This window comes from Fundulus heteroclitus, chromosome 16 (assembly GCF_011125445.2).
Source record: "Fundulus heteroclitus isolate FHET01 chromosome 16, MU-UCD_Fhet_4.1, whole genome shotgun sequence".
Classification (NCBI taxonomy): domain Eukaryota; kingdom Metazoa; phylum Chordata; class Actinopteri; order Cyprinodontiformes; family Fundulidae; genus Fundulus; species Fundulus heteroclitus.
In genome coordinates, this window is record NC_046376.1 from 32972083 (window position 1) to 33044171 (window position 72089).

Genomic DNA, 72089 nt, shown 5'->3' on the forward strand with positions numbered 1-72089 from the left:
TATTATTATTTATTTTTGTACTGAAGGAAGATGAAAAGTCGATAAGAGTCTTGCATGAAGTCTTTGAATCTTCAAAGACGTTTACAGAGCAGATTAAGCAGAACTCTATATGCGAACGGCATCAGATCCTATTATTTATCAACTTGATTCAGTAATACCTTCTGAATAAGTCTTGAAATGCCTTCATTACTAGTGATGTTAGGACTAATAGTATGGAAATCATGTTAGCTTTTAGGTGATTAAAGGTAACCTGACAACAGCCAGCTGCATGTATCGCTCCGCCAAGCTCCACTCACATACATCTGGGACACGGCCATAGGGATTGCCTTTACTGAAGGCTGGGCCTTATCAAAACTCCTTGCATATGATTGGATAAACCACTTGTCTGTCTCCTTATCGACGTGCTATTTCAACCACTCACAGCCGAAGCTAACCTGTGACGCTGATGAGGACCGACGCAGGAAAAAAAAAACTTTTTTTTTTTATGTGTTGCGGCTCTAGTGCAGGGTTTCCCGCCAGCGCTCTCTTGGCGAGGCGCCCGCGGAAACGTGTCGTCCCTCTCCCCCGCTCCGCGAGCCGGTCCGCGGGAAACATGTCGTCCACCCCCCCCCAGCGGAAATGTGTCGTCCACCCCCCCCCCCCCCCCCCGCCCCCCGGTCCGCGAGTCGGTCCGCCTCGCTAAGCCAAATGCCTGCGGGAAACACTGTAGTGGCACACCTTTATTGACATTAAGCTGACAGGAAGAGGGGGAAGACAGGGGGCAAAGCGCCGCGGGTCGGAGTCGAATCCCGGGCCGACCGCGTTGAAGGACTAAAGGCTCCTTATATGGTTCGCGCTAACCGCTAACCGCTCCGGGGACGCGTCCGCGTTGCGCGTCCGCGTACGCGCCCCGGAAAACAAAACTTTGCCAAACTCCGGTCGGGAGAAGGGCGAAAAAATGGTTTCCACCAACAAAAGCCTTAAGAGCCGTTCTCTGATGTTCTTTTAATTGAAACAATATTAGGTAGATTGGACAACACGGAAGAAATAGCAGCATCATGGCTAACGGCTTGCTTCCCTCTCGATGCGAGCCGCCATTGTTGTTGGAACCTCACGGTGGCTTCTCCACTACGTCACATCCATGAAACACACCCGCCCTGCGTCCTGATTGGCCAGACCAAAAATTTGGTTGGGGAAATCACTTTCAATCAGCCGTGTCCCAGATGTATGTGAGTGGAGCTAGGCGGAGCGATACATGCAGCTGGCTGTTGTCAGGTTAGATTAAAGGTGGCTCATCACCTGAAGAATTGGATGGAGGAATGGGTCATTATTATTTCAGACTCTGACCCGAAAAAATATACTAGAAATGGTTGAGGTTCACTGCCAGAAGGCAGTGACATAGAAATTCGCTCTGGATGCAAGTAGTCACCTTCAATGGTAACCTTGTTGCATGCGTCACAGCTTCAATCTCTTTAACTACCCAAACCGTCTCAACAACCCCTGCCTCTTCCTTACTTGCCAACACTTCACTGTCATCAGATGTATTCGCTGCAGTCCTGGAGGATCGGGCTGACACCTCTACTCCTGCCCAGGCATCTCTGACTATGTCCTAAGCCTCGTCTCAGGCCTTATTCATGGCCCAAGCTCCGGAGCCCGCTCCTCGTCTCTGTTGAGGGTTCTTGTGGCCCCAGTGCAACTCTCCTCGGGTTCCCCAGAGCTCAATTTGCGGGTTCCTCTATTTACAAGGACCAGTCTCCTCATATTCTTGGCGTCCTAGTTCCTCCTGACTAGTCTCCATGGATGGGCGATCTTCACACATGGCTCTTCATGGGGTCTCTTAGCTGGAGTCACAGGACTCCAGGTGAGGGCTCTCTATGGCCTCCCCCTGCATACTGTTAGGTTTACAGATGAGGCTCACCATGAGTTATCTCTACTTCCTGACTGTTTCTTCAAACAAGACAGCCCATGGGTCACTGCAGTCTTGCTGCCGATCCCAGACCTCCTCCACCACTACTGGACCCTGCTGAGTTTCTCCACTACTGGTGTACTGGTTACCCTCCCACAATTCCTCTGCTGAAAGCCCCATCCATGCCAGAATGGCTTCTTTGCTGGATCCAGCATCCTCTAGGTATGCCTCCTTGAAGCAACGACCTGGTTTCCACCCCAACACTCTTTGCCTCTTTGGGCCGACCTCTTCCTCTCTGCTTTCCAAGATTGTTTAAGGACATCATACTCTTATTGCACGTAAATCTTTAAATATGAAGAGAGGACATGAAATACAGCCACATAAGCAAACCAACAAAAAAAAAAAAAACTCCAAAACAGTGGATGAAACAAATAACTTAAGACAGGTCAGATTGAAAAACTTTCTCTTGAGTTGAGCCATGAATAAATTCTAAATATTTTTTCTAAATGTTGTAATCTTCAGTTTGTAAAAAAAGCCAGGGTTCTCTGAATGGAGCGGTTTGAAACAGATATATGCTGTCTCTTTACATCTACAACTGTAATCCACATTTTGTTGTATTTTAAATACAGAAGGTAAAACACTCAACTAAATCAAAAAACTCAAGCTTACCATGACTCAAAGTGTCCAATAAATTTGCCACGGTTTTGATTTCAGCATCTATAACATACATTACAGCAGTTTAGTTCATTTACAAATCTATATCATCTTAGTATTGGCAATATTAGTTTAAAATGCATTGCACTCACTGAGTCCATCACATTCTGAAAGGAAAGAAAGTCAGAAATATAAATATTAGTGATTTAAATTGCAATCAAAAGGCTATACAATATAAGAATACCTGTAGTATTCTGTTTGTGACCAACACCTTGGCAGAACATTCTGGGATTATTAAAGTATTTCTAAGTCTGATTCTGATTTCTTTTTCCAGACCACAAGCCATATACTGCATGTCTTTCTCTCTCCGCCATTATTCCTGTCTAGCTACTAATGGAAAAAAACCCTGCTACTACCGTAAAGGAAAAACTCAAAAAGACTGGAACGTAGAGCATCAAAGGACAATATATATTTCCAGGTCAGTTGCAATAGGGTTTAAGTTGAGACATTTAAACCATTACATTGTAGATATGGCTGTATATTATATGTATAGCATCGTTGTTCTGCATGAAGGTAAAACTGCGACAGTGTCAAAGTCGTTTGCAACCTCCGACAGGTTTCCTTCCAGGATTGTTCTGTATTTGCACCATCCAATTTAAATTTCACATCCAAATTCAGTTCTGACCAATCTGACCATAGTTCATAGTGCCATAGCTGATTCTCTTCAACATTCTTTGATGCACATAAACACATGCTCTCTGTCTTAGTTTCACTCACAGAGCAGTCTGGTTTTATCAACACCTCAAATAATAAGCTCTAATAATAATAAACTCTAGGAATGATTGTTTCTTACCTTTTTTAAATTCAATGGATTTGTTGGTTAGTTTGACCAGCAAACACCAGAAGTGTAACATATAGATTGTTTCATTCATTGCAGTTTTCTGACCACATGTTTTATTCGGGTTAATCTAAAAACAAAGAGAAGGATTATTTTGTCACAAGCATCTTAAAAACACGGCAAGTGAAAAAAAGACAACCTCTGAGATTTTGACATGTTATAAGACATGTGCTCACTTACGCCTTCAAAGCAATCTGATAGAATGCAAGCGAAAAGGTTTTTTTCGCTACAGCTTTTGCCTTTTACCATTTTCAATAAAGTGCATTCTATGACTTCCTGCAGAAAGGAAAGGATAGGTGCACACTATTTAAAATGTATGTAAATGAAAAACACATTAAAATGTAGTGAATGTTTTTTCACAGGTTTGCCAAAGTTACTTATTGCATTACTTAGTTACCTTGGAACTGTTGGCACTTATTAGGGAAATGCGCTCAGTCATAGATGTGTTTTTCTGTTGAATAAAACATACGAATTGGTTCAATTCTTTGAGACAGTACATACACCTTATCATAAACATACATTTTCATGCTAAGGTAGATACCATTATGTAGTTTAAAAAACTTCACCAGTGCTAAAGGTTTTTATATATTTACACACACACACACACACACATACAAACACACACACACACACACACACACATATATGATGTCTTGAAAACATTGAGAAGACTCAATGCACATGAAGCAGCGACTCCCAACAACATATCGGAACAGAAGCTTAAAGACTGTGGGCCTCAAAATATACCAGGATGGATCCTCAAAGACTGTGCTGACCAGTGGCTCATATACTCATAGACATACTTTTTAGCACCTCACTGGACCATGCTGTTGTCCCTTGCTGTTTTAAGACTCCAACCATCAAACCAGTGGCCAGAACCCCCACAAGTTCAAAACTGAACTGTTATCTCCGTTACACTCACTCTGATCCTGATGAAGTTCTTCAAGGAGCAAGTGTTAGACAAAATCATCTAGAACCCTCTGACAAGACATTGAGCTGCTTCAAATGCAGAACCACCAGATTCTACAATAATTTATTTCCACAGGTTGTTAGATGGCTAAACTCCTGTTATGCCATCACACCATGGCTAAATTGTATTAATTTTGAACAATGTGTGACATGGGGAAAGAGTAGAGAAAGGACCAGAAGTTTTTCACATCTACAGCCACCAAGGATCCGCCTTCTCAGCAGGGTCCATGCTACAAACCACTCCCCACAGACAAAAGGTGAGAGCACTTCTGACCAGACTCTCAGACGACCACTTTTCTCCTGGAGCCCTCAAGGAGAGGGGGACTGCCACCTAGCCTTCACCTTCTTCTGCCTGAGACAAAGGGAGGAGAGAGCGACTGGCCTGAACCATGATGGGCCCTCCCCGGGGCCTGAAAGATGCACAAGCCAGCACCTGGGAGAGATCCCTCTTCGCTGGAGGATATAACCAGGCAAATCAGAGTTAAGTCTTCTGTCTTAACTTCAGCGTCAGGCGCAGGAGGAAGAAATCTGTCCATGCCAAAAACAGCTTTGTTTATTTCTCTTCAGCTGTTACAGGAAAGGTGACTTGAGACGGCATCCTTTACCCACTTCCCACGCTGAGAGAAAGAGGGAGCTGAAATAGAGACTGCATGGAGCATTGGTCGAGGCCTTCCCCCCCGACCACATGTTTCTGCTTCTAGGCTGCTAAACAGACCAACGATTTTCCCTGCTTTTCCATTGTCCTTCCTTGGATGGCCAAAGTGGACCGGACTCACCCGAGGCACGACAGGTTGGGCAGAGAGACCAACGGGAAAGGTTACACGGTCATTTGGAAATGTTGGTGTAATGCGTCCACATGGTGTTTTTTTTTTCACAAAGAGCTAACGAAATTAGCTCATGCTAGCAGTCGGTATCAGGTCATTACTGGTATGTTCGAATGTGTTTTATGGTTATAACAAAGGTTATCTCCACATGGGTTCCATACACTGGTGGTATATTTATGTTTATGTTAACCAGCTCACTCATTATGACTAAAAATGAAGCTGCAGTCTTTGAAGTTGGCGGCGAAAGTCCACTGGCCAAAATGCTATTAGCCGGTAACCTCCGATTTCCAATTATTCAACACAATCCGTTTTAAAGCATAAGGCTTGTTCGCTTCGCTCTGCCATCGTTCAATAGTGCTATAAGCCTTATTCCCGCATTAATATGGAATACTAATGTCAATTTAAAGGCGTTTTGGTTAACTTAAGGAGTAACAGATTATAGCTCACAAATGGTAGAATCGCATTAATAAAAAAATGTTTTGTGTAACTTGGGATTTGCATTGTGAATGGGTTGAAACACATACCAAATGTTGTTCTGAATTAGCTGTTATACGGCTGTTAGATAATCTAACCTCAATTCACATTCTTTAAGATGAACTTTGGTTCTTTAACTCAAACTAAATGTTATTTCATCAAATAACATTTTGTTTACTCAGGATTCACATTGTGAATGGATTGAAAACATGCTGAATGTTGTCCTTAATTAGTTAAGCTAATTTAACTCCATTCCATGTTTTTCTTTTCTTTTTTTTTTGGGGTTTTTCGCGGCTCTAGTGGCTCGCTTTTTTTTACGAAGGGAGGGGGTTGGAAGAGGGGGAGAGACATGCGGCAAAGGACCGCGGGTCGGAGTCGAACCCAGGTCGACCGTGTCGAGGACCAAGGCCTCCGTATATGGGTTGTGCTACCCGCTGCGCCACGAGCGTGCCCCATTCCATGTTTTTCTTAAGACAGATCTGCAGTGAACTATGATTCACTGAATTATTCTGATTATGATCAACCACTTTCTTTTGTCTTTTGTTTTGGTTTTGCATGTAAATAGTTCCTTAGCTTAGCTTCTTTTATCTTCATTTTGCTTAGTAGTTTAGTTAAGTTTCACTAGCCTAGTAGAGAGGATTTGTTATTTGAAATATAGTGTTAATTCAGATAAACAGCATTATATAGTGATGTTCTCTGGACCTTCATTTTATTTCTGTTATTAAATTCTTGAACTTGAAGAGTAGTTGTCACTCCTTTATTCTATGTGTGTGCAGAATTTGCTGTTAAAAGATTGCTAGTGCTCGAATTCATCCCTTTCAACCATTGTCCTGATATCAGCTTAAGAGCTGATTATCACCAGACAATCTTTAACAGTTATTTATTAAACATTAAATAACTTTAAACAGTGTACAATTGCACAACACTCCCAACAACCCCCCACCCCATACATACAAAAACTAGTCACGTTAGTCACGTTAACTGTACTATCTACACAATCATATGATCCGTTCATTGCTGCAATACATCCTGCTGCTACAAATACTCGCTATATTCATATTGTCTTACAAATAATTTTTCTCTACATAGCAAATAATTTTTTTGATACGCTGCCACATTCCTGACAAATACTTATGTTTATGATGTTTCTCTGTTATCGTCTGTTTTTACTCAAAACCTTGCAAAGAAAATGCTCTCAAATGTACATTGTGATCTCTGTTAGTGCTGTCCATAATCAAGCTGCGGCCGCGCTGCATTTTGGGAAAGCGGCCAGTCGTCTGCTCTGATGCAGGCTCGTTTACGGGGAGGCAGGCCTTGGCCAATAGTTGTGAAGCTTTGCCGGTGACACCGCCCCCTCCCCCCCCCCCTCCCTCCCTGTCATCGTATTAACATTAACGGCTGCAGACAAACGGACCAAGTGGAAAAAGAGGAAGTAAAAAAAACACCAAGTAGAAATACACCAAGTGGAAAAAGAGGAGTAAAAAAATACGAAGTAGAAATACATGAACTGGAAAAAGGGGAGAAGGAAATAAAAAGGGCAGGCTAAAATTCTGTAGGTAAAAAAACAGTTAGAAAAGTTAGAGGCAGAAATAAATCTGTTTCAGAAATAGAAGGATATTAAAATAAAATTTAAAAATATTTATGGTGGAGGAAAAACAGGCTTTAAAAATGTTGCTATAAAAACACGAAGTAGAAATACAAGAAGTGTAAAATGGGGAGAAGAAAATAAAAGGGCAGGTGTAAATCCTTTGGGTAAAAAAACAGCTAGAAAAGTTAGAGGCAGAAATACACAGTGTTGGGGGTAACGCGTTATAAGTAACGCGTTAGAGTACTCTTATTCGTTTTTTTCATTAACGAGTAATCTAACATGTTAGTTTTGCAAATTCAGTAATCAGTAACTCCGTTATTTTCCTAAATAAGCACTCGTTACTCCGTTACTTTAAGAATTTCCCTCGATAAGGAAAGTGAAGTCCCTGCTTTTCTGCATTTAAAATGGTTGGGCAGGTTGCGCTGTGCGTCTTTGTTCTGAGCGTCGTTTCAGAAAAAACGGCTGATCTACACTGAGTAGAAAGCTGCTACTCTGAGTAGTTCTTCCTCCCTTTGTCATTCTCAGCCAGGCCCGTTTTCAGAACAGATGATATTAGTCAGGTAACTAAACACAGCTGCTTGCATCTGTACCCTGCTCTTTGCCTCTCTCTCTCTCCCTGTGTGTGTGTGTGCGCGCGCACCTGTGTGTGTAAGCTACTTGTGTTTGTACCCCGGCAAGATGGCCGAGAAGACAGCATTTGATTCTTGGAGGTAAGCAAATTATTTTGAGTTAAAGGTATACTATGCAACCGGGGTTGATTTTCCAGCGAGGCTCCCCCCAGAGGGCGAAAGTAAAAGTGCACTGTCGTAAAGATGCTCAGCTGTTCTGGTTTCTCAGGCGCGGTTGTTTTGAGCTTAGCAGACAGGCGAACGCAACGAAAAGTGGAAAAAACGGCAGTACAAACAATGACTAACACAGTGAAAGTATGAACATCAAGCTTCCCGCAGCGCTATCTTGGCGAGGCGGCGGCGGCGGCCGCCTCGCCAGTTTTTTTATTATTATTATTATTTTATGTTGGCAAGACGCTACCGCCGCCGCCTCGCCAAGCCGCAGCGGCCGCCTCGCCAAGCCGCGGCCGCTGCGCCAGTTTTATTATTATTATTATTATTAATATTATTATTTATTTATTTTAATTTTTTTTTATCTTGGCGAGACGCTACCGCCGCCGCCTCTCCGCGGTAGCGTCTCGCCAACATAAAAAAATAAATAATAATAATAATAATAAAACTCGATATGCTTGCATGTTTATTTGACGTTAACACGCGGTTCTTTGTTGTTGCTTTCACGCGTGCATATAGTTAATGGCAGGGCAAAAACACAGAGTTCTCGCCGTAAAGCAAGACCGACTGTGTGCGGTCAGAGTGCTCTTGCAATTGCAAGTGCGGTATTTCCCCCACAGACCACCAGGGCGGCCGAGAAAACCTTTGTTCGACCTGAAATGACTCATTTAATCATCCAAAACGGTATGGAACACATTAATTAACTGAAAAATGTTGCATAGTATGCCTTTAAACAGCGAAAAGGACAAGAACATGGGTCCGGCAACACCGATGCGTCGGCGCATGAGTCGAGCTCGTAGAGCAAAACCTGTGTCGATGCGCGTATGCCAGGGGTGTCAAACATACGGCCCGCCGAGCAATGTAGTCCGGCCCGGTGGCTAAATGCATTATATTTTATTTATATTATTTATTATATTTTTTTTTCAGTGTCCTGTCTTACAATGTGGCAATAAGAATTGTTGTCTTAATGCCAAAAAGAGCTCATCAGATTTGACTTTCACAAGTGGAGCAGTACTGCTTTTGCCATAGTGCTCCGCTTGATTTATGAATTTGAATAGTTTTATTATGATTCATGCGGGGAATATCTCAAATGATATGGACACTACAAAGTAGGAGAGCAAAGAAAGAACAAGAAGAAAAAAGAAAAGGTGAAAGAAAGAGGAGATAAAAGGAAGAGAATGATAAAACAATTATTGAAAAAAACATGTACTTCGTTTAATTGAAAATCTGCAGTTCCTATATTGTCCACGAGGGGCGCTGTGTTTTAATTAGCAGATTAAGCTTCAGGTGTGGAGAAATTTAAATCATTTCTTAATTTTTATCTGTTTGATGTATTTTGTCATGAAGGACAGTGTTTTTAAGTTCCAAAAAATGTGAATAAATGTTTTTCAACATTGTATAATCACTGTGATCAGTTCTTATGCATAATGCACAAGTAAATGTTTAACTGAGTAAAAGTATTGTTGAATTGCACATACTTTTCTTAAAAATGCTGAGGTTATTCATAATATATTGTGTAAAAGTGAAATTAATTTAACATAAAAATCAACAACAAGCCCACATTTATTAGTTCTATTTAATCTTGCAATGAGTTTACTCATGTGGCCCTCTTGAGATCAGATTAAGCGGTATGCGGCCCCTCAACCAAAATTAGTTTGACACCCCTGGCGTATGCGCTTCGTGACCGATACAGGAACTGTTTCAAACTGTTTATGTTCCTTCTGAACTGCGCGCGTGTGCATTCGCGCACATCATCTGGATTCAGCGTGCACAGCAAAGCTATGCTGCACAGTAAATAAAATCCCAGCTGAACTGTAAACAAAATAATAACTAGAAAAATTTGCATTTCCTGCGAAAATGCACTGTGAATGCAGATAGCTGAATGATTGAGCAAAGAAGATCTTTGAAGAACAGAAAAAATAGCTGAAAAGCATGGAAGAAGTTAAAAAAGTTGAAGAATTTGAACATGAAAGAATAGCTGAATGATTAGAAGAAGAAAAAACTGAGGGAATGGCACCAAACATTTCCTAACTCATTCTAAACACTGAATCGTTTAACAAAGCAGAAGTAGAATTTCAAACTTGAATATACTGTAGCCATATGTGGGCCTGCATTTCTAGGAGTGAAAGGGGTTTCGCCCCCCATTGAAAAGCATTGGATGTTTGACACCTCATAACTTGGGGATGCTTTATGCGGCGTAGGCCAAATTTCTTGTGGAGCTTTCTCTCTAAAGGAAGTACAGACTCTGTGAAGCAGAAGTTTGTAAGAGCTTCCTAGGGCTACTCCCGGTTAGCATCATGCTAACCATTAGCCGCTAACATGGTTGTGTTCAGTATCACCGTGTGATGGTACTCTGTTAGTTTGGTCCAAATCCTGTACTGGGAAGTGCCTCAAAAAGGGGTGCCAATACTTAATGTCACCAAACATCACCAAAGTTCATGGGTGAGATCGGCCTCCTTTAGCAACTCAGCCTCACCACATCTGGGCCCAGAACTCAACATTTGACCAAAATGGTGTGTAGCGCCATTTCCCACAGCTGGGTGGTGCTGTATTGGCCAATTGGGTCGTGTCTGGGCATCATGCCAGGTCCTGTTGGAAGCATGTGAAATCCAAAAAGTGACAGAAAAGTGGCACATGGCTGATAATCACTTGAAAATTTTAAAATGTTAAGAGGAAGCGAATTTCAGAGTCCTACATTAATCACAGCCACTGCAGTGGGTGTCGAAAGTTGCCATTCTATCCCAATGGAGCCTGTCCCTCTGGTGAGCAGAGTTCCGTCGTCATGGAAACTTGCTCACACCTGCAACGGGCCATTCTACTGAAGTACAGACACTTTGCTTAGAATAAGTAGAGAACTTGGAAATGGAGAAATGGAGAACTTTGACTTGCACAACGCTCCATATCTCCCGATCCATAAATGGTAGAGACGTAATTTTTTCTGCGTTTATTTCTTAACGGATAGGGGAAGAAGACTTGCTATTGGTTTTTGCTGGAAATATTTTAATAAAGGTGTAAAAAATTACGATATAAAGGGGATTTTTAAGGAATTTCAAAAATCCTCTAAAAACGGTCCCGAACAAATCGCTCTAGCTGAAAAAGTATAAGAGATATCAAAATAATTCTTTCACTGTGAGTATCAGCAGGCTATTGAGGACTATGTTGCTCATTTTCATGTTTGTACAAAAATCGGTGTAGGCACAGCAACGATGTAAAAAAGTGGATCATGTGGAAAAATGCAGCTCTAAAGTGTTTTCAGGATTTTGCACATTCGCTACTCCCGAACAAATTGTTCCTGCGGCAAAATCGTAACAGTTATCCAAAAAATTCCTTTTTTTGTGAGTGCCAGAAGGGTTGGGACATTCATGTGTGAAAGTCTCATGCCTGTACATCAAACAGTTTAGGAGTAGCGACGATGCGAAAACGTGTGATGTTTTGGATTTTCAGACGTCATTTTTCAAAACCGCTCCATAGGAAATGAATGGGTGAGGTTCCGGGTTTGTGTCGCTCTGAGGTGATTTGCAAAAAATCTATAAATGCTACACCAATGAGGGTTACATTTCGATGTATAATTTATGTAGATAGGTTGAAGATTGAGCGAGTGAGAAGAAGTTGTTCGGAGAAGAAGAATTTGTTGAATTTCTAGAGTGTGCACTCTATAACTGCCACCTTGACGACCATAGCAACGCATGTTATTTGCTGAATTTTTTGAAAAGCCAAAATTATTTTAAGGAGGTACTATATGAAAATAGTAAAAGATATGAAAAAGCTGAAATATACCATAATAGCTGAAAGATATCACTACATTTTAAAAGTTGAATGGCGTTTCTAGCTGAAAGTAGGCTGAAGCAGTAAGCTGTCAAAAAGCAGCTGAAATGAGCGGAATTTTAGTGAATTACATTCATTTCCTATGGGAGAAAAAAAAAGCTGAAAATTTGCAGAAAAAGCTGAATATTTTCAAAGTTGAAAAGTTAAAAGTACAAAAAGATATAGCCATCGATTCCACAAGAAGCTGAATAGTATATAAGTTGAATGGTTGGAATTGGACAAAAACTGTAGGAGGAGAAGCGAATCAAACTTTAAACAGTAAAAACGTGAAAGAGGATCTTAATAACTGTGAATGCCTACTGCATTCACAGCAATAAAGAGAAACAGGATCTCAAGAACTGTGAATGCAGTAGGCATTCACAGTAATAAACCCCAGCCCGACTCAGTGAGCACCAGGTGCTGATCGGAGCGCACCGCTGATTGATGGGTTGGGCAGACGCAGGCCTGTATTAAGACAATGTGGTGCCCCTGGGCACTATACCTCAAAGGACCCCCCCCCCCCCCCCCCACCCGTGCTGTCCTCCGGTCAAAAACATCAGACATAATCAAGGGGATTTCTGTAATGTAATTTACTATTTACTAACTTACACAACTACATGTAGGCATATGAGCAGTGAGCAATATTCAAATATCTCATTTTAAAATTTTGAAATAAAAAAAATCTTGATTTATTTATCATTTATTATTATTGTGACATCAGTGTTCACAAAACGAATAATGCATGGTCTTTCAACAATTTCAAGTAGATAATATAACAATTTATGAAAAATATATTTTTAAGCATGTGTTATGTGGTGCCCCCCCCCCCCCCCCCCAATGTTGGTGCCCCTGGGCACTGGCCTACTGGCCCTTATGGATAATCCTGCCCTGGCAGACGCCTTTATGGTTGGGCAGGTTGCGCTGTGCGTCTTTGTTCTGAGCGTCGTTTCAGAAAAAACGGCTGATCTACACTGAGTAGAAAGCTGCTACTCTGAGTAGTTCTTCCTCCCTTTGTCATTCTCAGCCAGGCCCGTTTTCAGAACAGATGATATTAGTCAGGTAACTAAACACAGCGCCCGACCAACCATTGAACGTGAGCATGAAAAAAATCCCGATCACTGGAACGCAAATAACGTGATTCACCATGGCAATGACAGGATATAAGTTTGGAATTGCGCATGTCCTGCGAGTAGAATTAGAAATATTTAAAGAAGGCATATGGACAATATTAAACCATAAGAAACAATGTCGTTGCTGCTGAAAACCGCAACAGAAAATTGTTGAAAAAGTCAATGCATGCACGATATGAAAGTTATGTGATGGAGAATTAAAGCTGCTTTCACCACACTTCACTGTTCAACACATAAGGGGGAGTATGTGTGTGTGTGTGGGGGGGGGGGGGGTGGGGGGGGGGGCATTGAATGGACATAGCAGCAAAAAATTTGTAAAAAAATAACTAAAAAAGCCAGAAACGAAAAAGTAACGCAATAGTTACTTTTACTGGTAACTAGTTACTTTTATAGTGGAGTAACTCAGTAACTCAGTTACTTTTTGGGAGAAGTAACTAGTAACTATAACTAATTACTTTTTCAAAGTAACGTACCCAACACTGGAAATAAATAATTGTTTCAGAAATATAAGGTTAAAATAAAATAAAAAGAAATATTCATGGTGGAGTAAAAACATGCTTTAAAAATGTTGCTTTAAAAATACGAAGTAGAAATAGACCAAGTGGAAAAAGGGGAGAAGGAAATAAAAGGGCAGGTGAAAATCCTTTGGGCAAAAAAACAGTTAGAAAAGTTAGAGGCAGAAATAAATCATTGTTTCAGAAATACAAAGGTTAAAAATAAGTCAGCATAAAAGCAAGAAGAAAAGTAAAAATAAAAGTGTAAGTTAAAATATATATTTTTGATGAATAATTGATCAATTGTTGAAGAAATATCTTCTTATTGTTATTTTTTCACAAATTATTAGCTACCTTTTCAAGCAATTTTATATTATTATAAATTTATATATTGTCTTAATATATATAAACATATTTATTTATGTGTGTATTTTTAATTATAGCATGATTGGTCCTCCATTGATTTCAGACCTGAAAAGGATTTATGCTAATTTGATACTCTTGACCAAAAAAGGGGATAAGACATTTGAGGTTATGAAGACTTTTTGCCTCCTTCAAGTTCAGACATAACAATTTCAATTCTTATCAGATATATGGAATATATGAATAAAAAGCATTTTTTCTCTTAAAATACACATACATGTCATAACGTAATCTGGCGCAAACACCCAAAAATCTTTATGTCATACATAACTTTTACACTATAACCCTGTGGCTGGTGATTTTTTTAAATACAAAATTTCTCTGACAAAGACATGTACTTGCATGTGGATAGTTAAAGGCATACTATGCAACATTTTTCAGTTAATTAATGTGTTCCATACCGTTTTGGATGATTAAATGAGTCATTTCAGGTCGAACTAAGGTTTTCTCGGCCGCCCTGGTGGTCTGTGGGGGAAATACAGCACTTGCAATTGCAGGAGCACTCGGCCCGCACTCACAGGCTCAGTAGTCTCGTGTGCATCGCGAGAGTCGGTCTTGCTTTACGGCGAGAACTGCTACACGCCCCCAGTGAAAGGCATGCTTGTTGCTAGATTTGTGCAGTTATCATGGCGGAACTAGCGAGAAAACAGCGAAAGCCCATGTCGGAGCAGGCAAGAAAGAGTAAAATGGCTCTGGACAGAGAGAAGAGTCGTACACGGGTGAACATCGGGCAAGCTTTTTCCCGAATTGTGAGACCTAAAAGGAAAAAAAGGCTGCAAGGCTGACGCGGACCTCGCGTTTCTGCTGATGCGATTGTAAGTATCATTGTAGGGTTTCCCTCACGCTACCGCCTGGCCAACATTCCAAAAAAAAAAAAAAAAAAAAAAAACTAACTCCATATGCGCGCAAAGCTTGTCTCCCCCCCGCTCCGCTCATCCGGTAAGAAAATTCCTAGGAGAAACACTGCATTGGAATGGTTTCTCTCTCTGTGTGCATGTTCATACTTTTACCGTGTTAGTAGACATGGTGATTCGTTGCGTTGCCTGTCTGCTAAGCTCAAAACAACACCCCCTGGATTGACGGAGAAACCAGTAGAACAGCTGAGCATATTTACGACAGTGCACTTTTACTTTCGCCCTCTGGGGGGGAGCCTCGCTGGAAAATCAACCCCGGTTGCATAGTATACCTTTAACTACACAGAAAAATGTCATCACACAACACCTCGGTTAACTTATACTTATGCAAAAAAAAAAAAAAAAAATCTTCACATAGAAAACATTTTTAATAGTTTGTTCAAGTTAATGCATTTGGCTAAAGAAATTAATTGATGTTTACGTACCATGTCCTGTAAATAACCATCACACAGCCATTGCTGCTGCTCCTTTGAAAGGTCAATAAGACTTAAAAAAACCTAGAAAGAATGTAAAAACACCGTTGTTATTTTTATTTTCATGTCACAAAACCTGACAAACAACAATAACATTTATTAAATTAAGATACAACCACAGAATCTGGCATGTTGACCCTCTTTGTCATCCTTTACAAGTCTGCCTAATTAGCCAATTCCAAGGTGCCTTCCATTTTTCAATATTGCCACGAAAATTATCAAGCTTGTACCTGACTGGGAAAAATAGGGCTTCTTTTCATTTCCTTTTTCCCTGATTTTGAGTTGCCTTACAGTCAGAAGCCTTACCACATTTCTCAAGACATTTAAACATTTAATGTCCAGTGACCCTGAGTTTGTTCTCAAGAAACATGTTGACCCATCTTTGATTTGGCAAACACAGACATGCTAATATAAACCACAAATGGTGTACAACCGGGCTATTCAACTGGCACCCTCAGGCCACATCCGGCCTGAGGGGGATTACAATCTGGCCTGCAAATGGCTTCCAAGTAACAATAAAAAACATTCGGAACATTCATTGGATAACACCGAAGGCCAACTACATGGTTGAACAATCATTTTCTTGTACTCTATGGGCCAAATATAAGGTAAGTTTCAGTTTTGTCTTTAACAATCCACAATCAAAGGAGTGTTATGGTGTATGCACACTAAATGCGAATTTGGTGGCCCGAGCAACAGATTTACTGTTTTTGTACGCAGGCAACCCAATATTTAAACTGAACACAGAAGTCTGTGTTCTAGCATGTTTATCATTAAAAGGAAGGAGGTGACAGGGACGACTGACAGGAATGGCTGACCATAGCACAAACTGATAGATGCAGGTTAACCAAGTGATGTAGGCAGAACCAGACTTGATGAGAAGATGCAAGCAGCAGCTGACTTGACCAGGGTTTGTAGTAGGGGTGGGTATTGCCAAAGAAGTCACGATTCGATTCAAATCACGATTCACATGCCATGATCTGATTCTATCACAATACTTTAATTATTGCGATGCATCGCGATGCATTGTGATATTTTCACTGAACACTATTAGAAAAAAATACAGCCATTACCAGTGGCTGACTGGCTGTGTATGATCTGGATAGTGTCTTCAATTTATACATAATTGAAAGAAACTGAATTCATACATAGCTGTGATACCTCCAAACGACTTTTGGAGGTATTGCCATGAAAACAAATATTACTGTTACTGGACACAAATATTACTATTACTGGAGTGGACACACTGAAAAAAAGTGCTTAGGATTTATAAAACTTAAAATAACAAAATAAGGATAATCAGTGCCGTTTACATGGCCTCAGTGTTCCTTTAAACCAATGAAGTTGTATTCCACTTGTTTTTGGCTGATGTTCGCCAACCATTCATGCAATTTTATTTATAGACCAGTTCATTGTTATTGTTTTGATTTGGGTTTGATGGTTGTTGGTATCAGATTGCCAGATCCGTCCAGCAAAAGCCTGAAGGGATGGAGCGAGTCTGTGAAATGCTGGCCAAGTGTTCCGTACGGCAACATATACAGCTGCCTTATAAACACGGCAGGCCAGTACAGAAGAGAGAGCATGGAAGCCATGACATCACTGAACGGCTACAATTATTTTATATCGGGACATACGCACCAGCATCTCCCGCGACCCCATGAGGGATTAAGCGGGTCAGAAAATGGATGGATGGATGGATGTTCAGACATGTTTGTGTAACATACGAAACCGGAGTCGGACAAGGACAGCACCTCAGCAGAGAGGAAGACCCGCCACCGGTAGGTTAAAAAAAACATTGTTCACAGAGGATTATTTTGTTTTCTTTGTCTTATTAATCCATTTCATAGACTCATGCCAGAGGGTTTGCATACATTGTACATGTACGTATATTATTACGAAACGAACGTTTATGTCTTGACTTAAATATACATCCTAATTTTTTATTTATATAATTATTTAAGTAGAACAATGGCTAGTGCAAAATGAAGTTGTATTTACCGGAGATGAAGTGTAGACTGCAAATTCTGTCGTGGTATGATGGCTCCCACAGTCAATTGAGATTGTCGAAGTCGTAGTAGTTGTTTAGATCCCAAAAACAGTACGCTCAAATTCACCCGTTTTGTCACGCTGGTAGGCAAACAATGTACTGTTTTTGCCTACCAGCGTGATCCGGATGTAGCTCGTGACGTCACGCGTGAACCACTCTATTGATTTTTTTAAATTAATTGCTCCACTTGTGAAAGTAAAATCTGTTAAGCTCTGTTTGGTATTAAGACATCAATTCTTATTGTCACATTGCTAGACAGGACACTGGAGGGAAAAAAATACTATATATATATATTTTTAAATAAATACAATTATTAATCAATACTTGCTGTCAAGAATCGATGCAGTAGATTGTGAAAATTAGAATCGCGATGCATCGTTATGAGGATTATTTTGCACACCCCTAGTTTGCAGGCAGGACCAGACTTGACAAGAAGACTGCCGACGTGTTCCCAGCGAGACACAGAAATCTCAAGAACAACCTTTACCAGACGGTTGACACAAGCACAAGTAAACAGACCAGAGTCAGCAGGGCAATACCAGGTCCAGAGAGATAGGCTGAGCAACAAGGCACTGGGAAAGACCACACGTGGGCAGCAGGATCAGATGAGACGCTCTGGCACTTGGAGCCCAACCAAAACCGGTATATGTAGGAGAGTGAAAAGTCCAAAAACAAAAACCCAAATCGTGATATTTACATGTTTTTCTTATGTAGTGATGTACTGATGCAATGCGATGCAAAGCAAGAAAACAGGCATGTTTCTAGTGATCCAAAAGGTTTGATTTCAGCGATTAAAGCTAAGCCAGAGCGATACAACACCTGCAATGGATGTGAAGCAACAGTGGCCAGAGTTGAAAAAACAGGACTTTTGTGTCTTGTCGCGTTGTGACAATCAATCAGGAACTGGATGCGGCTGTGACGTGGGGTGGGTGACGGACTCCAGCAAAGACAAAGCTGTTTTCATTCAGCATACAAGCTGATAGTGGCGGCCTGCGGTCAGCCTGAGTAGTATGACTGAACCAATTATTTCTATGACACAGGTCCAGAAAGGTAACCTGACAACAGCCAGCTGCATGTATCGCTCCGCCTAGCTCCACTCACATACATCTGGGACACCGCCATAGGCATTGCCTTTACTGAAGGCTGGGCCTTATCAAAACTCCTTGCATATGATTGGATAAGCCACTTGTCTGTCATCTTTATCGACGTGCTATTTCAACCAGTCACACCGAAGCTAACCCGTGACGCTGTGAGACCGACGCCGGAAAAAAAAACCTTTTTTTTTTTTTATGTGTTTGCGGCTCTAGTGCAGGGTTTCCCGCAGCGCTATCTTGACAAGGCGGCCGCGGAAAACGTGTCGTCCACCCCCCTCCGCTCCGCTCCGCGAGCCGGTCCGCGGAAAACGTGTGGTCCACCCCCCCCCCGATCCGCGAGTCGGTCCGCCTCGCATAAGCAAATTCCTGCGGGAAACACTGTAGTGGCAAGCGTTTTATTGACAGTGAGCTGACAGGAAGAGGGGGAAGACAGGCGGCAAAGCGCCGCGGGTCGGAGTCGATCCCGGGCCGACCGCGTTGAGGACTAATAGGCCTCTCAATATGGTTAGCGCTAACCGCTAACCGCTCCGGGGACGCGCCCCGGAAAACAAAACTTGCCAAATCCGGTCGGGAGAAGGGCGAAAACATGGTTTCCACCAACAAAAGCCTTCAGAGGCGTTCTCTGATGTTCTTTTAATGAAACAATAGATTGGACAACACAGAGGAAATAGCAGCATCAATGCTAACGCTTGCTTCCTCGATGCGAGCCGCCATTGTTGTTGGAATCTCACGGTGGCTTCTCCACTACGTCACATCCATGAAACACCCGCCCTGCGTCCTGATTGGCCAGACCAATAATTTGGTTGGGGAAATCACTTTCAAGGAGCCGTGTCCCAGATGTATGTGAGTGGAGCTAGGCGGAGCGATACATGCAGCTGGCTGTTGTCAGGTTACCAGAAAGGACCAAGCCTGCAGAAGAGTGAGTGAGAAGACTGGAGTGGCAGGTAAGTGAAAGGGTCACTAGATCAAGTTATTGTACTGCTGTATTTCTGGCTTGTCGCCCGCTGTGCAATTGCTGTCACCTGCCATGCGAATTGTAGGCGATACGTCCGGCAAGCAACAGCACGCAAAACTGGTGACATTGTCGGCGAATTTGCGGTCTAAGGCTACTAATTGAAATGGCCATGTACATTTCTGTTATTGTCTGCGTTAACGGAAATACGTAAAACGTTATTTGGCTGAAAGGACATGAGGTTCATGCAATTTACTTTAATTTGAGATTCTATTTTGAACATGTAAAGTGTAAAAAAAATGGATAGATATTTTCTGATGTTTCTTTTTACAGAAAAGATTAAAGCATTTTCAATGCTTGATGTCTTTATTTGAGTTATGCAAATTACACTTATGATTTCATGCAGTAAAAAGGTAACATTGGATCATTGTAATGTTTTTCTTTTGTTTGTTGTTTAACATAATGACTTTCACTGCCCAATGTCTGGCCCCTGAGCTGCTGGCCTTTACTGTGGCCCCCTAAACAATTAAGTTGAATAGGCCTGGTGTACACTGACCATTATGACTCTTATGGTTAAGGGCTTGAAATATAATTATTCTCCATATCCTTATTAAGCTCATAGACATGCTGGTAAGTTTGTTCTCAGTTTGGGAAGCAACCTGGAATAAAGAGTTGCATAATCATTAACCTTCTTGTTCATTTTCATGCCCAGCTCTGAGCTTTTTGTGTCATGATATAAACAATCTAGTTCTAGTATTTCACTTTTAAATTTTATGTTTTAACTTTTTTTTGTCTTATAACACCCACTACTTCATTCGGTGTCTAAGTTCGTACTCCATCCAGTTGTCACCCATCTTGACATGCATTCAACCGACACTTTATTAGGTACAACTGTCCAATTACTTGGTAACACAAAAGGGGAATTAGCCAATGGAATGAGGGACTTCATGCATTTTGGCATCTAGACATGGTGAGGACAAAAGGCTTGTAATAGAGATCGCAACTTTCAAAATGTTCAAAGTAGCAGAACAAGGAAGAACAGCAATATAAGTGACTAGAAATGGGATACTGTTGCGGGTACCAGGCATACTGGTCTGCTTGGATTTTCACACACAATCATTTCTCAGTGAATGATCTGTAATGGCCAGTATACACTATGCCATTTTGTGCCGTCGCACAATAAAGGAAATGTAGTCTTACAGCGCACAGTGAGACAGATTAAATGATGGCCATTGTTGGCATCTTGTGACCAAAGATATCCTGTGACAAATATCTGAGAGTGTAAGTATTTAAAATGACTATCTCTCAGCTCCACAGGTTCTGAACCCTGCTTCCTGACAAATAAAGCAAAAAAGGAAGAAAAATGAATGTCTGAGATAGCCTGTCCTGTCCTCTTTACAGTTAAAACCAATAAAATACTTTTTTTCAGTTCACCTATATACTTTCAAGTCCTCTTCATAGACTATAAGACTTGTGTGATTAAGTAATACTTACGAGGAGAACAAGATGACTGTAGGATGCCATCCCGTTACAGAAACAATACAGGTTTACTCTGCAATGAGAGAAAACAAGACATAGAATGAGGAAGGAAGCAATCCCAAAGTGGAACAGTTTAATGTGGAGCCATTGTGGCAAAATCTAAGGTTCAGACTTGGAATAGGTGTAGATTAGACTGGCATAGAACAATATTGAGAAGTTCTTGGGTGAGACACAGACAGACATATACAGCATTATTTTGGTTTGCCCATCTGAGATAACTCTATTTGTGTTTTCTTTGCTGGCATTCATGTCCCCCACAGAAAATCTGTGCTCCACAGTGTCACAAAACACTGTTGTACCTTACCTGTTAACTACATATGATTTAGGGTGACCATATTTTGATATCCGAAAAAAGACACACTGTCATAGTTTAGATTTTGTCTTGTTTCTGTTTTGCAATTGTCTTTATTTAATTTGTTCACCTGTCAGCATCGGTTAGCTCACTTCACACCTCGGTCACCAGCCAGTCCTGTTCTGCTCTCATTCATCAGCCATTATTCAGTCAGCTCAGTTCATATCGCAGTCATCAGTCACTAAGCCTGTCCACATTTCAGCCATCAGTCACCGACCAATCAGTTTAGCTTCCTCTCGTCACCACGATTCCTCCGATCAGTTCCACCATTCCTTGTAATTACTTTTACTCTGTTCACCTGCTCACTACCCTATTTATTCCAGCTTCTGTTCTCTGCACTCTGCCAGATCATTTTGAGCCTTTCAGTGAGTCATATCCAGCGTTCTTTATTCTGATTGCCCTGTTGTTACCGGTCCGATTTGCCTCCGAATAACAGAGCCAGCCAGACCCCTGTATACCTGGTTCTCCTGCCTGATTCTGACTGCTAAACTTGTGTGGCCAACCTAGCTTGTTCCTGGACTTTCTGAGCTTGCCTGATCCCTGTCTGTTTACCTTGCTAACCTGTGTACCAAACCTGGATCTGTTTCCCGACTCTGAGCCCGGATTCTGCTCTACACTGTCCTGCCCTTGTGATTTCCCGGTTTTGACTAAGAACTGTTTTTGTGACCACAAGCTCTGTTTCGTCTTGCCCATCAAACTGTCTGCCTGTAGTCCCGGTTCCTACCAACAACCTGTCCTTTAATAGACATTATTTATTATACTTCCTGCTTGTCTGGTTGAATACTGGGTCCTTCAGTTCTGTTCATGACAGACACTTGGCCCGGCCTCGAAACACAAATTCAGACAGGCTTCTCAAAGGTTAATGAACATGCTTTATTGTGCCTCATTGGTAAAAAAATAAACTTCTGTAGTAAAACAAAATCTGTAACAACATGTAACAAAATTATAGCTCTCTTTTCAAATACATAATTAAATAAAATTAAATAATGTTCTAAATATGACCTGTATTAGAAAATCCCGCTTGAACTAAATATCTCTTAATACTGTTTTAATGTAATAAGTAAAACAGTCTCACGAAGATACTAACTCAACAAACAAAAAGGATCTATTCTATTAATCTTTAGCTGTCTTCTTCCTCCCGCTTTTCTTCCCCTTCAGTGACTCAACAGACAGCTGGTTTCTCTCCTTGGTCCACTCGCTCTGCATCAGTGAGAAAACCCTCTCAACATTTGCTCTGTGAAAAGGAAGTGCAAAGACAAACTGTGCAATCTTCATGCCATATTTTTTGTCTTCTCAAAATATTTGGTCCACTTCTGGTACACCTGCAGGCCACTGAACTCCTCATCACTGTTGCACCTTTCTATGAATGTCTTCAGATCTGTGACCTGGTCAAAACACTTAGCATCATCATTTGTCACCCCTTTCTCTCCTAGGTATTTGATGCAGGTCTCCACATCATTCCAGTTTGGTTGGTCACTCAAATCCATCCACATAAATATCGAGAACTCTTCCATGGTAGTCATCCACTTCTGCAGATACTCCAAACATGCACTGTACAGGCCATGCACATCAGCACAGAACTGGTCACAGCCCTTACCAAGTCTACGTTTATTATTTTGTTCCAGTAGTCTCTTAACTTTAAGGGACATGAAGTTGTTGCTCTTGCATTTAAGAAGAATGATGTGGATATTGTTCAATATTTTCTTCACCTCCATAATGGACCTGTTCTTCCGTTCCATTTCTTGAATGATGGTGTTGAAACACTGACATGAGTAAATGCATGTGCCAGAGGTAGAGCTCAACAAAGTCAATTTAAAGAAACTTTTCGAGGGCTATTGGTGGCTTTTGGTGAAAAAGAAAGTATGCTTTTAAAGCTGGAAACATCTGTATCATCCTCTCGTGCTCCTGTTTCCCTTCGAGGTGGACGCCTCAAGTGTCCCTCTGGTTCCTTCCGAGTCGGTTCCCCTCTACCTGGATCCAAGGCTTCCTCTGACGTTCACCTGGTTCCTCCCGCTGCTCTGGATCCCAGGATTCCCCGGTGCTGCTCGGATCCACCTCTGCCTCTGCTCTCTGGTCTCCCGGACACCTGCCAAGTCCACACCGCTTCCTCCCCGGTTCGGTTTCCACGCTTTGTGGTAAGCTTACAAACCTCCGTAGAATCCACTTAGCTTCGCCCTCAATTAATCGTGTTTCTCATTTCTCCAGACTGATCCGGTCTCCAGGCTTTGGTTCCCCATTGTGTTCCGATCTGCTGAGGCAGATCTTCCTCGTGGCTCCTGTCGCTCTAAGCTTAAATAAACCTCTTCTGATCTGAACTGTTTTCCCCGAGTGTTTTCTGCATGTGGGCCAAACACATAAAGCCGAACATGACACTGTAGTGTTCTGATATTGTAATACTTGCAGATTTTTTAAAATTGTGTAATCAATAAAACTGAATACAGCTGCTGCACTTTAAAAAGCTCTGGGTAATTGATAGAAAAGCTGATGCTTCAGTGCCCCAAGTGGAAGCAGAATGCAATAAGTCTAACCTTAAAATATGTAGGCTTGTATTTCAGATTTTATTCATGCTGAAAAAATATAATTCATTTTGTTTGAAGCCAGACCTGTTAATTGTAACTTTGGCCAAATATGATATCCTTCTAATAACTCACACAAACTGTGTGAAAAAATTGACCAAAGCAAAAAATAAATAAACATCCTTCAGGTTTTATACATAACAGAAAATGAAGGGGTTGCATAATTATCCTTTTTTTAAGCATCAAAGCATATGCTCCAAACATTTACCTGATTTTTCTTTAATTCAAAACACAGAACCCAGTGTTTGTTGCTCTGTCTGCAGAAGGAAAATGTGGAACTTCCATTCTAATGTATTTACTTTACAGAAAGAAATCAGGTAATCAAAATGTACTTTTACTGTTCAGTGGATCAATGCAAAAACTGCTCAAAAAGGGCACATCCCCTCTAAAATAGAACCCTTGGGAGGTGCAAAGCTGTTTACTTATACAGCTTTATTGAGCATGTGACAGCATTTTATTTAATGAACAGCAATAGAGCAAATCTAAATAGTTCTGTAAAACAAATTCTGCATAACTCTGATTAGCCTAAATGTTTGGCAGACCGCAAAATTATTGGTTGTTTGAAATAAATTCTAATCTTGTAAAAAGCAAGAAGGAATTCATGACTTCCATATTTCTTACATAGCAGGTTATCAGTGTCAGTGAGAGACCAAACAATTGCTATAAATTCTATATGAGTAAATACTGTAACATATTCTAATGCAGCGTTTGTTTCTACTGCCAATACAAACACTACAATAATACAAGTCAGTGTATATGCCATTTTTCCAATGGCATATTTTCAAACAGGGAACGACAGTAATGCCTTTAACTCAACCATTTTTTTTTTTGTTTTTTTCACATAAATTTGTAATATATGTGATTTAAAAACATCGACAACCAATTTGCATGATTATATCTGGTTTGATCTTGACATTGATATCATTTGCATCCTAAGCCTACGGAAAAACACGTTTTTTTTTTTGTTTTTTACACTTCCATTTTCTTTTCTTTTTTAACTTTTTTTATTGGCGGAAACAACATAATCGACATTTTCTGGATACAGCACGTTCTACCACAAATCAGTCTGAAAAAAGAAAGAGGTAGAGGTGTGCAAGTGTTTCATGTTGTCTACATCATTCTGTTTGTCACAATTTTAGTATGCATTATTTCTTAGTAAGAAACAAAAAGAAAAAAACATAGAGGGAACATTAACATGCAGCATTATTTAACCTCTAAAGCTTAAAAACATTTCAAGCAATGAATTTTATAAATAATAAAATAATATATTTTCACACATTAGGTAGTTCCTCATTTGCTTTCAAGCTAGATCGAAACATGTTTTCTAGCATATTTCTTCCATTTCTCCTAATGTCACCATCATCATTTTCATCTAAATAGCTTTGAATTTCCTCTGCCATTTTCTTCTTAAAAAGGAGATCATTAAGCATACGTGAATTAAGTCACCATAACGTGCTCCTTTTCCTCTTTTCTAAGTCTGTTGTTAAGCAGAAAGGTGCATGGTCGCTTAAATTTATAGTCCCTGTCCTTATCTAAAATCCTGGATCTATCTTTTTCAAGAATAAAAAAGTAGTGTGTAAGGTAGTGTGAGAATAGTGAGTAAATTGTCTGCCAGTGAGGAACATTTCCTTCCACATATCTATAATGCCCAGGCTTTTCAGTAATTAACAAAATTTTTCATTATTACACCTGATTGATTTGAGACATCTAATTTAGGTTGCAGATGAATGTTAATATTTCCATCACAAATCAGAATTTCCTCAGTGATTAACAATCAGATCTATGGTGGTTTTAAAGAGGATTACTACCAGGGGGTACAGTATGTATACATTGAGTAGTTTAAATATGTGCTAATTTTATCAAAACAAACCTCCTGTATTTATGTTTATGTTCATAGGTCACCTGAAATCTGATGTTATTGTAAATCGCTATAGCGATTCCTCTCTTATGTTTATCTCCATAGGATGAAAAATATATTTTGGTAAATCCTAGCCTGGTCAGTTTCTGATGTTCTATGTTGCTAATATATGTGCCTTGCAATTAAATATACAATATAGCTTTTTTCCCCTTCGCATTTTGTTAGTATTTTTGTCTATTTTATTTGATTAAATATACCATTAACATTAAAGGAAACTACCTATTTTATTTTTATTTTTTTTCTGTATTCATACCGTATGCAAAACACAATCTGCATTCTTCTTTGTGCTACAAATCTCTCTGATTGAACCTAGCAGTAAGAACTGCAACAGAACTCTGCAATATAACTAAAAAGAAAGGGTTCCATAGCAAAGGTGTGTAACATATCCTATACCTGAAAATCAGGTAAAACGTTCAGAGAGAAAGCCTCTATAAACTTGCCTTGTAGCCTCATTCGCCATATAGTATACCGTATCGCCGTATCTCCCTTTTTCCCCATGCACCACAATCTTTTGCATTAGCATTGCTGTCCATGCCTTGTGGCTCACCTCCAGTGTCTGTCATATTCATCCCAATTTTTTTACTCCATCCATCCATCCATCTTCTAACGCGTCTATCCCTTATGGGGTCATGAGGGGTGCTGGTGCCTATCTCAAGCTATCAATGGGCGAGAGGCGGGGTACACCCTGGACAGGTTGCCAGTCTATCGCAGAAACTTTATACTCTTCTCTCTCATTTTCAACACCTTACCACTGTGTAGGCCTACTAAAGCTTTGATATTTGGAGTAATTATTACTTCATCATTTTCAATGAAAGTGAAGATGGGCTTTCCTTCCACAGACCTCTTACTGCTTCGCCTAAGAAACTTGGTACTGATGTCAGCACCATGAACCTTCTCAATCAGTCCAATGTAGTTGTAGGATTTGGTTTTGCCTGCAAAATTCATAGTGAAAAAGTCCCCAGCAGACAAATCTTTGTCATCATCATCATCATCATCATCATCATCATCATCATCATCATCATCATCATCATCTTCATCATAACTCTTATAGCCAGTGGTGCTGTTAAGTGGATTAGCAATTGTAGTCTTCTACTACAATGTCAGCTACTGTACATGAACATATTCTTCATGCATTTAGCTTGATTTGATTCTTTGACAGAATTTTTCCTCTGCGTATGATTAATTCTTTCTGCCATTTTATCTTTTTTTTTTGTTTTTCTACCTTCTCCTGTGCCATATCTTCTCAAGTGTGTTAGTCACAATTTTTAATCTTACTTTAATTTTTCTTATGCTGGGTCTTTTTGCTGTGGCTTTTGGAAAAAGTAGTATGGGGTCTGGAGATACATAACCCAAATGGGCAGAATGACCAATCATGTCACTGGCTGACTGATGATGATCATGATATAATTCTATTTTTGGTCTAAAATTAGAAATGTCACTTAGTTTTAATCTAAATTCAATTAGCACATGGAACAATGGGTCAACCTTTCTCATAAAACACTTAATTGGTTTAAATTTTACTTAAAGGATAGAGTTTTTTTGTGTTAGTAAGTAACTTTACATCAGAGGCTGGGGGGAAAAAATCACATGTGGGGTACAACAAGGTTTCATCTTAGGTTCTCTCCTATTCAATGTCTACATTGCCACTTTTCTCACAACATGTGATAAGGCTTTAACAATTAAACTGTCAGATTTTTTTTTTGTTTGAGGACATTCTTGTGCAACGGTTGTAGCTTTACTGTTAACCTTAACAAAAGGTTTAACTAAGGACATCCTGACACTGCCTGAGGCATTTATGCGTTTATGTAATTTCAGTTCCTATGAAAACATATCAAGCAAAGAGACAACAGTAGCTGTGTTTCCATCCAATTCTCATATGGATTTTGAGCAGACTTTTAAAATATTGCAAAAAAGAAAATAAGCATCAGACGTGTTTCCTTTTACTTGTTCGTAGCAAATTATCTGGGAGACACACAGGGTAACATCGTCATATGTTGACGTTGGCTGTAATGACTTGATATGTTCGAACTGAACATATCAGTTATTTCAACAACTCACACCATCCCATCATCTATTGCATATGTTGAATATAGCCAATTATTGCTTTAGTTGAGTACGGTTAAACATAAGAAAACCTATAACCTAAGCATACCTGATTGAACTGTATTTTCAAACTTCATTGTGATTTATGATACATGCCTGTAAAACAAGATGGCAGGCCCTGCCATTGTAAACAATGAAAATATAACAAAATGTTTGCTGCTAGTGGTATTACACAATGAGCTAAGAACAGGCTTCACTTGTGTAAATTCAAACTAACTTAAAAAAACAAGTAAATTAATAAATGTCCCGTCTTATGGTATAAAAGTATTTTGACAATATACGTTCCTATACATATATATTCAGCATTGCATGCTATTCTTTTCTTGGAAGCCTAATGAGTCCATTGGCAAAATAAAAAATTCCAAAAATTAAATCTTAATAAATTGTAAATTCTAATTAATCGATCAAATAGAATTATAGCCCAGGCCTAGCTGAGACCCAACTCTACCTGAGAATATGTAGCAGAAATTAGGTATTGAATATACAGCTGGCCTGGACAGAGAGCACCTCTGTCCAGGCCAGCTAGAACTATTTTACAAAGAGTAGGCAAGAAATTCACTCACTAGAGCTGGTAGAGACCAAGAGACCTGCAGCCATAATTACAACAATGGGTGGTTCTACAAAGTGTCAACTAAAAGTGCAAGTCACACTAATCAGATTTTTATTAATACAAAAGTTTAAAACCCATGCATCCTTTCTTTTTGACTTAATGTTTAAACACCATTCACCTTATTTTAAAAGTTTGGGTCCAGAAAGCTCCTTGGCATCTTTAAAGAAAACACAATCAGATGAATAATTGATGAAAGCAGCATTTTAAGTTGAGAACACTTTTATTCATCCTTTTTGAAAACTAAATTTGGTTGTTTAACCATCTTCTATTGAACATTTTCTTTAGCTAAAAGATGGATTGTGCTAACTGTCTCTAAGTGTGTATTTCTGTATGGCACTGACATTTTCTCTCAGTTTAATTACTGAGTTTCAATTTTTTAACAGTAGCGTGATATAATAAAAATTGACTCATTGCCTCTGCTTTACCTATTTTCCTATGTGATCAAACTGAGGTTTTAAGGTAGAGAAGTAGGTCAGTAAAGGGGCTTTAATCACCCCTTGCACAACCCCACCCACATTGTTGTGTTTCTTTTCCCTTTTAAAACTTTCTTTGTTAGGGTGGGTGGGTAGTGGTTGAGTTTCCTTTCCTAAAGGACTCATAAGGTCATGAAAATTGTAACATGTAATGAGTTTGCTTGTTTTCATTTATACAGCTGCCGGTCCTGCTGCCGGTGGATGGATGGAAACTTCAGAAACAGCTTTCAGTGTGAAATGAGAGAAAGACGTATATCTACACTCAACAAAAATATAAACGCAGCACTTTTTGTTTTGCTCCCATTTTTTTATGAAATGAACTCAAACATTTAAAATTATTTCCACATACACAATATCACCATTTCCCTCAAGTATTGTTCACAAACCAGACTAAATTTATAGTGAGCAATTCTCCTTTGCTGAGATAATCCATCCCACCTCACAGGTGTGCCATATCAAGATGCTGATTAGACACTATGATAAGTGCATAGGTGTGCCTTAGACTGCCCACAATAAAAGGCCACTGTGAAAGGTGCAGTTTTGATTTATTGGGGGGGGGGGACTCAGAAAACCAGTCAGTATCTGGTGTGACCACCATTTGCCTTACGCAGTGCAACACATCTACTTCGCATAGATTTCATCAGGTTTTCAATTGTGGCCTGTGGAATGTTTGTCCACTCCTCTTCAATGGATGTGCGGAGTTGCTGGATATTGGCAGGAACTGGTACACGCTGTCGTAAACGCCGATCCAGAGCATCCCAAACATGCTCAATGGGTGATATGTCGGGTGAGTATGCCGGCCATACAAGAACTGAGACATTTTAAGCTTCCAAGAATTGTGTACAGATCCTTGTAACATGGGGCCGTACATTATCCTGCTGCAACATGAGGTGATGTTCTTGGATGTATGCCGCAACAATGGGCCTCGGGATCTCGTCACAGTATCTCTGTGCATTCAAAATTCCATCAATAAAATGCACCTGTGTTCTTCGTCCATAACAGACGCCTGCCCATACCATAACCCCACTGCCACCATGGGCCACTCGATCCACAACACTGATATCAGAAAACTGCTCACCCACACGACGCCACACACAGTGTCTGACATCTGCCCTGAACAATGTAACCAGGATTCATCCGTGAAGAGAACACCTCTCCAATGTGCCAGATGCCAGCGAATGTGAGCATTTGCCCATTCAAGTCGGTTACGGCGACGAACTGGAGTCAGGTGGAGACCCCGATGAGGATGACGAGCATGCAGATGAGCTTCCCTGAGATGATTTCTCACAGTTTGTGCAGAAACTCTTTGGTTATGTAAACCGATTGTTTCAGCAGCTGTCCGAGTGGCTGGTCTCAGACGATCTTAGAGGTGAACATGCTGGATGTGGAGGTCCTGGGCTGGTGTGTTCTGCAGTTGTGAGGCTGGTTAGATGTATTCTCTTGAAATGCCTTTGGAGATGGCTTAGGGTAGCTGAACATTCAATACACAAACAACAGCTCTGGTTGACATTCCTGCTGTCAGCATACCAATTGCACGCTCCCTCAAATCTTGTGACATCTGTGGCATTGTGCTGTGTGATAAAACTGCACCTTTCAGCAATTCACTAGATTGCTGATTTGCCCGAAAAACTGAAGTCACTGGCCGGTTTTTTGCTACTCCCTACTCTCAGAATCCGGATTTGGTTGCAACAACAAGCATTTTTCTGGCTGTGTGAAAACGTTTCACAGGTGTTTTTAAAAATATTTCAGCACATGACTTTCTCAGTACTTGATAGTTTTAGTACATAACATAAAAGTAGATGGCATTTGACATTTTAAAAGTCTTAAACCCCCCTGAACATGAGAAAATCATCGTTGTTCCATGCTGTAGCCCACTTATTTCTATGGAGTTAGTTTCCTGCCAAAACGTTGTACACAAAAAAATGTGTTGTACACAAATACAATTTGTTTTGCACACAAAAAATTGTGTTGTACACAAATAAAACTTATTTTGCCCAAACGTTGCTCTCAAAATATCATCTATTAATTGTCCCCGAGTACGAAACGGTCTCTGCTCGCACAAAACAGCCTCTCCTCGAGTACGAAACATTTCCACACCTCTGTGGCAAATTTCTGCCAAAAGTCACGTGATGCATTAAGAGTTGTTGTTCAGACTTCCCGACAGCAGGGGGCGCACTCGAAAAAAACTGAAATGCGCCGGTTTGGCTGAGGAAGACAGACTTGATATCACAGCTAACCATTGACATATATAAAAAGTAGACGCCTCATCGACCGCTCTCGACGTATAGGTGCTGACGAGATTTAGGTGCGCCATCTTGGGGTGGTCGACAACTCCGCTCAGTGTAATGTGTTAACCAGGGGTCCGTTCTTCGTACTTTGCTTAAAACATCCAAGATCAAATGAGACATCCAAGATGATTTCATCCGGCTAATCATGATCCGGCTAATTGGGTTCTTCGAACACACCTGTTGTTTACGATTAGTATGGCTGGATTGAGTTATCTGAGACAACTGCGCGTTCATGCGTTTGTTTAAAAGGGGAAATGTATCGAATGTAGAAACAATGATCAGCAGCGCTGCTATTGGCTGTTCAGCATGGCCAAAGAACGCCCACAGTTTTTCTCCCAAGCAGAACAAGAGATTTTAATGGAAGGTTATGCCGAATTTGAGTCATTAATTAAAACACCTCAAAATCTGTTAAAGCCAGGAGAGAGGGCTGGCAAAAAGCAGCAGACAAATTAATGCGTAAATACTGTCCATGGTAGATGTTTCTATCACTTTCTAGAGTATGAATTTTTGCATTTTAATAATTTGATATTAACTTTGTTCTTTTATATCAGAGCCTCCACGGGACCCACTAGAACATGGGGACAAGTAAAAGTGAAATACAAGAATATTCTACAAAACGGTAGCCTTTAATTATTATACTTTATTTTAAAAAGGCACTTGTTATGTCAAGAGATTCAAATTTCAGTGTCATTCCTTGGACACGGGAACTAAAGGACACGTGCAAACTGGGAATTTTAATAAAAAATAAATCTTTATCCATAAAAAATGAAAATTTTCCTTTTCCAAGTCATCCACAGTTTACACGGTAAAACTGTATTGCTCCGTGGCTAGATAATCCATCCATAGTTTTTTCTAATACAATATACGGCTCGACAGGAAGCAAGCCTTTCAAAGTAAACTAAACTTCACAATAAAATGGCCCGAACAAATCTTCTTACTATAGGATAAAAATAAAAAGCAAACCATCATACAAATAACTTAAATATTTTAGATTTATTCAGCTTGAATCGGCAGGTTAGGGTAGCAGGTCGACTGCCCCAAGATGGCGGCCGTAATTCCTGCGCCGCGACAGTCAATGCGGGGTCTACTCTTATATTATGTCTATGCAGCTAACAGCATCAGCACTCCACAGGTGAGTTTCAAAACTTTCCCGGTGAAAAGTTAATAGCTAACTATGCAGATAGAACATGTAAGCTTTCAAGGCACTTTTTAGTTTTATCTCTGATTTAAAAATGCAGTGTAACGGACGTTTGAAAAATAACGTATTTAAACCATGATCTGATTTGTAACTCTCCTTTCAGAATTGAACATCTTTGGAGAGACGTGTGGTGTGCAGGAACTAACACAAACTACAATGTGCTGCACTCAGGAGTGCACAACAGTTTGCTTGACCTATTAAACATGTTAAATGACTTCTGTTGTCACTATTTATTTGTCCCAAGACTACAAGCAAGGTTTGACACCATTGGCAGTGGCTGGGATAACCATTCACTCAGAACTGAAGGGAATCTAACAGTCAGTCGTTATGAGAGATGGGAAGCAGCCAGCATGCTGTGGTAGAACCAGAAATCAGAGAGGTAAGATGGATTTTTTTGGGCTTTCTATTATAAAGTTTTTCACATTGTCTATATTTCAAACCAGAAATTAATTTATCTGACCACTGCAATAAAACAAAACATTGAGTAGATCAGAGAGGTGGCGTTGAAACCACTGAGCTGTATTGTACACTGGAGTGCTGATTTGCCCGAAAAACTGAAGTCACTGGCCGCCATCTTGCTACTCCCTACTCTCACAGAATCCCACAGGATTTGGTTGCAACAACAAGCAGTTTTCTGGCTGTGTGAAAACATTTGACAGGTAATTCTACAGTCAGTGGATGTACTAACACTATCAACTACTAGGAGATTATGTGCTGAAATATTTTACATGTTATTCATATTAATGCAGAATTATCCCCGGCAGAATTTGGATCCCCAAATTCTGCCGGGGATAAGTCGTTTGGCTGTGCTATCCTAGCGCAGTAGGTCTTGGTGATATCACAGTAAAATGAGCAAAAGTCTGGGCTATTTCTGCCCTGTGATGGACTGCCGACGTGTCCAGGGTCTACCCCGCCTCTCGCCCATTGACAGCTGGAGATCGGCACCGGTCCGAACCCAGCAGGGATAAGCGTGTTAGAAAATGGATGATGGATGGTCTGGGCTATTTATTTTTCCTTGCCATCAAGATCTTTGCCAACTGGCGCCAGAAAATGCTATTATTGGGCTTTCTTCATCTGGAAACAAATGTTTACAACACCTTACACATTGAACGCACTCAGCTGACAATACAGCGATCTGATTGGCTGAGCAACAAACATCGAATCACGTGACCTCTCGGACCGGAGCGCAACAGTTTCGATTTTTTATCAGCTTTAACTTATTAATGTGCAAGTGAAAACGTGGGAACATTGGTGTTTTGAGATCACTGCTATGTGTAGCAACTTATCCAAGTGCAAGAAAGTTGCCATCTGACAGTTCATACGAAACTTCTTAAGGAGACGTCCCACAGATTCTGGCCCACGGACTAAGACTCGTTTTGAGGAAACTACCGTTGTAGCTCAGTGTCTGCCTTGCGGTGGTTGCGGAGAGGTGTCTGTTTTGTAGAATAAATCATCCGCCGATGAGTTATTGATCTGGAAAGCTGAATCTGAAACCACCGAAAAACATTTCAGATCCCAAATGTACAGCGTTCTAATTCTTCCAGTCTATTAGCAGCTTCCCTTAAGAGGTCACTGAACGTCTGCCTGCTGAGTTTGACATTACTAAACAATGCTTTAGTGCGGGGAAAAGCCATGCAGATTCGCCTGACGCAGTAAAATGCTAACCAACCAATGGGAAGAAGTTGAGCCCTTAAGACACAGCCCCTCCTCATTTGCATAATGAGGCAGAAATGCATACAGAAATGTAAAAAGGACAGGCAGAAATGTAAAAACGAGAGACAGAAATGTAAAAACGAGAAACAGAAATGTAAAAAGGACAGACAGAAATGTAAAAAGGACAGGCAGAAATAAATAGCATCGGAGGAATAAATAGGGCAAAAAATACAAAGAAAGAATAAAACAGACAAAAATATTATAACATGCACATAAATAAATACTTAAAAAAATAAGTAATTAATAAATAAAGTGGCTAATTAAAGGAGATATATATACATTTTTCTCACTGTATAATTTATTTTCTATCTGCATTTATTTGTTTATTGTATTTTTGGTGGCACATAATTGTTTGCGTATTTATTTATTGAGCATTTATTTATTTCTGTATTTATTTTTAAATATGGAAGACTTGGTCCTCCATAACCTGTGGAGTGCTGATGCTGTTCGCTGTTATATCACGTCTGTTTTCCTCAGCCAAACCGGCGCGTTTCAGTTTTTTTCGAGTGCGCCCCCTGCTGTCGGGAAGTCTGAACAACAGCTCTTAATGCATCACGTGACTTTTGGCAGAAATTTGCCGCAGAGGTGTGGAAACATTTCATACTCGAGGAGAGGCTGTTTTGTGCGAGCAGAGACCGTTTTGTACTCGGGGACAATTTATATATTATATTCTTAGTGCAACATTTGAAGACAGTTTACAAAAAAAGGTTAATTTGTGTGCAACACATTTTTTTGTGTGCAAAACGAGTTTTATTTGTGTGCAACACACTTTTTTGTGTACAACGTTTTGGCAGGAAACTAACTCCATATATTCACTAGTTACTGGAGGAAAATAGGGAGTACCAATATGGCAGCTGGTGGCTTCACGGCGACGTGTATTTTATACGGCCAATATGCAATCCAGTGAATAAATAGAGATCAGTGGTTCCGATGCAGTGTTGCATCATGTTGTCTGCTCTGAATAAAACACAGCGCCCATCATGGACAATACAGGAACTGTAGATTTTCAATTAAACGAAGTACATGTTTTTTTCAATAATCATTGTTGAATAATGATAATGCATTTAGCCATTGGGCATTTAGCCCTAACGTTTGACACAATTGCACCCGTTTGACACCCCTTCACTAAGCTATTATTAAGTATTTGAAATATAGTTTATAAAAAGTAAACGTCACACTCTCATTTTAAGTATGAAAAAAGTATACTCATAGTACACCTGAATAAACTGCTTTTTGCTAAGGGACACTGGTATAAATAGTAAGGGTGCTTCCATTTCAACCTTTATCTGAGTAAGCTTTGATTCTTGACTTGTCTTTTCTAAAGACACCAATGTTTATCAATGAAAGTTGTTTCATTGTAGAGATAAAATACAAAAAAAAAAAAAAAAAAAAAAAAAAAAAAAAACAGGATTAAAGTCTTTTCGTGGCTTCTTGTCCAAAGTGATCCAATTTTTCCCCTAAAGTGGGACCTGAATGACACTTAGATTACACCCTCTGAAACGTCCGAAAACATGGACTTAATTAATTAATTACAATTTACGCTCTGAATAAGTCCATAAGTGACCGGTTCTACAATGTGGCATTGCATAAAGAGCAGAAGTCCTCTAATGTTGCTTTATAGGGGGAGGAAACACACAAGATTCTAAATTTCAGCACTACCTGGTGCGAAAAGTGGTATGTGGCATTAGCGGGTTTAAAACGTACCATGCGCCACTACTGCGGTTCGCTCTCCGTCGCTGTCGCTCATTAACAATCTGTCTCGTGACGTAGCTGCACATTCTTAATTTTTCTTCCTGCTGCAATTGCAGGGAAACGTTCAATTCTCTAACAAATTTACAACGATTTGTTTGCACTGATTTTCAATAGTTCCAGAGCTTTGGGTGAACGAATCAGAGAAAGGTTAATAAAATCCGCAGAGCCTTACCGTGCTCAGGCGTCTTGTCCGTGCGACTTCTCCAGCACACTGACAAACTCTCCTAAACGACATTACACGTTCACTTTCACTTTTGAAAGTCCCCTCCCTTTTTAGGAGCTGATATCATTCGGGAAAATCCGAGCGGGGGGTCGGCGTGGGGGACAGCGCCGTCCACACATGCAAGCAAACAAATCACTACAAAAAAGGCTTTTAATATAAAAGCTCGAAAGCTGGGAAGGTCCCGTGAAAACCACGCAGGTTGACCTTCGTCTGGAAATAGCTCTTCAAGGGAAATATAAAAAAGGGAAATGGCACAACTCATCACTGTTTTTTGAAGAAATCAAATAACATGCAACCCTGTTCCTTTATCTGAAGTTAAAAGGGAGTCATGGCATTGTTTATTGAACGTTTGATATTGACAGACTGAAAGATGCGATAAAAAAAGGAGCGGTTGGATTTATGAGACGATTCCGAATTGCTTTCTAGAAGGAAAATATTGCAGCAAATCCTGTTCATTGTTCCCCTGCTAGCCACGAAGAAAATGTTGCAGTTCTAGGAGGACGTTAAGGGAAAGGAAAACTGAAACAAAAACAGAGTCCTGGAAAAGCTTTCACAATTCCCTCTCTCCAGGTCTGTGTGCTTGGAGAGAGAGGGAAGTACCGTGATGGAAGTTACCAGGGGCAGTCAGTGCATCCTGATTTGTCCCAAAGTGCGGATCTAGAAATTGTTTACATTGGTTGCTAAGAAGGAGCAAAGGTATGGGAAATATAGTCTCATTAGAACCCCCACCCCCTTTTTTAAACATTGAATTTAATACAGAATTTTTTTAGACACTGAATTCATAACACTGATTTTTTTTTTATCCTGTGAAATTATGTATATGATGTTCTTTGTACTTAAAGGAGCAATAAGCAAACTTTCACCAATAGGTGGAGTGATGAGCACTGTGTGACAAGAACAAGGTGTGTGACACACTGTGGTGTGACAAGCCACGACTCTCTACCTCCGTCTCATTGACATCAAGACGCGTCGTTGGGCGCAGGTTCGCACGTCAACGTCACCGCCATATGGTATGTGGCAGAAAAAAAGTTAAGTTCTGTTTTAGTGAACGTGGATCAGAGAAGATGCTTCATTCCTGTGCTGCATGGAAATGTATTCGGGCTGATTTCACTACTTGTATCTGCCTTCTATAAACTAAGGCTGCACCATGCTGCAAAACTGGACACACTAAAGCTACACTAGGAAAAAGCTGTGCAAGACCATTCTTTTTCAAGGTTTTTAGCTTGCATACAGTACAGACTATTGTATTTAGACATAGATGTGCATATATAGATTTTCAAGTATTATAAATAAGCCAAATAAATAGCTGTGTAATTTTATATATATATATATATATATATATATATATATATATATATATATATATATATATATATATATATATATATATATATATATATATATATATATATATATGAGAGAGAGAGAGATGGATGTGTTATGAATAAAAGGATTAATTAGTTAAATCTTAACATTGTGGTCTTCATTATTTCATAAAACCATGTCACATGTGAAACTTTAAGAACAGACTTATTAGGGGAGTATTAAAGAGGCAAAATGACTAATATCAGAAAAAAGACCTAGGACAATAAAGCAAAAAAAAAAAAAGAAAAAAAAACATAAAAGCAGAAATGTAATGAGAATTAAGAGGGAACATTAAGAGGGAACATTTCCAGAATAGTCACAGTTTGCAGAATTATTTCACTCCTGGAGTAATAGGGCCAGGTTAAATTATTTTACTTATTTGTATTTTTTACGAGAATAAATTCAGGAGAATGAAGCTAAAGGGATACACAAATAAACGTGTAATAATACAAAAATAAAAATATTATGAATATAAAGTATATTCTGAGATTAAAGTCCCTCTGATGCTGTTTTAGTGACTGAGTAACTGCAGATTTGCCACATTCGCTCTGACGCATCGTAGCATAGGCAGAACCCGCCCGACGAGGCGTCTTCGTATATGATGTCTATGCTCCTTCCCCCTTTCCTCTCCCCTTCTCACCCATAGACATCATATACGTAGACGCCTCTTCGGGCGGGTTCTGCCTATGCTGCGGATGCGTCAGAGCGTCCGCCATGTTGAATGTGGCAAATCTGCAGGTAGTCTGAGTGACTTAAACAGTATCACAGGGAGTTTAATCTCAGAACATACTTTATATTCGTAAGATTTTTAGTTTTTGTAATATTAGTTTATATTTGTATCCCTCTGGCTTAATTTTCCTGAGTTTGTTCTCGTAAAGAATACAAATAATTATAACAATCTGACCTGGCCCTATTACTCCAGGACCAAGATAGTTCTGCAAACTGTGACTATTCTGGAAATGTTCCCTCTTAATTGTCATAATATTTTCGTTTTTCCCATAATATTACCTGCCCCTTTCTTTATGCTGTATGAATTCTGTTGATTCTTTTAAAAAGCAACTGAAGACACTGCTATTCAAGCAGGCTTTCAATTAGACGTGTAGTCTTTTTCATGTATTTTACTGTGAAGCACTTTGTGATTTTTATCTGTCAAAAGTGTTATATAAATACATTTTACTTACTATATATATATTTATTTATTAGTAAAATATTAGTAAATATCACGTGATTGGGACGGTACATGATTAAATATCAACGGGAGCAGACGAGAGCGGGAGTAAACCAATAGCAGGTACAATATATATCCATGCCAAAAGATTAAATAAAATAGAAAATCAAAAATGTAGGCTTGCCGCCGCCATTTTGTAATTTTTTCCAAGAACCCTAAACTATAATGCAAGTCAAAAGAACTACACGACCCAAAAGCCAATAGTGCTTCCGATCTATTTTTTCCGCCCGCGCTCAAAAACAGAATTGGGTGGCGGGGTGGGGGTGGGGTGGGGTGGGGTGGGGTGGGGTGGGGGAGATTAACCGTTAGTGGCGAACTCAACCTGGAAAAGTTGGATTTGCAACGCAAAGTTGCAAAGTAAGGACTTATCTATTAACTCACAGAGAGACTGTAAAGTTGCAAATATTAACATACATGATGAGAGTTGAATGTCACGGTGTTAACACTCAGTACCTTGCTTGTAAAACGTGTTTACTGGACTCATTTTCCAATGTGCAACATTGCCCAAAGCCGGAGATGTTCTTCAGACCTCTCCACACATCTCTGACGTTGTTCTGTGCCAGCTGCTCCTCCATCTTCTTCCCATAGTCCTTCTTTGCTGCCCTGATCCTCCATTGGAGCTCCAGCTGAACTCTACGCTGCTCCTCTCTGTCCCCAGAGTAGAAAGCCTTTTTCTTCTGGGGGGGGGTTGTTTGCAAAGCACCGTAGCCGTCGTGTTTGCACAATGCTTTCCACACAGAAGTTCATATAGCAAGTGATACATTCAGTCAGGCTGTTGATGTAATCTCCATGAGAGCTTTGGAACATGCTCCAGTCTAGAAAGGTAAATTTCTCATGTTCATCTGAGAACTTGGTTATAAGGATGTTTGGTTCTCGTGAAATGATCAAGAATCAGGAGTATTTTTAGTTTTACTATTTCAGTCGCATGCTTTGAAAAAGGAAAAATGTTATCGTATTTGCACGTTAAATACTTAATATACAGTACTTTCAGTGTACGGGTGTTTTATATTATGCGTTTTTCGTTGATATTATTTCAGAACATTAGTAAAGACTAAATTCTCCGTTTTTTTTATTTCTAAGTGTCAGATGTGAAGGAATCACAGTCTCTTGACAACCTGAAGGAGGTGTTTGAAAAGCTCCAGGTCCTGATGGGGGAGGATGACCTGGACCAGCTGGTCAATAGTTTCATCCAGGCTGAGGACCGGAACTTGGCTTTACTCAAGTTTGTCAATGAGCAAAACAGTGAGGCCGAGAAGTTAAAGGAACAGATCAATAAGATCAAAGCAGAGACGGAGACGTTTCAGCGTGAAGGTCTGCAGCGGGAGCAACAGCATCACTCCGTGTTGAAGGACATGGAAGAAAAATTAAAGAAAACCAAATCTCAAGTAGAGACTTGTGAAAACCAAGCTGGCGCTCTCAGCAAAATCCTGGATGGAATCAAAACAGGGGTGAACAACATCTTCTCTGAAATACGCTGCGACCGCGCAGCAGTGGAGGACAAGCTGGGCTTCTCCTCAGGGATCACGGAGAACACAATCATGTCCTACCTGGATCTGGTGGAGGAGAAGACCAACGAGCTGCTCGCTGTGCATGCTTTCCTTAAGTTTAAGGATCAGGAGGATGACTTCAACCCAACAGACCTGGCAAAAAGCCTTCTAGGTCAGAATCCAGAGTTCCTCAAACGAGACCTAATGATGCAGCCATCTGCCGGCAGTTTGGAGCATAGCGCCGAAGAGTCTCCAGTCACCGATGAGGAACGGCCCCTTTCGCAGGAGGAACTTCGCAGGAAAATAATGAAAAACAGAGCAGAGAGCTCAACCTCCACAAGGAGCAACACAAGCGCCAAAGAGAGATTACAGGCTTAGCAGCAAACGGCATATCCAGGAGGATGGACCGACGTTAACGGCAGCAGTCAGCGTCGTGATTGTCGCCGCTGCTTTTAATCAAATACTCATAAGCCTTTTTCCAAAAATTACTGTGCTACCTAAATATCACACAAAGTAGTTATGCCCTGACTGGCTATCAGCATCTGTTAGAACTGTTGTTATTCACAATCTGAATCCACTTAAGCAATCTTTACATTCCCTGTTTCCTGGTGGGACTCTTCCGTCTGATCTTTCATTAAAGATAGCAGCAAAATTAAAAACAACTGGAGATTTAACACCTGATAAACTATTCTTGCAACTTTTTTTTAATGACCATTTGCAATGTTTAAATGTGAACATAGTAGTTTCAAAATATTGCAATGGTTGTGACATTTTTACAGCTATTTGCTATTCACCTGTATCCTTCAAATGTTTGGAAGGGTTAATTTTTCTTTTTATATCCATGGTGTTTTAAAAAATAAAAGCATTCTGTTTACTAAAAAAAAAAAAAAGGAACATGCTCCAGTCTGTGGTTCTGAAACAATCCCTCAGTCTCTCACTGGCCTCGTCTGACCAAACTTTCACTGACTTCTTCTGTGCTATTGTCCTCCTCACCAGTGGCCTCAGCGGCGGTGGCGTCCGCTGAGGGAGGTAAATAAGCACAGAGCATGTGCTTATATACATGTGTGCAAATAAACGCATGGATTAGTTTTTCCAGATCCTGCTGAGACATCAATCCTTCAAATCCTGGAAATGTTCTTCAGGTGATAGAAGGCCGACCTTGTAATTGTCTTTAGGTGCTTTTGGAGGTTCAGGTCTGAGTCCATCACTACGCCCAGATTTCGGGCCTGATTAGTGGTTCCTGGCTGAAGCAGCTGAAGCTGTCTGCTAACTTTTGATCTCTCCTCGATTAGTCGAAAATTATTACTTGTAGAAATGCCCATATCCTTTTTTGAATAACTGCACCTGCACAAGACCATCGTACCTGCTCTTCTGCTCCTCAGGGGAATCGTGTGAAAAATCTCCCAGATCCACTCTGGTCTTGTTTTTTTCCACTGAGGTCTTCCTCTTCTTCTTATAAACTTGTTTGCAGTTTGCTTCTTGTGACTCTGAGCCATTTTCAAAGTATATTGTGAAAGCAGTGGCGCCACAATGAACGGCTAACACTGAAGCTAAAAGAATACATAAACACTAGTAAAAAAATACACTAACATGTGCAGCCAGCAAGTGGATACTAGCAAGGAACCTGAATGCACACTGGCATTACATGAGCACATCAGAATGGTTGGCATGTGGGACAACAAATATATATGGTGATTCCCCCGGAAGGCGATACCCCCGGAACTTGAGGGACAGAGGGGGGCATGGGCAGGACAAGAAATGCAGTCATCTGATTAGTTCTTTCCATTGAGGCCTGCAGCTTTCAGACATATATAATGTTTGAACCTCCTTTTTCTGAATACACAAAGTTTTGACAACTACTGTCAGGATGGAAGGACCATTCACTCAGTATAACAAAAAGTGTTTCTGTACAGGGTTACCAGCTGTAGCTTTCATTAATCAATTACTTTCTTTTTTTAACGTCTCCTGTCTGGAAGTGTAGAATTAAGAATTGCTGTCTCAATGCCAGATTTACTTTCATTAGTGGAGCATTACTGCTTTTGCTATTGTGCTCCGCTTGATATATTTGCAATAAAAAAAAAACTCAATTAAATACTGTTGTGCAATTATGCACTGTTTAAAGTTATTTAATGTTTCATAAATAACTCTCTGTCTGTTAAGTATTGTCTGGTGATGATCAGCTCTTAAGCTGATATCAAGACAACGGTTGAAAGGGATGAATTCGAGCACTAGCGATCTTTTAACGGCAAAACCTGCACACACATAGAATGAAGGAGTGACAGCTTCTTTTCAAGTTCAAGAATTTAATGACAGAAATAAAATGAACATCCAGAGAACATCACTATGTAATGCTGTTTATCTCAATTAACACAATATTTATATTAATAAATCCTCTCTACTAGGCTAGTGAGACTAAACTACTAAGCAAAATGAAGATAAAAAGAAGCTAAGCTAAGGAACGATTTACATGCAAAACAAACAAAAGACAAACAAAAGTGGTTGATCATAATCAGAATACTTCAGTGAATCCTGGTTCACTGCAGATCTGATTAACAAAAACATGGAATGGAGTTAAAAAAAACATCTGCCATGTATTTCAATCCAATCACAATGCAAAGCCCAAGTCAAACAAAACATCACTTGTTGAAATAATATTATGAGGACCGTTTTGTCCTGTAAAATCATTTAATTCAGAATCGCTTGCCTTTGTTTATGCGATTTTACCTCCGGCCGTTAGGGGTCACTACAGCGATCATCGCTAACCTGGTTAAAATCTATAGTTATCAAAATTATCTTGAAAACCGGCATTAATATACCATATTGATGCGGGAATAAGGCTCATAACACCATCGGAGGATGGCGGCGCAGAACAGTTACGCTTTGTGCTTTAAAACGGACTCCTTTGGAGAGGTCCGAGACCGGATGTTAGCAAGGCTAATATCCTGTTGGCTAGCGTGACCTACCGGTTAGCCCTTTGTTCTAAACACCATGGGTCACAAAGGTTTACAAATCGTTTCCCAATAAACATTTTAACTTCACCCTCAGACCGCTGCCCAAACCTCTGTCCTTTGTTTTGTGTCAGTCTTGTCCAGTTTTGGCCATTCACGGGAGGAGCGTTGAAGGAGGGAAGTTGTTGACTAGCGCTAGCGGCTAGCGCTTGGCTCTTGGCAGGCTAGCGTTAGCCTTGCAGCAGCATGTGGCTAACGGCGTGGTCTGGGTTGGGGGCCTGGTCCTCCAGGCAGACTCTGACCCCGGTTGCAGTCACAATGCGGTACCGCGCGCGAGCTATTTTTAGAAACACAACGTCACGATGACGTCACATCACGTGGTACGCAGTGGGACAAACTCCTGAAAATCCGCCGTTGTTTCGCTGTAAGAGACGTGCGTTAGCCTAGGTTTTACTCGGTAAATGACTGCTTTTTCCAAATCTAAGACCATGGTTTTTAAACATTGTTGCTATGGAACGTGCAACAGCGACTCGAGTTACGCTGATCGGCCACATATGAAGGATGTTTTCTTCAAGACTGCCAAGGAGAAATGTGTACACTTGGAACACCGGTGCGGTCGGCCTACACAACAGTTCAACCCGGAAAAAGTTACCAAATTCAAGTACATATGTAGCAAGCATTTTGTCGGAGGAAAGGGCACAACCGAAGAACATCCTGACCCAATTCCAGGGACATCAAGTCAAGGAAAGAGTATTTTGGTGGCCGACATGTTAATAAAGTAGCGCCTGCTACCATCATAGCATATAGGCTATCATGGTAGCAGGCGCTAACATGATAGCCTGCTACCAGGATAGCTTACTCAAAAACATTTCAAATGAGACAAACATTAAACATATACCCATTCCTGGACGGTGATTGCAAACAACAACAACAAAAAAAAAAACGGCCGACGCTGCCATGATCGCCGCGCAGGAAAAAAAAACAAAGCTTACCGTTCATCAACTCGGCCAGTTTTCCAGTCTTTTTAAACCATCGAACCTCAAGCCATCGTTTGAGCTGAAGGTTGGTGTGTTCTTCGACAGTTCGACCAGTAAACTGTGTGCCTGGGACATCGTCTTGGGAAAGTTTAACGGCTGTAAAGTCGGTCATATCTGTTATCCGTGCGTTCTCTCCTGTATGCGTTCTCTCCTGTATGCCCTACCTAAGCGGCAAAAGGGGCGTTGCTCTTGAGACGGTGACGTCACGTGCGCGGTACCGCATTTAAGCAGATCTCTCCTCGGCATGGGGACGTTGCTTCTGTGCCGGCTTTTCAGCTCTGCGTTGCCTGGAACCAGCTCCATCTGTGGTGCGCTGAGAAAGCAGAACAAAGCTGGCATAGACGGATCCCTTCACTTCGGCATCTGTTTTAGGCAGAAGTGAGAGACTTATCTTTGAATCGGCTGGCAGTTTCTCCCTATGCTAGGGAGGAACTGAGTTTCAGAAAGGCTCATTCCCTTCTGCTCGCGGCCTCTTCCAGGCCCCATCGATGGTTCCCGGAGGCCTTCAGTCACATGGCTCCCCCCTCTCCTTGAGTGCGGGTCCTCAGAGTAGGGTGACCAGACGTCCCCGTTTTCCGGGGACTGTCCCCGTTTTGGACCACCTGTCCCCGGCTAAAGCTGTCCCCGGAAATGTCCCCGATTTTACCGAGGGGGAAATGTGTTGCGGTAGCTGGTTGCGCTGCTGATAATATAAAGACGAGGAACAGAGCGCACCACTAGATGGCGGTAATGATCCTTTTGGATATCAGATGCCATTAAAACACGAAGAGGAAGAAGAAGAAGACGAGCGTACCACTTTTAAAACAGAAGAAGAAGAAGTGAAAAGTCGTCAACTGGTGGCAACTGATGGGGAGCTGCTGTGTCATTATGGTAAGCGTGTTAATCGATTCATCTTATTTGGATCAAGCTGATCCTGTGAGAAATGTTTTTTTTTCCAGGTTAAAAAATAATCAATAAAAAGTAAGACAAGACCACGAGTTGCTGCTCACATGAGTAAAAGACACTCTGATAAAATGTTACAGAATGATTGAAAACTCTTTGTAAGGCGCTAATCTGGTTCGCTGGTTCTCCAGGGATCAACAAGGGTTCGTCTAAAGAGGTTTTAGAACTGATTGGTGACCTTTAGTTTATATTTTAGATAGTTAGTTATTAGTAGAGTTATTACAAGTTGTTTTGCTGATTTATGGTTGTGATTTATGAGCATAGACTTCCAGGCTTAGGTTTAGCTTTTCTACTGCTACTGTTTGGATTTATGAAAGTTCCTCATGAAAAAATAGGAGTCAGTAACAGGAAAACTGAATGAGAAAATATTTACATGATCTGAGAACGATGGAGGAAGAGATAACTGCCTGTTTAAGGTTAATTTATTATGTTGTTTTTGCTTGTAGCTCCTAGTATTGTGGTAATTAGCATTTTTTTGTATTTAATCAGAGGAAATAATAATAATAATAATAATAATAAGAGGACGTTTTCATGTTGTACAATCTAATGTTTTTGGAAGTGATTTTAAATATATAATGTCTCTGTTTTAGAATAATGTAAGATTGATACAAGAGGTGAAAGGAAGAAGATAGGAAGACAGTAAGGAGATTAAATGAGAGTGGAGGAAAATAGGAATATTGATGTAAAGAATGATTGACGAGAAGGGAGAAATATTTACTTAGAGTATTAATAAAGTTCAAGTGATAAAGCTCTGACATGATATACTCAGGTTTGAGCTGAGAAGCCCAATTGTCTGAGGATATAACCTCTTTCTGAGTCTCTGCACTGAACATGAGTTTCAATGCACTTCCCTAGCTGTGGCACAATAAGAGGCAGTTTAGTTTTTTTTTTTTTCTTGTGTTCTAAAAATTTCAGTTCTGCACATAATATATCCTCTTCTCCTCTTATTTTATCCAGACCTCTGGATGCCGTGGCTGATGGCTCTTCAGACACAGAAGGCCTTGAAGAAACCAGAGATGATCTCATGTTAGCTGACTCACTGACCGGAGTTAACTCACCTTATAGGAGCAAACAATATACTCGCACATCACTACTACCATACACATACACATAATGTAGTTATACACACTTTATGTAAGTTTATACATGCTCATGCTGCACTACACAAAATCACTTGCATTCATGTCAAGGGGTTTTCCAAGTCTGTGCCTTTGTTTCACCTCACATCACCACAATCCATTGGACAATGTCTTGTTCCAAACAGGCTCTATGCACTATGTGCTCTATGTGCTTATAGCCCATTATGGGAGAAATTAATCTGCTTTGTGATGCACAGAACCCTTATGTGGTCAGGTGACAGTAAGAAACATATATCATCCTTTACCAGCGGGCTTGACTGCTACTTTTTGATGTTAACGCAGAAAAACCTATTTCTCATTGGTATGTAGACGTGAACAGAATGAGTATTTGTTGCAGTTTTTTGAAATTTGGGGGACTCTGTCTCCCCAGACAGCCACAGGCTAAATGTTTGTATTTACTGGTTTTTCTTTTCCTCATGTCACTTTCCCCTTAGGGGGTGGCAGAGTCCCACAAAATTGGAAAACCCTGCTAACCACTCTGGACCCCTCCACTCCCACTCCCATCACTTTGCCCCAACCCAGAGACACAGTTCTAGTTTCTATTAATAACACTATTTATTGATTTTATTAATCTTAGGATGCACTAAAGGTCTGGAGAGGCACATTCCTGTCTTTTACACTTGATTTGTATTGTTTAAATATTAATAAACATGTAAAAATAAATGAAACCATTACTGTCCCCGTTTCCTAATTTCATCTTGATTAGATGTATTGATTTTTATCCACGAGCAAGAAATGTCCCCAGATTTGATTTTAGAAATCTGGTCACCTTACCTCAGAGGGTTTTGGAGGTGTGTGTCTCAGCAGCTTGGAGTCAGGGGAAGAGGTCTGAAGAAGTGGGCTGAAGTGATCTGGGAACTCTTTGTCTGTGCTGTGTCTTATCTGTTAGGAGGGCTCACAGCTGACCTCCTGCTGGGAGAAAGGGCCGTCCAAGCCTTGGGGGTCTCATGTTACGGGCAGAGTGGAATTCCTTTGTGACCCTCTTCCACTGTTCAGAATCCAATCCGAGATCAATTATTTTGATGATCCTGGTGGTAATATTACAACAATACTATTATGGGATTATTTTAAGTTAAAAATAAAGATGCAAAAAGATGATCCCACCCCTGTCCCTCTGGCTACATCTGTGTGTTGTGAACAGTATTGGGCACGTTACTTTGAAAAAGTAATTAGTTATAGTTACTAGTTACTTCTCCCAAAAAGTAACTGAGTTACTAACTGAGTTTCTCTACTTTAAAATAACTAGTTACCAGTAAAAGTAACTTGCATTACTTTTTCGTTTCTGGCTTTTTTATTTATTTTTTTACAATTTTTTTGCTGCCATGTCCATTCAATGCACCCCCACTCCCACACACACACACACACACACACACACACACACACACATACTCCCCCTTTTGTGTTGAACAGTGAAGTGTGGTGAAAGCAGCTTTAATTCTCCATCACATAACTTTCATATCATGCATTGACTTTTTCAACAATTTTCTCTTGCGGTTTTCAGCAGCAACGGCATTGTTTCTTATGGTTTAATATTGTCCATATGCTTTTTTTTAAAGATTTCTAATTTTACTCGCAGGACATGCGCAATTCCAAGCTTATTTTCTGTCATTGCCATGGTGAATCACGTTATTTGCATTCCAGTGATCGGGATTTTTTTCATGCTCACGTTCAATGGTCGGTTGGGCGCTGTGTTTAGTTACCTGACTAATATCATCTGTTCTGAAAACGGACATGCTGAGAACAGGACCGGATTATCCATAAGGGCCAGTGGGCCAGTGCCCAGGGGCACCAACCATGGGGGGGCACCACATGACACATGCTTTAAAAATATATTTTTCATAAATTGTTATATTATTTACTTGAAATTGTTGAAAGACCATGCATTATTCGTTTTGTGAACACTGATGTCACAATAATAATAAATGATAAACAAATCAAGATTTTTTTGATTTCAACATTTTAAAATGAGATATTTGTATGGGGTAAGAGCGCTTCCATAATAAACTTGTACATAAAAGGATAGTTGTGTCCATAATAGTCAGAAATTCTGCATAACAAACATTTGTAAACTCATAATAATTTAAATCGCATTTAAAAGATACAACATACAGTTTAAATAGTTACAACTTCAATAACTAATAAATACAAATTTCAAGTTTAAATTTGTGCTTTACTCGTTATGAACACAAACAGCAGCGGCTGCTTGAGAATACAGATTTTTTCTTTGAGAATACGAATTCACAACAGTGGTCTGACGTCACGGTTTCCAAGGCTGGTTAATGGAGCATAGAGTGCGAAGATAGGAGCCGCGCATGCGCTCTTCAGACTGACCGTCTCTGAATGCACCGCGGCTGCAGCTTCATTCCAGACAGCGCAGAGTTCACAGTGGTAAGTTAAACACTCCCTTTTCTGCTGCTGTTGTTCAAAAGTACGTTTTCAGATCGTTTGAGGCGAGCACATTGTGCTGTTCACAGAGTTAGTGCGTAATTTAAAAAAAGAGTGATTTATTTGTTTTGTGTTTATCAGGTTGACGCGTGTTGCTTTATTAACTCAATAATTGCTGGAATAAATTGTAAATGTCTCCAAGGATGACAGCAGCATATAAAATGGAGCTGGACGATAATTTAATAACAATATATATCAATCGAAAGACATGTGGCACAATAAGGGGAAAAAAGGGTAGATAAAAGTTGGTTATAGAGACAGTTTTCCTTCCTTCCTCTTAGCCAATATTAGTTGATGCTACAGTCACTGCTTCCTCTCAACCAATCGTAATCGCGGACCCAGGCACGCTGTCACAAAGCGCCGCCCTCTCAAACCACAACACAGAGCACGTGAATATGTCGCAGCAAGTAGCGGCGGGGGAAATAGTCCCAAAACGGAGTTTTACTAGTTCGCCAGCCTGACAGAAATACACCACAGTGAACTGTAAAATATGCAAGGAACCGGTAAAAACAAAGTCTGGTAACGCAACCAACTTGTTTCATCACGTAAGCCGCTCACTACCGCAGCAACGCGAGCCGTTTTAGCCCCGCGCGACTCCGCGTCGTCTTCTTAGGAATCTTATGGAAGTTCTTCCAAAACAAAGCAGGTATAGCAGTTAAACTGGGCTCCCTTCTTTGTGATAAAATGACAAAGCGTCCAAGCAGCATAAGGACATCACGCATGCAGTAACGTGCTTCATAGTGATGGACATGCTGCTGTTTTCTGCAGTTGAAAAACCTGGCTTCAAACAACTACTCGCCACTCTTGATCCGCGATATAAAGTTCCGGGCTGCAAGTTTTTCCTTTAACAGCGCTACCTAACAGCGCTGGTCACTGTAGTTTATTCTTTGTCAGTATTTAATAACATCACCCAGGTCTCTTAAGTTAAGTCATTTTTCATAAAAAAAAAATCTGTTATGGTTAAAAATGTGGGTTAAATAAGAATTTAATTGGGATTGAGTGTTTGTGTGTGATATATTAAAAGTAAGTCATTTAGCAATATTATAAGAGCCAGGTTTTAAATCTTTTTGATAATTATCTATCGATCAATATGCATTTTTTTATCAATATGCTTTTTTCTATATCGTCCAGCCCTAATATAAAATCTATAAATAAATCTATAAATAAATTCTAAAAAATGTTTTTCCTATCTAAGTGAGTTTCCTCTGAGTGAGGACACGAAGAATTGAGAGAAGAAAGAGGGAAAGAAAACAATAGTAACAATATATGAAAAAAATACAAATATTTATTTTAGACAAATGTTTTAACTTTGGAACAGAATGAAGGTGTAACATATTCAACAAATTAACAGTTACTAACGTGGTTTAAAACAAATAAATAACTTCTATTAACATCTTATACAAATAGACAACACCTACAAACATACAATTAAAAATAGTTGGAATGGAAATTAATTTACTGATTATTTTATGTATTTTTACAGGTAGTGAAAAAAATGAAATGAAGCAGCATGTGAACATGACTACAACTGATCTACGCTAGGTCAGGTGTAGTCATGTTCACTTAAACATGCAGCCAGCTGGAGCAGCTCCCTGTCTTCAGCTGCCGGATGGTCGTCCTCCTCTGGGTCAACCTCCTCATCCTCCACGTCTAGCTGGTCCCCTGCCTCTATACTAATATTGTGGAGGATGCAGCAGGCGGCGATTACTTTTGGGGCAAACGTCAGGCAGACCTCCAGCGCCCTTAAGAAGATGGAACGCCACCGTGTCTTCAGACCACCAAAGGCACGCTCAATGATGTTAATCAGCCTTGGCGTGGTGCCTGTTGTAGTGTGCCTCCACTTGACCTGTACCAAATTTTGCACCAAAATTAACTTGTAATTTAGGTATTATGCTGATATGTCTTAATCTTCTATCCAATTAATATAATATATGTATCAGTTGTGTGTCATTGCTGGCTCTATTTAAGGACAAGAAGGTAAGAGATCTTACTGGCAAGCTGTTTGAATGCACCGCAGGCCAGCCAGCAGAGGGTCACCAGCACCTCTATCTCCTGTGGCCATCCATGGACCTTCTGGATGGGCAGCAGCTGAAGGAGGAGGACGATGGCGGCCCTGTTCAGCCTGAAGGCTGGTTTCAGGTCCCCTTCATTAAAAAATATTTGGAGGATCGGCACAGAAGTGTTTATCCTCACATTTTTTATTTCTGTTTCTTACTGTAAATAAAAAATGCCAAATGTTACCATAATTGTTTTTTCAATTCTCACCTTTTCACACCATAAAACTATATGTGGTTAACATGCAGATTAATATAGTTCTCAAGAAAGAAAAGGTCAAATGTATAGTAGTAAATGTAACAAATACCTTCTCTGGTATTTCTACCATTTCACTGAAATAATTAACTGAACTAACTGCACACAATTTATAGATTAATCATTGTAAAGGTGGGCAGACAGAAATAACTTTTCCTTAATGAGCAATGCTGTGAAGGTTAGTAGGTGCAACAAAGTAGCTTAACCCTACTCCCTTTACTGTTTTAAAATTATGTTTTCATTTTAATTCTTTACAGATAAATAGTCACAATTTCAACGTGATCACATGTTTAATACCATCCTCAATGTTGTTGTTTTTTAAAGATAAAAGTAGCAAATAGGCTGTCAATCTTAAAAAACCTACCAGTTGGCACAGACGCTCAACGTCGGACTTTTTATTAAAATTACGCACTAACTCTGTGAACAGGCCACATAGGGAAGCTTAAAAGTATAATGTGCTCGCCTCAAACGATCTGAAAACGTACTTTTGAATAACAGCAGCAGAAAAGGGAGTGTTTAACTTACCACTGTGAGCTCTGCGCTGTCTGGAATGAAGCTGCAGCCGCGGTGCATTCAGAGACGGTCAGTCTGAAGAGCGCATGCGCGGCTCCTATCTTCGCACTCTATGCTCCATTAACCAGCCTTGGAAACCGTGACGTCAGACCACTGTTGTGAATTCGTATTCTCAAAGAAAAAATCCGTATTCTCAAGCAGCCGCTGCTGTTTGTGTTCATAACGAGTAAAGCACAAATTTAAACTTGAAATTTGTATTTATTAGTTATTGAAGTTGTAACTATTTAAACTGTATGTTGTATCTTTTAAATGCGATTTAAATTATTATGAGTTTACAAATGTTTGTTATGCACAACTTCTGACTAATATGGACACAACTATCCTTTTATGTACAAGTTTATTATGGACGCGCTCTTACCCCATATATTTGAATATTGCTCACTATTCATATGCTTCATATGCCTACATGTAGTTGTGTAAGTTAGTAAATAGTAAATTACATTACAGAAATCCCCTTGATTATGTCTGATGTTTTTGACCGGAGGACAGCATGGGTAAGGGGGGGGGGGGGCGGGGGGGCTTTGAGGTATAGTGCCCAGGGGCACCACATTGTCTTAATACGGGCATGGCTGAGAATGACAAAGAGAGGAAGAGCTGCTCAGAGTTGCAGCTTTCTACTCAGTGTAGATCAGCCATTTTTTTCTGAAACGACGCTCAGAACAAAGACGCACAGCGCAACCTGCCCAACCATAAAGGCGTCTGCCCAACCCATCAATCAGCGGTGCTCTCCGATCAGCACCTGGCGCTCACTGAGCCGGGCCGTGGAACACCATCACACCAGAGTTGCAAAATGGTTTAAAAAACTTGGTTTATTATTATTTTGTTTACAGTTCAGCTTGGATTTTATTTACTGTGCAGCATAGCTTCGCTGTGCGCGCTGAATCCAGATTCTGTGCGCGAATGCACACGCGCGCAGTTCAGAAGGAACATAAACACAGACCTCTCAACTTTTATCAAAACTTAAGAGTGAGATTATGCTAATTTTGGGGGCGGGGCTTGTTTGGGGCGGGGCTAACTGGACCCTGGAAGAGCCGGTGGAGTCTCAACTCCATCTCATTTTTATCCCACCAGACATTGAAGTAGACATGTATTACTTTTGTTAAAAAGAGAAAGAGGCGTATTAATACCTTATTGTTCAGTTAATGGATTAAAACATAAAAAACACACAATTGTTCAAATAATACTGAATAAAATTAAGTAGTTTATTAGTTTGTTAGTTATTCACCAAATTATTACACTGTTACACATTAATCTATGGGTTTGTTTATCATTGTAGATCTATAACCTGATTGGTGAATCAGGCTGAGTTTCATCAAGTCTTTATGGTCAACATTTTCCCCTCAGCAGCAACACTGAAGCACACAGAGGTTCCCGCTGCATCTTTACGCACGATCCAGCTGCTGATGTCTCCCTCTTTTCAGCTCAATGCACTTCTAGACTGTTACAGTTTATAACCAGCCCGTTGCCAAAAAACGCATCCCCTGCTGTTTCGTAGAAATATACACTTTTAGTTGATGTAACATTTTCTACGTGTTTACACATGTGTTCTGAACTACTAGTGTGAATTTCAGGTGTGTGGGACAATTTTTAGATTAAAAACATAGGGGGGTGCATTTTTTGGCAGCCCCATTGCCAAATAACGCATCCCCTGCTATCTCAGAGGAGTTGACACTTGTATGACTGTATTCCTGTATATCCATCTGTAATTAAAGGACAAGGGTCAGCAAATGCAAATTCTGCCCTGTAAAACAATGACAGCGCAATTGTCGCTCTATGATCTGAAGCCCCATTTGGAGCTTTTAAACAGGCTTTTGAAAAACTTTGATAATTTGCTGCTGTAATATTATAGATTTTTCAGAATAAAAAGCTAGCAGATGTGCAGAATCAAAACATAACAGAAATACAATTATAGAGCATTCAGTATTGTAAGAAAGCCCGCACTGTTTCTAAATAAATAGATTATTGTATGAGTTAAGTTCTATTTCGTTTTATGCCTCTTTCCTTGTAAGTTTGAAATGTCCCATGCTCCTGAATGCACCATAGCTTTCTGACGCTCACGAATGCATCCCACTGGTTTGTGAACGCTGTGTCTGCACGTTTGATCTTCAGCTTAAGAAAAAGCTTTTCAGTTTCAAAACTCACGTCGGCTCTCACGGTTTATTGTTGTGTGTGAATGACAAGAGACCACAACAAATAAATCAGCCGTACCTCGGATAAAAACTTTGGATTTAATGGTGTTCATAACACCCGTACTTTTGTAAACAAATCTGCCAAATACACACAGTTTGTTTTCACACTAGAAGTACATTTAAACGTTTTTATATAATTAATATAAGAACAAGTCGCTCCGTTGGTCGTATTTTAATTTGTTTTCCGTCGCTATTCATTTGTACAGAGCGAGGCGCGCTCCCGCGACAGGGGATGCATCTCGGCAGGCATGCACTTTTGAGCATAACACCGGCTCACTTTCACCACTGGTTAAGACTAAAATTATTCATAACTCTGATCGCTCTTCCTGCTGCTCTGTTAACACGAACTGCAGCAGGAATTACTGATGGCCACAAGTTGTGAAAGAAGCTGAAACAGCTCAGCAGAAGGTGGAGTTTTGTGGTCCGCAGCCCAGATGGGCTTTGTGATTTTTATGTGTGAGAAATGCCATGTGTTGCGTGTGAGCGTGTGAAGTTAATGAAATGCGTGTGTCACACGGTCAATGCGTGAGAGTTGAGAGCTATGATAAACAGTTTGGCGCGTCAGTCAGTTCCAAACAGTTCCTGTATCGGTCACGTAGGGCATACGCGCACCGACAGAGGTTTTGCTCTACGAGCTCGACTCATGCGCCGACACATCGGTGTTGCCGGACCCATGTTCTTGTCCTTTTCGCTGTTTAACTCAAAATAATGTGCGTACATCCATGAATGAAACGCTGTCTGCTCGGACATCTTGCCGGGGTACAAACACAAGTAGCTTACACACACACACACACACACACACACACACACACACACACACACACACACACACACACACACACACACACACACACACAGAGGCAAAGAGCAGGGTACAGACGCAAGCAGCCGCATCTGACTAAATGCAGAAAAGCAGGGACTTCACTTTCCTTATCGAGGGAAATAACGGAGTAACGAGTGCTTATTTTGGAAAATAACGGAGTTACTGATTACTGAATTCGCAAAACTAACACGTTAGATTACTCGTTACTGAAAAAAACTAAAAAGAGTACTCTAACGCATTTCTTGTAACGCGTTACCCCCAACACTGGTTGTGAAAATGTTATAAGTCAGGGTGTAACTTTAAACAGCTCTGGAGCTGACTCTGGCCAGGTGCTGGAACTAAAGACAAGGAGTGAGCAGACGGCAAATGACAACGAGAGTATGAGCACAAGATGGTCAGGTACCGCTTGGGAGAGCTAATGCTCTGACGCCTTCTTTCTGGCTTCTGCCTCCTTAAATATGCTTGATTAGAGAGGATCCGTAGGACCTGTGCCACCTTCCACCTGTCACCCCCTGCTGCACCACTACCCAGCGCAGAACAACAACCATATACCTGATATCCCTGCCCCCCCAACGGTCGCCTCCAGGTGGCCGCACAGTGGATGTCGATGCGTTGGATTATTTGAAGTCCGTTAAAAGGGACAAATCCATAATGAAGTGGCCAGGAATCCATGAGCAGTCTTCAGGATCAAACCCCTCCCAGTCGACTAAATACTGCACTCTACGACCCCTGGGATGGGAATCCAAGATTTGCTGGATGGTGTAGACAGGATCACCATTGACGATCTGGCCAGGAGGAGGGGACTGGAGGACACAAGATGCTGGAAACAACTGCCTTGATCTGAGAAAACATGGAAAACAGGATGGACTCGAAGATGGTCAGGGAATTTAAGGTGGACAGCAGAAGGACTGATGCAAGAATCTAGGGATACACGATATATCGGCAATAACATCGGCATTGGCCTATGTTGGTAATTTTTTAAGCAATCGGCATATGCCCGATAAGTAAAAGTGGGCCGCTGTTAGCTTCCGATGTTCATTTCCCACTTGTTGACATTTGTGTTCCGGGAGGGAGGGGAGGAGATTGGTCAAGCAAGCAGTAACTGTTTGATCACGTGATAGCGATTTGCGCAGCCAAGAATAGCAGGAGAGAATAGCAGGAGCAGAGAGCCATGTCAGCGGTCTGGTTGTTCTTCAGAATCTCAAATGTAAGCACGCAAAAAGCGGTATGTAATACTTGCAAGGCCGAGGTTATGCGAAGTATAATTTGTATAACACCACCAATTTGATGTGCCATTTGAAAAACCACCATCCAGACATTTACAAAGAATGGCAGGGAGCTAACTGCTCTAAAGTATCCAACAGCCTAAAACGAAAGTCGATGGAGCAGCTGGGAGCCCAATACAGCAGGCATTCTAGCAAACCAGGAAACTCCCTAATGACAACCCAAAGATCAGGTCAGTAACAACCAAAATAATGGAAATGATTGCCCTCGATGACCAGCCATTTTCCATATTAGAGGACTGAGGTTTTCAACGGTTGCTGGAGCCTGTTGAACCCCGATACAATCTTCCAAGTCGGCACTACTTTTCTGACGTTTCCCTCCCGGCTTTGCATGAAGTGGTAGTTACGCATGTTCACAAGTTGTTTGAGAATGTGAAGGACATTTGAAATGAAGAGAGCCGTTTTGCATGCCCAAGAATTTACAGGATCACATACAGGGGCTCTATCGCTAATGCCTTACCACAATGAAATAATGAATTGCAAGAGGAAATGTCTTTTCACTTTTTACTATAAAATAATGTTTAACTGACCTTACATAAAATAAATAAATATGGAACACTCTTTTCAAGTTACTCAGTAAATCAAAATACACACTCAAAAGAGTGGGCTCAAAGCTCAAAATAAACCTCACAAGGCTTTTAAAGCGATATACAATTGAAATGAATGTACCTTAACACAAATACTCTTTAAACTGAGAAAACAGTTAGGATCCAATATTCAACCTCTCAGTGACCATCAATCCTTTCTATGGCATGAACAAACATTCAGTTCAGATACAAAATCAAAGTAACCATTAAATGTCATAAACTATGCCGGCTTTCAATATAACTAAACCCCAGAAAATACCCGTTGCAGGCCTGTACGTCGCTTGGGTGCGTTGGGGCCTGGAAACTGAACACTGGCTACTTCATTCAATGAGCAAATAAAAAAGGAAATGAGTTCGGTACCTGAACGTAGCACAGAAGAGTAGAACAGAAGCGAAGAGTAATGCTCACGCGCTCACTGCGCGATCACGTAACTATGAGCGCGGACCCGTCATGGCTCATTCCTCAGCACGCGGGCTGCAAAGACAAACTGTTTTTTTTTTTATTTGAGTATTAAACATATGTTTACTGTGATGAGTTTACAAGTTTCAACTCTGTTTAGTTACAGCGATACTCAACACGTAGTTTATCAAATGAAGAGAATATCTTAACTAAAGTAAGTTTTGCTAATTGTAGATGAGCTAATGGTTTGACCCGTGGATATAGTCTAAATAATCGAAATAAGCAAGGCACAACGATGATTCAAACTTAACGTTTGGCACCATATAATGTGTGTGTGTGTGTGTGTGTCAAGATTCTGCAGGCTGTGTTGTCTGCACGGCCTGTTCTCTACTCTTTTTCCCTCACAGGTGACTGTAGCTGACAGGTGGGCGTGGTGCACACCTGCAGCTCGTCTCAGCAGCTTTGGCTGGATCTTAAAAGCAGGTTGCAGTCAGCTGAAGGACGCCGGAGTGTTAAATTGTTGTGGTACACTTAGTGGCCACTGTCCTTCGATAGTTCCTCGTTCCTGTGTCTCAGATATTCATGATTCCCTTTGCTAACCTTTGTCTCCTGTTTCTCGTAGTTTGTTTTGTGCTTTGGATTACTCACCTGTCGCTTCTCCTAGCGCTGAAGACTGGCTCCTGAATCCCCGCCGCTTAACTCCTGTTCTGGCATACCCCTCAACCCCCCTTGGTGTTACCAAGCCCGACAAGAGTTCCAGTCCCTGGATTCACCCCGGTTCCTTCAGCTGCTCTCCGTTCCCGCTCTCTGCTGTGGTGCTGCTCGGGCTCCCCGCCTTTGTTTCACCTGCCAGCTCACCTGTCGCTCAGTCACCTAGTTCCACCAAGAGTAAGAGAACTGCAGAGTCCGTTCTTCCACTCCACCTCCCCCGGACAGGTTCTCCATACCTGCCAGTAAACAGCACTTCTTGCAGCGTAGATTCCCGCACTTGCTCTTGTTAATCTGTCCTTTTTGCAGTACTTTTGATCCTGACGTCCCGATCAGAATCAGACATACTTTAATAATCCCAGTGTCACACTCTGTAGGCCGTGTGCGGGCTGGGCTCTCTCTCTCTTCCTCTACAGGGTATGACGGGCAGGTGTTTCCCATCCACCACTGATTGCTGCTCTGCATAAGGAGCAGCGTTCCAGCAGGAGGGCGTCAGTTCTTACTCGCTTCCAGCGTGGTACATAACCAACCTAGAACCTTTTCCCAGTGTTTCTTCCGAGTCTAGTCTAACCCTGTTTTACCCCCTTGCAACTATCCAGAACCCAGGACTTCCGAGCCGCTGCATTTCCGAGTCAGCTCTCCGTGAACCTACGACAGAGACTCAGGCGTTGCTCCTGCCTTGGTCCTCCTGCTGTGCTCACCTGCCTGTCCACCCTCCAACACCGCAGAACCCCGAGAGAGTTCACCAGACCCGCACCTCCTCCCGGATCCTGGATATCACCCTCCCCGGACTGGAACTCAGCCTGGAACCCAGTGAGTTCTCCTCTGACTTTCGGACGTATCTGCTCCTGCCTCTGTTCACCAGTCTTCTCACTCTCTCTCCATTGGAACCCCGACGGACAGACCAGTCAGAACCATTCCCGAGCCAACACCCTGTCTTTACAATAAACTTTCTAAACCGTATACCTGTCTCCGTGGTTGCCCTCCTTCTGAGTCTCATTACATAACCATGACACCCAGAGGGAAATTACTTCATTGTCTTTCCAAAAAAAAGTAAAAAACAAAGCAACTGGACTTGTTATCCGTAGTTGAAGATGTTTCGCTTCCTCTACCGGAAGCTTTCTCAATTCAAAAAGTCTTCATTCTCTGCGGCTCACTCTGTGAGCATGTGGGCCAAACTCCTAAAAACAATGACAGTGTGTGTGTGTGTGTGTGTGTGTGTGTGTGTGTGTGTGTGTGTGTGTGTGTGTGTGTGTGTGCATGCTTTGATCCAGTTTTCAAGAAAATATGAACCTTTCCTTTTTCTGCAACATAGACATTACAAAAACAAATTAGCTGTTATATCGTATTCAAAGCTCCTTGTAAATTCTGCATTATCATTACATCATGAATAGAATATGATTTTTTATTTTGTTTTTATGCATGTTTTGAACTATTTACATTGATATCATTCTGTAACCTATATTCTGAGAACTTCTTTAAAAAACTAAGCTCTCTTTTTTTCCCAGTTGTATATAACTGTCTAGCCTTCACTTTTTCAGTGAAGGAGTCTTGCCGCACAATTGAGAGACAAATGACGAGAGAAGAGGTCCTGTTCAAATAGTTGGTGTGTTGTTAATGTCAGTACAATACAGACTTTGCTGTTCTCCAGAATGTTTAAGTGTAGACTGAGTATTTACATGTAAGGTGTTTGTCACGATCCCCAGGTGATTGATTTATTATTACACAGAACATGGCTGGGGGAAGCTTAGCTGGCTTAGCTGGCTCGCGCTGCCTGGGCAGAGATGCGCAGCAAGTGGGACTTCAACCGGAGGCATACAGAGGAGACCACGGGCGTCCATCACCTCGCAATCGAGGGATGCAGCGCCTGAAATGGGGCTCCTGTTGCTGTATGGGCATTTAGTCCATGTCTTGGAGAGCTCAGTCAGCAACTTGGGGAAGACAGGGAGAAGCTGCTTCACCACATTACGCGCCATTGGTAAGCCGTTTGCCTTCGTAGCGTGACCGTGTGGCCCCCGCTACTGCAATCGGCCAGGGCATCTCCAGCTTCTCTGCCACACGTTTTCACATGTCGAGCAGGCCCACATGGAGGGATCGAGCTGGTGAGCTCGCTCCTGTGTCTTCCCTGGTGGAAGAGCTCGGCAGCCTCGGCTTTCCAGTCTGGGCTGGGGCCATGAAGGTGTCATCCTCTTCCTCGTCCTCTGATATGAGGAACGAGGTGTCGTCATCATCCTCCATGGGGCTGACATCCAGCACGTCTTCCTCGGGAAATGGGGGGGCACGGAGCTGCTCGCACTGGGTACCCCAGTCGTAGCTAGTCTCCGGGACCTCCGCAGCCATGTCCTTGTCCCCCTCCACGGCTGCACCTTGGGCAGCGGTGGGGAGGAATGGGTCACGGTCTGAGATGCTAACCTGGCGAGCTAGCCTGCGTTTGAGGCTCTTGACTGTGAACATTTTGCAGTGCCCACAGGACCCGGGAATTTCGAGGGCTAACCTGGCGTGGTCAACCCCCAGACAGGTACTGCACACCGGGTGGGTGTCTTTCCCTGAAATTTTATTCCCGCAACCACAGAGACGTTAGTCTCCTCTGGTGTGAGGAGCTTTGACGGTTGCCATTTACCAACGAGCTGGAGTGCTGGTAGGAAAAGGGACCGTGGCTAGCTGGCGTGCTAGCGTGCTAGCGTGGGGGGGGGGGGGGGGGGGGGGGGAGTAGCTGGTTTGCCAAATACTCGACCGACTCGAGCGTCCTCGGAGGGAAACCGAGAGGGATTCCGCCGTGGAGTGAACAGGAGTGAACGGAATTAAATGATACTGGTCCGATCTGGAGTGAGCGGACAGGGCAGAAGTCAGAGCACCGTGCTAGCGTGCGGCGACGGAAGCTAAACATCGTATACTTTAGGGATGCTAGATTTTATTAATGTGATTATACATCCAGGAGGCTAGGGGTCGCTGTAGCGATCGGTCGCTAAAATCAGTTACTTCTAAAGTTATACAAAAAAACTTTAGATCAACATTAATATGTCATATTAATGCGGTAATAACGCTCATAGCACTATCGAACGATGGTGGAGTGAAACAAAACAAACCTTATGCTTGAAACTAACCGTAGTCGCGTCTGAGAAAAGCGAATGTTACCGGAAGCTAATAGCATTAGGCTAGTGGACATTCGGCGCTAATTTTAAAAAAGCTTTGGCTGTACTTTCATCATAATGAGTGGACCGGATAACATAAACATTAATATCCCATCAATTTATGAAACCCTTGTGGAGATAACGTTTGTTATAACCATGAAAACACACTCAAATTACATCATCCAATGGCCCGATTGGAAGAAGTTAGCGGGAGCTACGTCGGTTAGCTCCATGTGTTTAGAAAGCACCATGTGAACGCATTACGGAAACCTTCTAAATAAACCAATTAACTTTCCCTGTTTGTTTCTCTGCCAAACCTGTCATTCCCTCGTGTCAGTTCGCTTTACTTTACTCGCTTTACTTTTAGCTGAGAAGAATAAACAAAGCTGGTTTTGGCATAGGGATTCTTTGCTCTGGCGTCTGACGCAGAAGTTAAGACTTAACTCTGATTTAGCCGGCAGTTTCTCTGATGCCAGTCAGGTCCTCCGCTCCGCAGAGGACAAGAATTTCCCCCTTTGTCGCTCCATTGAAGCGAGGGGAGATGAGTTTCACAGAAGGCCCATTTACTCAGCTTGTGGGCCTCTTTGAGGCCCATGTGGGCGCATGGCTGGTCCAGGGCGGACTCTCTCTCCTTGAGAGCCCCAGGAAGAAGTGGCAATTGTGAGTCTGAGTCCCATGTGGCTCGCAGCCATCCTCTCCTCCAGCGTCCCCAGGCAAGAAGTGTGGAAAGAAAAAGTAGTAGTAGTCTGCTCTCATAGCAGGCACCCTGATGTGAGAATCTGTCTCTGCGTGGATGTGTGAAATTCCTTTGCTTACAATCCATTTTGATCCCTCCCCCATGTTACATGTTGCCAATTCAATCTGAATTCTAGTCCATGGCTCCGATGGCATAACATTATTTTCTGTTTTAAATAGATAGGGTGTCCGTGCACCACCTCCAACCTTCGTTTGATGTGTACACAGTTTAATGGTTAAAACAGTATTTGCAAAATGCACAATCACATTTATAACCCCTTATAGAATATTTCCAGCAGCTACACAGCTAATGTGACGTTTGTACCATCAGTCAAGCCAGCTGACAGCCTTGTCTGGGCATAGGGCAAGATAATCTATGACCGCCCCAGACATAAAACACTTTGTATCTTAAAGCAAATGAACTAAATTAAATACATAGCTAAATACATATGTCTGTTTATAGTCCCACAGATGGGAAATTTTGTCTCTGCATTTAGGCCACCCCTTACAGAACAGTGTGCTACCTACACTGAGTGGCAATGGGGGACTAAGGGTTGGTTGGGCCACAGGCCCATGCTCCTTGTGTGACACCTTCTAATTCAATGGGAATGACAAGGTTGGAATTTAATTAATTTTGAGATTTCTGTTACATCAGCCTGTAGAACCTATTCTAAGAAAGTAAACACAAATGTACGAAGTGGATAGGTAGAGGAAGGCAGGAACGGGATGGTAATGGATAATATGGTGAGAGATAGAAGGAGAGAGAATGCAGTATAAATTATGTCTGATATAGTGGGGAGTTGTGGCCTAGTGAATAGAACTGTGTGCTTGAAGAACCCTGTACGAACCCCGCAGATTGACACCATGGATCCCTAAGCAAGATCTTTAGTTCCCCTAAGGCAGCAGTGATGATGAGAGATGTCCGCACATCCTTACCCCTCCACTACCATTTTCACAGGCCACTATGGACAACCTATCAAAGTGTTAATGTCTACCGACCCTGCTGGACACGGGGACCTGCACCAACCCACCACGGCGCTGGCATGGTAGAAGCAGCCCAATCCCCCACTGGGCATCAGGAGGCCCCTGGGCACTAAATTCCTGAACCCACATTTTATTTCTCTCCCCTTAGTTATAGAGTAGTTGTAGAAAATTATATATACTGTCTTCACAAATGTCTGAGTGTAAATATTCAGTTTCACACTCAACTGAGCCCTGCCTCGACCTCATAGATTCTCTCACTGTAGATTCAGGATTTTTGGACAGTGGAATGTACCTGTATGTAACAGGAGCAATTGGATAATGTCACTACTTGATGATCTGGAATATATTTGTGTCACGATTTGTCTCAGTGACCCCCCCCCCCACACACACACACACACACACATACACAAACACAGCTTTGTTAAGAGCCAGTTTATTAAAAGGTTAGGATTGTGGATGGAGAGAACCAGAGTCTTTACCGGGGTGGAGTAGATAGATGGAAATCGCTGGAGCAGGCTGACAGCAGGGAGCTGGAGGGCACCTGCCCCCTTTGCCCCCTGATGCCCAAAGTGCCCTTGTGTCAGTGTGTGTTTTTTTATTTTTATTTATTTATTTTTTTATATGTGTGTATGTGCGTTTGTGTGTGTGTGTGTGCATGTCTAAAATAATAATAATTTAGGTCTACTGTGCCACGGTTACCGTGGCACGGTAACTTGATCCATATAATGTGCCTCACTCTGCCCTTCTTCTCCACTCGCAGCCCCGCGGCTGCTCTGCTGCTGCCGCTGTCTGACTGCCTGCCCCCCAATCGGCAGCACACGTGACTGTGCTCTGTGCTTCTTTTTTTTTTAACTCCAATCTCATTGGCTGTACTGCCTTTAATCCCGCCTTTCCTCTTTCTGATTTCTAGCACGTGTGTGCGTGCCTGTTTGCTTGGAGCGCAAGATTTAAATTTCGATTCATACAGGGATACTGCCGTTACCACAGTTAATACTTGACAACAAAACTAGTCCCAGTTAAGAAACTAAATATTATCAGCACTAAAATAGGTGAAAGCTGCTGAGTGCAGTTCTGTAAAGAAGCAGGAGAGAGTGTTTGGATTTGTGGAACTTGAGAAATGTAAGAAACCAACGTTAGCATCTCAAAATAGCATTTATTTTTTAAGTATAATGCATTTATCAGCAAACACCTAATCTCTTTTACAAAACTAAATATTCTGTGCCAGGCAGGAGTTCTGAAGACTGCTGGAAAGGTGAAAAAGTAAAGACCGTAGGCTATTAAAAATTCAGATTCTTAGCCACAGCTGCCTGAAAAAGAAAAGGTGAGGGTTTCCCTTTTAACATATTTCGTTGTTATTGTTGCTTTCATTGATTGACCCTTTGAGGCAATTGAGGCAGGCATAAATAGCAGGTGATATTTCTTTTACATGATATACTGTATAAGAACACTATAGATGCCACCTAAACAACTGCTATATTTTGTTTAGACTAATTAGTATTACACATAATAATAGTGCTATTTATTTCACAATTTCTACTTCTAGAATTAGAATAAAGACAAATAAAACCGAGGAACACCATTTACATTGTTTTTATTGTACAAAGGTTTCCACACTGTCCATTAGTAAATGAGTACAAACCAGGGGCAGAGCTAGTCATTCTCATCAGGGATTTAGCCCAAAAAATATTACTTCATTACGTGGGTAATTTGGTACACCAAAAAAGTTAAAATGATTTAATCTGTTGATGTGGTCGCAAAATTAATTTAATATAGACCTTTACATATCTTAAAGTTTAATCTGCTGTTGTTTAATAGTCTTACTAGTATATGCCACTAGTATATTAATATGTTCTCATTTCAATGATGAAATGGACAACCACTCATTTAACAATTCAGTTTTGGTGTCACCAAACTTACTCAAAGTACAGTATTGGGTCCTCCATGCTCCTTATGTATTAAGATTTACTGCACATTTAAACATCGACAACTCACTATTGTTAGGAAAATAATTTGTTGTCTGAGAGGATGTAGGTAAGGAGAAGCTGTTATCTACACTTCAGATATATGATGTAAGAAATGTAGGGCTGGGCAACGATTAAAATATTTAATCGCAATGCGGTACCGCGCACGTGACGTCACCGTCTCAAGAGCAACGCCCCTTTTGCCGCTTAGGTAGGGCATACAGGAGAAAACGCATACAGGAGAGAACGCACGGATAACAGATATGACCGACTTTACAGCCGTTAAACTTTCCCAAGACGATGTCCCAGGCGCACGGATTACTGGTCGCACTGTCGAACAACACACCAACCTTCAGCTCAAACGATGGCTTGAGGTTCGATGGCTTAAAAAGACTGGAAAACTGGCCGAGTTGATGAACGGTAAGCTTTGTTTTTTTTTTCCTGCGCGGCGATCATGGCAGCGTCGGCCGTTTTTTTTTTGTTGTTGTTTGCAATCACCGTCCAGGAATGGGTATATGTTTAATGTTTGTCTCATTTGAAATGTTTTTGAGTAAGCTATCCTGGTAGCAGGCTATCATGTTAGCGCCTGCTACCATGATAGCCTATATGCTGTCATGGTAGCAGGCGCTACTTTATTAACATGTCGGCCACCAAAATACTCTTACCTTGACTTGATGTCGCTGGAATTGGGTCAGGATGTTCTTCGGTTGGGCCCTTTCCTCCGACAAAATGCTTGCTACATATGTACTTGAATTTGGTAACTTTTTCCGGGTTGAACTGTTGTGTAGGCCGACCGCCCCGGTGTGCCAAGCGCACATTTCTCCTTGGCAGTCTTGAAGAAAACATCCTTCATATGCGGCCGATCAGTGTAACTCGAGTCGCTGTTGCACGTTCCATAGAAACAATGTTTAAAAACCATGGTCTTAGATTTGGAAAAAGCAGTCGTTTACCGAGTAAAACCTAGGCTAACGCACGTCTCTTACAGCGAAACAACAGTGAGTTTGCCCCACTGCGTACCACGTGATGTGACGTCATCGTGACGTTGTGTTTCTAAAAATAGCTCGCGCGCGGTACCGCATTAATCGCCCTGATTATTCGCACTGATTAATCGCGATTAATCGCGATTAATCGCATTGTATTTACAAACTCCAAGAATGAATTCAAAAGTAGTGTAAAGAGCACTTTTATTTTAATGTTCTGCTGCCATATGAACAAAAGTGTTGTAACATTTGTAGCACTTATCAGTAACACATATTTAGTGTAAAGCTCAACTTAAACATGTAAAACAAAAAATAGCAATAATAATAAATTAAAGCTTATTGCCACTGACAGGGAATTCTCTTTATGGGGAAAAATCTACCAAAAACAGGCAATTTCTGAGGTAACCGCAGGGAGCAGCATTGCCATTTTATGTTCAATACCAAAGTTTAACTTGGCAGTGGTTACAACTAACTTGTTTCTGTCATATTCGATGCTGGAAGAACTTTAAACTGAAATGCTTGCTAACTCGATATGCTTGCGTTGCTTGCGTTTATTTGACGTTGACACGCGGTTTTTTGTTGTTGCTTTCTCGCGTGCATATAGTGAATGGCAGGGAAAAACAGGCAAAAACACATGGATACTTTGAAACGAGAAGCGACTTCACCGACGGCGTCGATGCAGACTCCGCTCCGCACAAAACTTGTTCCGGCCGCCAACTCACCGCCTCGCCTAATCAAATTCCTGCGGGAAACACCGCCTTCCGCATGTCGGCTTTGTTTTTTTCCGGCCAGCACCTTTCTTACTCTGAATCCGAGGCTTGGCTGACAGCGAGGTTATTGCCGCATTATCGCCACCTACTGTTCTGATTCAACCCCCTACACCGCAGCAACAGACCTTCACAAAATAAAAGCATGTGAGCAACATGCGTTAATGCGCGTTAAAGAAAATATCGCCGTTAGTAGTCTAGTGAGTTAACACGAAATTAACGCGTTAACTTGCCCAGCCCTAAAGAAATGTGTTTGGAATGCTAAGATAAATTACATAAAATGGGCTAAGGAGAACATCTACAATGCAGTTGTACATTTGTTGAAGTTTGAATTTAATATTGAAATGCTGTCAGTGACACTTCTACTTCCAGTGCAGAGTAAATACAATACATTTATTTGCAGTCCCTTGAATGTATAATTTTGCTGTTTTATGATGCAGACAGAGTATCTTTGATAAAAAAAAAGAATAAGGGTGGGGTTTATCTCTGCACATTTCTATATCTTCTAAAGAAAATACAGGATATATCTAGACAACCGACATATTTTGAATATATTTGGTTTAATAAACAAACAGCATCTAGTGTGTGCCGTGCTTATAAGATTTGTATAAATGTAGCAAATAATGCTGCCTTTTCTTTTTAGACTGGCAAAACGCATCCTAATGCTCAAATCAAGCATCAAAAAATAGAAGCATGCATATTGCGTAGGGCCAATGAAGCTTTGGACCAATAGTGTCCCTACCAAAGTTCAAATCAAACCTACGCCCTTGATTCCATGTTACATTCTTCATAGTATGGGTTGGTACATTTCGCCGGTTGTATAGCAAGGTATGTTTCTGTATCGTGTTTTAAATCCGTGCCCCATGTGCCCTCTTTTAACTTTGAGCACCTGCCCCTCCAACGGTTTCTGCATGGCCCTGCAGCAGAGAAAGTACTTGCATGCCATCAGGCAGACGTAGACGTGGGAAACTGACTGGCAGACGAGGTTTGGGTGAAGAGTCAGACATCTGAGGAGGATGAATAACGGACTGGCAGGGAAAAGGAAACCGAGGTGAACTTTTATAGCAGGGCTTGCAGGTGGATTGAGTCCGAGGTGATTAGAGCTTGGCAAGTGTAGGTGATTAGTGGAGGGAGATGGAGCTGTGTGGGAGGAGGGAGGTGCTGAAAAGATCTTCTGGTGCAGCAGGCAAAAGCTGCACCCTGACAGTTTGTGGCTCTGAACAAATGATGGTCTGGAGGTTGTCATTCATGTCTCATGTGAATACATCAATGTTCACAAAACTGATTTAACTAATGCCTAGGCCCACAAATCAAAGTTAAAAATTGGTAAAGTTAGGGAAAGCTATAATGGGATAGCAAAAAAAATAAATTAATGAATGTTGTTTAGCATTTTAACCTATATTTTCTTTGTTGTACATAGTTCCATTGAATTCCACTTTATACCCAAACAAAAATGCTAAGGGATGAAATGGCCAATCAGATCGAACTGATGAACTGCTAGGGAATGTTTTAATCAGGGAAACTGTAATGATTAACACAAATAGGTGTAGTTTGAGTACATATCATTAAGATCTCTTTTTCTCTTATAATATAGTCCGTCTGAAAGTTTCAGTCTCAGTTACCGAAAGGACTCACTCACCTGATTGGTGTGACCATCATTGTTCCAGTATAAAACAAAATGTTAGATTTTTTTCTCACGTGTGTAGACACAGACATGTTCATTGAATGCATAATTTTGTAATGTCGGATGCTCAGCTTGATTAAATTTGTTTGGGACAATGGTTGGAAAGTCACCACTTAGAATGCATCCGGCAGCTAATAGCGATAAATGTTCCTGTAATGATCAAAGGCAGGGGACCCAGAATTCAGCCAGACCAGTGGAGGTTCAGATCAGGTTCTTTATTTACAAAATCAAAGACTGGGGCAAAAACCAAAAAGACCCCACAACCAAAAGAGGGCACAAAAATAAACAGACTAGCAGGGCAGGTAAAAACAGGAACAGACAGGCAGAACAGGATGGCTCAGGTTTCTGGAAACAAGAGGGTCAAAAATCCAAAAGCAAACACAAACTGAATGTTGCAGGAGGCGACTCACCCATAAACTCAACAAGACGACCTGGTCCCAACAGTTTATATGGAGGTGGAGGCAGGTGAAGCCTGTGAGAGGTGATTGAAGCAGGGGTGGAGTTAGGCAGGTGTGCAGAGTAAGTAATTAGACCAGACATCAGTGCTGAGGCTCAAAACAAGAACAGATCAGAAACCAAACCTAAAAAGCTGAAAGTATAAGTGGACAGAAACAAACTATACCAGACTTGATAAAAAAACAAAACAACCCCGAAGTACAAACCTAAAACAGAAGATAAAGCTAAGACTAAAACTGATGACAAAACAGGATAAACTAACAGTAAACAAGAACCTAGACAAGAGAAAACTCAAAGCAACCAGAGAACCTAAGGCAGGAGAGCAAAATAACAAACATAAACCAGAACAAAACCCAGAATATTACAGTTCCTGACAAAAAGCACAACATTTTTTTCGGCAGGGAGCTCTTTTTACTACATGCTGTAAAACATGATGTAAAAAGTAGCTAAAAATAGCAGTCCAGCTTAATTTGGTCTACTTTTTTGTATGTTTCTAAAATCTACCAAATTCCAATTACAGCTATAGTTGTTAATCCTATTCAGAAACACTTTTTGTTATATTAGGTGAAATGGTCCTTCCATAGAGGGACCAAGACAAAAGTGGATTTCTACAGTCTCAAAACAATTCCACCATAAAATCATGGCTAACAATAGTTGTTTTTCAAAATAAGTTTGCTTGTAAAGAAAAAAAAATAGGGCTAACATTTTAGTTGCATTAAACCTTTTTTAATTACTTTTTCTTCCAAATTGTCCTTGCAGGACTGTGGAAGAACCCCCTCCATCCCAAAACATAGAAACAGTTTGGCTGTTGATACGACTTTGGACTTTGAGTTCTTTAAGCCGCTCCAGTTAAGAAGCTCCAGTTATATTCTCTGTACACTACAGGCAGAGAAAAGTAAACAAGCAGCACCAATGTGTCCCTCTTCTCTGGGTCAAGCATCCATCACTTTGATACAAAAGAATGGTATTGCGTAAGTCACCTGAGGTATAGTCTACCTTCAGTTTGTTTTCTGTCACCTACAGTAGGGTGATCAAGCATCCTCAGTTTCCCGGATATATCCACTGTTACATTCTGTTTGGCACACACAGGCAGGATTCCATGATTAATGAAAACGTCTGGCTTTCAGCGTTTTTCACGGGATCATGAAGCACATACTTAAACTGAATGGAATGGATGAAATATGACTTAAATAAAACATAATGTCACATTACGTCATTACTAACGACCGCAAAATTGCTAAACGGCTTTTAAATACTACTCTGTCATGTGCAACCCTCTCTCCCTTTTGTCTGAAAGTGGCTGCATACATTTTTAATAACCTTTTAAAAATGCATTTCCTCAGTTATATGTGTCTCTAGGTGACACAGATAATTCCTTTGATGATTCCTTTGAACTGTTTCATATTTTATGAAGTTGCAAGCAAAATGCATTCACCGTTTCATGAGATAAATCAAGTGGAAGCAGCACAACATTCTAAAATGGAAGAAAAATCATACACAATATGACAATCCTCAATATTAAATATTCAAATAAAAATAAGAACCCGGAAGTGTAGTTTACAGTTGCTTTCTCTCCACTGTTCCCTTTGTTCATACAGTGCACTTCTTTGTGTTGATCTATAACATACAATCCATATATCATATTTTGAAGTTTATGAAGGATGGAAATGTTCAGGCAGAACAAGTACTCTACTTTTTGACAGGATAATTTTATGTTTTTTGTAAATCTCAATGCCCGGTCAGAATAGAAAATACTGCGCGGAGCTGATAAAGTATTAACAGTCAATCTCTTTTTAAAGTTACAGTCAGACACCCATAAATCTGCCGACCACAGTTTGTGGATATAAGCGGCGATAACAGCAAAATCACTTCTGAAGTAAATTTTGTCTGGGTGTGCTGTGAAGAATGTGACTGTAAAGACTGAATAATCTTATTTGTGTGAATCTGAGGCTGGCTGGATCCAGGAAACAGTGCAGGAAGGAAGGAAATTTGCTTTGGAATTGCGCTGGTTACACTTTCACACACACCGTGACACAAGAGCGGCTGAAGAAAATCATTCATTTAGAACAAATAAAGCCAACGTTCAGACTTCAAAGCTACTTGTAATTCCCTGCAATAATTAGAAGCTAAATTCAAAAGTACCATAGTCTTCTATACTACAGTGTCTTTCAAAAGTATCCTATTTAATTTCTTCGTATTTTGTCATTTTAAAATCTCAGATTTCACTGTATTGTTTGGGGATTTTATGTGTTGGACCAACACAACACAGTGTATAATTGAGAAGTGGGGAAAAAAAGTACAAATTTTTTGCAAATCAAATTTCAGAGCACTTCACAAACAACCTTCACTAATTTCTACTGCAGGTATGTTGTTGTTTGTCTCTGCCAGCTACATGAATTCTATAGTTCTTTGACAGTTCTTTGCAAAATAGTTCAGGCTGTAAGATTGGATGGAGAGTGGTTGTGAAAAAAAATTATTTCAAGCCTTGCCAAAAATTTCTAAATGAGATTCAAGTGAGGCCTTTGAATGATGCATATTTGATCTAAATCTTCTCATTGTAGCTCTGGCTTTACGTTTAGAGTAGTTGTCAGGTTTGAAGTAGAATATTCCCCTGAGTCTCAAGTCTTTTGCAATCTTTAGCAGATTTTTTTCCCCGGTTTAGAGCATTTTTGGCCACATCTATCTTTTGATCAACTTGTCCCTGCTGAAATCATACCATGATGCACCCACCATTGTGTTTCCAATAAAGCATTGGTTGGCATTTTTGAAGTACATTTTTGTAGAGATGTTATTGGTGAAAGTTCCTTCTATTAGAAAGATTTCCCTCTCATTACTGTAAAATTGTTGGAAACGCGAGTACATTTTTAAGGGTGGGAAGCTGTTACTTAGCTTCTGTTTTAGCAATAAAACAAATCAAAGCAACATTTCCAATATTGTTGGGATGGAACCCCTGTTTAACAAGTCAAAATTGTTTACAACAGTAAGTAAGCCATTGTTACATTTTTGGCACAATGTTTCAACTTTGGTATCATCTGACCAGTGCACCTTCCACATGCATGCTCTATGCCAGTTGTCCTAAATTTCGATCCTCGAGGTCCAGTGTCCTTCAGCTTTTGATCCAGCACACCTGAACTGAATGGATGAATTACTTCCACAGTCAAGTTATCCGGAGTTCTGCTAATGACCTGTTTATTTGACTCAGATATGTTGAAGCAGAGTAACAAATAAACGTGGTAGGACACTGGCCCTTGAGGACCGGAATTAAGTATCACTGCTCTATACATTACATCACTTGTGACAACCTGCAAACTGGACAACTTATAGCTTTCTTTCAGTTTCTTTCAGTCAAGCATGTGTCCTTTTTTTCGCCACTTCACAACTATACACTATTTTGTAGTTATTTATCACATAAAATCAACAAACTACATAACGGTTTGTGATTGTACTATGACAAAATGTAAAGGAAACATTCAAGAGTTGTGATTATTTTTCAGAGGCTCGGTGCATCCCCTTTAAATCAAAGTATGAGAAGTCCAGTGTTACAGTTTGCTGTAATCATGGGAAGAAAGGACGAAGAGTAACAGGAAAGGCCATTTTGAAATGCAAATGCTAGTTTTCCACGAATTCAGTCACGCATTTAGAGCAAAGAAAACAAGCTATCAAAGCAGAGGCTCATTTCCAAGCTGCTCAGTGGACAACTTGGATAGATGCCAGCAGAAAAAAACATCTCAGGGAAAGAGACTTGTTAACTCAATACATTCCATCCCCTGCTAACCTTCAA

General features: G+C 40.9%; 1 protein-coding gene and 1 long non-coding RNA gene across 2 annotated transcripts; one reads left to right on the top strand and one right to left on the bottom strand.

Annotated features, from left to right (window-relative positions):
- Positions 1–3203: 3203 nt before the first annotated feature.
- LOC110367840 lies at positions 3204–36530 on the bottom strand. The gene is made up of 6 exons (XR_004932997.1): positions 36097–36530; positions 20897–20954; positions 15262–15333; positions 3835–3888; positions 3618–3713; positions 3204–3507 (listed from the first exon to the last, which is right to left on the bottom strand). It is a non-coding gene; the product is annotated as an uncharacterized LOC110367840 (long non-coding RNA).
- A 221-nt stretch (positions 36531–36751) lies between these two features.
- LOC105923010 (outer dynein arm protein 1) lies at positions 36752–41102 on the top strand. The gene is made up of 2 exons (XM_021314477.2): positions 36752–36770; positions 39821–41102. Exons 1-2 carry the CDS (start codon positions 36752–36754, stop codon positions 40603–40605), a joined length of 804 nt encoding a protein of 267 aa, XP_021170152.2. The 3' UTR covers positions 40606–41102.
- The last annotated feature ends 30987 nt before the right edge of the window (positions 41103–72089 follow it).